The sequence below is a fragment of the Pleuronectes platessa genome, chromosome 6 (assembly GCF_947347685.1).
Source record: "Pleuronectes platessa chromosome 6, fPlePla1.1, whole genome shotgun sequence".
Lineage (NCBI taxonomy): Eukaryota > Metazoa > Chordata > Actinopteri > Pleuronectiformes > Pleuronectidae > Pleuronectes > Pleuronectes platessa.
The window spans coordinates 27,143,969-27,215,589 of NC_070631.1; the positions used below are offsets into that span (position 1 = coordinate 27,143,969).

Below are 71,621 nucleotides of genomic sequence, written 5' to 3' on the forward strand. Positions count from 1 at the left end.
AGGAGAGGGATCCCTCACATGTGTTTTCTTTTGGTAGATTTTCTTACTCTTGTTGACGGTGTCACACCTTGTTAAAGCCCTATGAGACAAATTGTGATTTGTGAATATGGGCTATACAAATACAATTTGATTGATTGATTAATTGATCGATGGTTTCAGGAGGCAGACACCATCTCTACATTTAACCCTAGAACACTAATGTCAGGTGTTTTTTACCCGAGCGAGCGTTGTCATGGGATTTTCATTGTGTTGCTGCTGTCTGAGTGGTGTGGGTCCTTGGGTAGCTTCAGTCTGCTCTCTGACGTCATAGAAGGTCGGCTAGTTTCCCTGGTCCAATCCCTGTTTTTTTCAATAGGAACGTGTTCGGGGGATTTTCACCCTACGTTAGTGATGGAGGGTAAAATATTTGTTGAATATGATATACGTTGTCAATGATGCAGGGAGACTGTTAGTGATGGTGTTACTAATTGTACGTTAGTGTTCTAGGGTTAAGGTTAGATTTAAAACGTTCCTTTTTGATAAAGGTTAGGCTTGAACCATCCCGTAGTTATGCTGATAGGACAGACTGCTGGGGGAACTCCCATCATGCACTGAGCACTTCTCCCCTTCTTTCTGTCTCTCTGGCCCACATTTATTTATTTAACTATATGTCACTAACTTTGTGTTTTTTCCCTCACATAGTCTCTTCCTCTCTCTGCAGGTAACTCCTCCTCTCAGTCCAACCTGTCGAGGCAGATGTTTGTCCACATTGAATCCAGCTCTACAGGGTTCTTCTAACCCAACTCAAAAAAATTAGGATAGCATGGATAATGCAACGATGAGAAGGACCATCCAGACTGTTACCAGCAACAAGTCCAAAAGCCAGGGTCTGTCATGGTATGGGGTTGTGTCAGTGCCCTTGTTAAAGGTTACTTACACTACTGGTCTGGCACCATTAATGCTGTAGGGTTCTTAGAAATTTTGGAGCAGCATCTGCTCCTTTCAAGACGACATCTTTCCCAGGGACGTCCATGCATATTGTAAAAAGACAATGCAAAACCATTTCTCTCTCCACAATCACCAAAGGGTTAGCTCATTGTGGGAACTGCTGTGTTCTCTATCATTTGAAGGTCCTTTAACGACCCTCCATGTCCAGTGTCTTGAGATAATGTATATTATGATTGGACCTATACAATCAAAGTGGATTTCAATGTGGGCGTTGTGACAATGTTTTGTGTTGACGATAGGCTAACGGTCCCGATCAACTCAGCCAAGTTACGCGGGGTTCACACCGGACGCGGAAGCGCCCCGGAGCACCGCGCAGCGCAATTCGGAGCGCTTCTGTAGGTGTTCGGGGGTAAATGAAACACCAGCTAGCTGAGGAGCTAACAGTGACATTGTGTAAATACGGATGAAGCTGCATGGTTAGAGACTAAATGGGTGTATATGGTGTCATGTGAGAGAAAGCCACTCCCTAAACTTCTACATCTGGTTTGATGGGATTTTATTCAGGCACAGTTTGAAAACCATTTCCTGCTCTGGATGCAAATTGGCGGAAACTAATAACATCAGATTATTAAATTGGTTGATCTTATTTTAACAGCATTCAAACACCAAATCCAGAATGCAATCCAAGGTCTCAGTGTGGAATTAGATGGCTTGATATATTATTGCGTTATCGACTTTTATCAATAACTCTTATTGACAGTTGTTATTGACTTTTGGCAACAACCTGCTCTAATCAGAAATGATGCCTCATCCCACATGTTTGCATTCACAGCCACATTGTTGGTAGTGATGTGCCCAGTTTGAGTTGTTGGCTGCAACACAAGAGGGGTGACGGATAGTATTTACACAACTCTGTTATGTTATACATGTAGTGTTTCATCTGTTTTAGGCCAGAACCTAATTTGAAAATCATAGTTGGTCAGTTAACTGCTTAAGCCCTAAGTGAAACACTGTAAATATCTGGCTCCTCACTTGCAGGGTTGTTTTTGCTCTGAATGCACCGAATCACTAACAGAGTACATGTCTTTCTTTATTCTTTCAGATGGCTGCAATCAGAAAGAAACTAGTGATAGTTGGTGATGGAGCCTGCGGCAAAACCTGTTCCCTCATAGTGTTCAGCAAAGAACAGTTCCCTGAGGTCTATGTGCCCACTGTGTTTGAAAACTATGTGGCAGATATTGAGGTGGATGGTAAACAGGTAAGCTGTTTATTATAATGTCACACTTTGATGCTCCGTTCTTTTTGTCAGGAGTCAATTAACACAATAGGGGGTGTAGACTGAGCCCCTGACCCTGAAGGTTTGTTTTACAATATAACCTGAGCAGCACTTGGTTTTTAAGGGTGATACTGATATTCATATTGGAAAGTAAAAAAAAAGATAACAATATATAATATGTTAGTAATGTGTTTTAAACTAATGCTCTTCTCTAATGCGATTTTTTGTTGCTGTGATATTGTGATTATAAGTTAGTTGAAAGTTAATGTTAGTTATGTCATGCTCTTCACAGTCTCTTTGGGTAGTGGTCAAAAGTTTGGGGTGACAGTTGAATGCCGTTCGGGTTCACCACATATATCCAGAATAAACAGGACGGGAGGCTGATGATTCCAGAAATAGACAATGTATTCAAGTCTGACACATGATTAAAAAAGACTGATCAAACAGCACAGGATCATGTGTAAAGTATGGAGTACTGCCATGTACTTGATATAAATAACAGATTAAAAAGAGAGAATTTAAAGACTCAAGACCCAATTTAACTAAGCAAAATTAGCATGCGTAGATGAGTACAGCACACTCTAAGAACACTTTGTGATTGCACCAGTGGTGCGATATTATACATTCAATCTATCAATCAAATTACATTTGTATAGCCCATATTCACAGATCACAATTTGTCTCATAAGACTTTAACAAGGTTTGGCATCCTCTGCCCTTAACCCTCAACAAGAGTAAGGAAAAGCTACTTAAAAAACAGGGTAAAAAGAATGTAGAAACCTCAGAGCGGGCCGCATGTGGGCGGGGTCCCTCTCCTAGGACGGAAAGAAGTGCAATAGATGACACGTGTAATGGAGAACATCAGAAGGATAAGGGTATTTGCAGCATTGATTAGAATAAACACTTTGTAGCATAATTTAAGGTCAATGAATTGATTTTCAGTAATGGTTGAGTATCTGAGCAGACATATTGTATACCAAGCAGTCTTGTTTTAATCATAGTTCATTGTCAGCAGCCTACATGATCATGATCCACCATAAAGATCGGATGCCACTATAGTCCACAGTCATTGTCCACTGCCGACATCAGGATCCACCATCAGCTGCCACCTCAATCATGGTCCACCACCATTATCAGATGCCAACACGATACAGTTATAAGTGAGAGACATCAAAATGGGTTCTACATGCACATGTTCCTGAGCAGAGGTCTTATCAGGTACAGGAAAACAGCAGTGAGGGCTTTAAACTGAGACTGTAGCATAATTCTAGAATTGAGGGTTTGGGGTTAGGGTTAAAGTGATACAATAACAAACTGACGTCAGTAAAACCATCTACACAATATCTAAGGTTTCATAATAAGAGATAGGAAAAGATGGAGTTTTTGTTCTGAACTTAACACCTAAGGAATTGTATGTTATTTTTTTTACTTTTGTAGAAGGGGTCACCAGTTATTCAATTTTATGGATTTGGCTTCAATGTTGTTTACCCCTGAGACTCCAAAAGTGTTTTGTTGACTCAAACACAGTTCATTGGCATAGTGACTGGTGATCCTACTTTTGACTCTGATCATTCTGATAACTGCTCTTATGACATGACTGAAGCAGAGAGCTGTGTCCAGACCTTCAAGAGAATCTAGACATTTCTGTGAAATGCAATACAACAGGAATGTGTGAAAGCACTGGCCACGCTCCCCATAGATAAGGAGCTAGTGAACCTGCATGAATTTTAAAGTGTGGGTAATATATCACTGCATGTAAGAGATTAGCCCATTTTAAGTAAAAACGAGTAATACAATTTAAAGGTTCAGTGTGTAGTATTTAGTGACATCTAGTGGTGGAGTTGCATGTTGCAGCTGGATACCCCTCACCTCACACTCCCCTTCCAAACATGAAAGAGAACCTGTCTTGGCCTTCAGTGTCCTAAAAACTCAACAGGTGTATAATATGTCCAGTTTGGACAACTGTAAAAAAACATGGCGCCTCCATAGAGAGGACACGCTCAGGATGTAAAGATAAAGTATTGAAATGTAAGGGTCCTATTATAGCATAAAGAAAACAACCATTTGTACAATATAGGTAAAACGCACAAATGAAAACATCACTAAGATTATTTTATATTAACTTTCAGCCAATAGATCCCTTTCAACTAAATCTTACACACAGGACCTTCAAATAGAGATTAAATTGTGTCCATATCAGTCATTGTAGAGCATGTGGAAACTGCTGCACTTCTGTCCGTCCTAGGAGAGGACCTCTGTTAATATTTTTGGGGGGTATTTTTCCTTATTATATATTTGTGAATATGGGCTATACATATAAAATTGGATTGATTAAAAAACGTAAAATAAACCTCATCTGTCATCAAACTAATTGCTAAAAGAAGATTATATACAGCATGTCATTCAAATCTAAAACTCACAGGAAGGAGTTAAAAAAAACCCTGCTTCAACGGTTTTTCAAACATTTCAAACCGAAATAAGGTTTGATGATCACAGGCGGAACCGATCAGATAACTATAGAGTGTGAGGGACCATAAGGGGAACGTCACTCTTCTTCACTTCTACAGGGTTGTAGCGACTGAGACTTGCAAACCTGCAGAGGAGACACAGAGAAAGAGCGTCACACAAACAGCATCTGAGCCAGTTACATTATCAACAGACTCAGTCTAGAAATCCATGTTTTATATACAACATTCAAACTGTTAATTGGTTTCAAAACTGAGGCTCATCACTGTGTAGCTTAAGTGCAGCGTGGCCGCAGCAGCTGCGGACGCAAATTGTTTGTTGCGGTAAGTTTGCTGAAAGTAACTTTAATGTTAACAGAGATCACGCAGAAAACGTTCCGCAAATATTAACCTTTATTCTGTCCATAGAGCCAGCGTACAGCTGTGTGTGTGTGCGTGTGGGTGAGACGGTATCAGCGTTGGCATAAATGCACACTGTAATCTTCAGTCATAAGAATAATACTTGTAAGTAATGCGCCGGAACAATTACCAGAGTTTTCACTATTGTGTCCACGACATTAAGTTAAGTTGTCTTTTCCTGTTTTAGTAATTGTCGTCAGGACAATAAGGATAGGCGTGGGTCCCTGCCTTATTTTAATAAATTAAAGGTATGACATTATGATCTGTTTTGTTTGGTAAATGTTTTTAAACATTTTGCTAAACTGGTTTAAATTGTGTGACCTAAATAAAACATGTTTGTTTTTTAGGGATGCCTCCAGCAGAATATTTACGGTCACTGTTTTTTCCCACATTTAGATTTCATATAGTTTATTTGGCCTTGTTTTTAGACCTAGTTTCTAGCTGATTAATTGGTTTCTTTGTTTTGTTTTATTTTATTTGGTTCTATGGCAATGTGCAATGTGGTCAACTGGTACTGTGCATCCGGCTTTAAGGACTTGAATATTGATGAGTTATTTGCTCCAAAAACTATAGGCCCTCTTCTGCCCTTTTATTTTTTATATCACTTGCAGTGATTCTTAAAGTGTGCTGTGTTTTGTTTTAATGCATAATATTTTATCGTTGTAAAATTGGGTCTGGAGCCTTTAATTTCTCTCTTTTACTCTCTAATTGTATCAAGTCCAGGCCAGTACTTCAACCTTTGCCCTGTCACTGTGCTGTTTGATCAGTCTTCTAAATCATTTGCACGAATTAAATAAATTGCATATTTCTGATATCAGCCTCCCGTCCTGTTTTATTCTGGATATGTGTTGAACCAAATTGACTTTCAGTGTCACTCTAAGTGCTTTCTCATCACTACACTAATAGAACAGAACTTTATTAACTCAAATGCATAAACCAACAAGAAACAAAATGAAACAAACAATCAACAGAATACAAATTAACATATGAAATAGAACACTTTAGATAAGATCACACAGGGACAGGGCTGGGACTTATCACTGCAACGAGAACCAAAGGAAAAGGCTATGGATTAATAAACTAACCACCCATGACACTGCAAACCAATAAAATGGGTTTTGAAGAAAACGCCACCACTAGGGATTGGGTTGTCGCCTCAGGCCCCCAGCACCTGACCAACAATAAAAAGATAACAAAAACATGGCGTTTTAGCAACCTCTCACCTTCCCAGCTTTCCCTCACGCTACATTCTGGCGCTGTTGGCATGGTATCACATTTGAAGGGGCAGAGACGTGTTTTAGTTTTTTTTCTGTTATATTCTTAACTATTTATTAATGGGCGTCTTCTCTGTGGTTTGAGTGTTGTATATAAAGCCAGAACAACACCTAGTCAGCATGGAGGAGGAGATTCAGCAGCTCAGGGAGCTTGTGTTACAGCTTAAGGAAGATAACGAACAACTTAGGCAGGCACGTGCTACATATCTGTTGGACCCCGGTGGGGCTATTTTCTTTCCCTCTGCTGCAGCTAGTCAGGCCCCGACTGCAAGTATAGCCACTGCTGTCACAGAGAGACTGGTTATGGTTCCCAGAGACCGTAAGTGTCCCATGTTTAATGGCAGGGCAGGCATAGGAATAGCTGAGTGGATAGAAGAGATACAGGCATGTGTGCATGCTCGCTATCTTTTTGCTGTTGACCAGTCCCTTTTTATGTTTGATCATTTGGGGGGAGAGGCCAAGGAGGAGATTAAGTTTCACCCTACTTTGGAGCGGTGAAACCCAGTCCAGGTTCTTTCCATCTTAAAGGAGCTATATGGTTGTGCTCAATCGTATGTGACCTTACAGCAGGCTTTCTTTTCTCTGCACCAACTCGAAGGAGAGATGTTGCAAGAGTTTTCCATAGCTCTCATGGCTTGAATGGCACGGGTTAAGCATTGTGCACCTGATGGGATGCCTTATTCAGATGGCCTCGTCAGGGATCAGTTTGTGGAGCATGTTCTTGACAGCTCTCTTCACCGGGACCTCAAGCAACTGGTCAGATGCCAGCCTACTGTCATCTTGTTGGAGCTTCGTGGTGAGGCAATTAGGGGGGAGAGGGAAGGTCTTCCAAGAGGTGATAGGGGGCATAGCTCCTCCTTGCCATCAGCCTATGATCTCCAATATAGAGTGCAGGATCGCTTTCAACCCACCACTCATGTTACTCCACTGGGGCCAGGTTTAAGTGAGTTGATGGACCTTATGAAGTGTCAACAGGAGCAGTTTAACCAGCTCAGCAAGACGATAGCCTCTCTGCAGGCCCCTTGCCCCCAAGGTCAGACTTTTCGTGGTGGTCCTTTAATCTGTAGAAGGTGCGAGCAGCCTTGACATTTTGCTCGGGCGTGTGATGGATATGCGGCTCCGTTTCAACGCTGTGCTAATTCAGCTGCTGTGTCAAACCCACGCCCCACCGCACCATCCCACTTCTCCTGCCAATCGGAAAACTGAAGCCCACTGAGCTGCACAGTTGGGGAGTCTACAGGCTCACAGGAGGGTGTAACCGCTGACTCAATTGCTGTTTGTCCAAACATTAATTTCTTGCTTGGAGGAGTCGCTACTCTATGCTTGGTGGAAACTGGCTCATGGTGTCCACAGTTACTGAAAGCTTCTTTCTGGAGCAGTTTGCACCTTGGGGCCACGATGGCCTTCGGTCTTGTCACTGGCTACAGCTGCGAGCAACGAATGGTCTAGCAATTCCATATGTAGGCTACTTGGAGCTTGATGTGGAGCTATGTGGCAAGGTGATGCCCCGTTGTGGGATTCTTGTTGTCAAAAAAAAAACCTGGTCTTGTGTCTTCTGATGAAACTGGTTGCTAGTGTAATGGGAAAATCTATTGTTGGAGACTATGTCTAGACATTTGTCTAAGATTGCGCCTCTGTTTTTCTATGCTGCTATTGTGCTGATCAGATGATCTGCCTGCCCCACGTGTGCAGCACATGTGTCTTCTGAAGTTCCTCCTACTGTTTTGCGGAACTCGGGGGGGCTTCTTAACTGGCACTTCTTTAGAGGCTCTTTGCACTCTCAAGCAGATAGCCTTGCTCTCCGTTTGACTTTTGTCCGAAGCTCCCATACAGTTGCCCCCTCAGTGTCAGATAGGTTAGAGTCACTAGATCTGTCTGAATTGACTGAGCATGAGCAAGCCAGTGTAAACTCTGATTGTCATGTTCTGTCAGTTTAGATTGTGTATTTCTGCCTCTGTGTTTTCTGTTTCCTGTTTTATTTTGTAGTCTCTGTTCCTTGTGGGTTGTTTCTGTCTTCACTTCCTGTCTTGGTGATTGTCTCTCTAACTCCTCATGTGTTGCACCTGTGGCCAATTACCCCTGCCTTCCCTGTGTGTATTTAAGCCTCTGTCCTTCCCCTTGTCCGCTGTCGGGTTGTCTGTTTTTCAAGCTTTGTTCCATGTTGCGGTTCTCGCTGTGTGCCATGTTGCTGTTTTTCTTGCTGTGTTTTTTGGTCCTGTCCTACGTTCCTGCCATGTCCTGTTCTCCTGAGTCTACTGTAAGCTTCCTTGTGTTTTTGTCCTCTTGTTCTAGTTCATGATTTTCAGTGTTTCAATTCCTTTAGTGTTTGTTTTGTGTTTGTAGTTAAAGCCTCTTTTACATTAAATTCTCTTTTGTTAAATATCTCTGCTCCTGGGTCCATTTAACTTCACACAACCCTGACACTGATATGCAAGTATCAGTCCGTCTTTTCAACCCATGAAGGCAACTTGGGCTGCACCAACCTCCTCTCCCATGACATACCTCTGCTCTATGAGGTCCCTGTCTCGCAGAGGTACCGGCATATCCCCCCCTCAGAGTACGAAGCAGTGAAGGTTCAAATTAATCAGCTGCTGGAGTCCCGGGTCATTAGGGAGAGCTGTAGTCCATATGCATCACCTAAAGTATTGGTAGGTAAAAAGGATAGGAACCTGCGGTTGTGCGTGGACTATCACCTCCTTAACAGTAAGACCAGAAAGGATGCATTCCCTCTGCCTTGCATCGAGGAGAGCTTTGATGCACTCTCTGGGGCTTGCTGGTTTTCTACCATCGATCTGGCCTGTGGTTACAACCATGTTCCCATGGCAGAACAGGACCGACCCAAACTGCATTCTGTACACCTTTTGGCCTTTCCGAGTTCAAACGCATGCCTTTTGGCTTGTTTAATGCTTGTTTGATGCAGCGGATGTTTGGTAACGAGCAGGTTCAGTCCTTGCTACTTTATCTTAAGGATATTACATCTTCAGAGGCTGGAAAAAGGCCAAACTTTGGGGGCTGCATGGACACCTCAGTGTGAGGTGAGCTTTGAGGCCTCGAAGTCAAAGTTGGTCTCGTCCCCCTTCCATATATATGCCGACTGGCAACAATTGTCCAAGCCGCTCATGGCGATTTTGCGCCAATTGGACCGCCTAGTGGAGAAAAATGGGGTTCTTCTCCGCCAAGTCTTCCGCTCAAAGTGGGGATAGGAGTCTCTCCAGTTAATCTTGCCTGCCTCAAGCATCAGGAATAACCGCAGCCTTGAGAGGATGGTGAAGCAACGGCCATTCAAGAATTTGGGGGAGATTCACAAGGAGTGGACTGAGGCTGGAGTCAGTGCATCAAGAGCCACCACGCACAGACGTATCCAGGACATGGGCTACAACTGTCGTATTCCTCGTGTCAGGCCACTCCTGAACCAGAGACAACATCAGGAGCATCTTACCTGGGCTATCACAGTGCTTGATTGGCGAGCAAACTCACCTGACCTGAATCCCATAGAGAATCTATGGGGTATTGTCAAGAGGAAGATGAGCGACACCAGACCCAACAATGCAGATGAGCTGAAGGCCACTATCAAAGCAACCTGGGCTTCCATAACACCTCAGCAGTGCAACAGGCTGATCGCCTCCATGCCACGCCGCATTGATGCAGTAATTCATGCAAAAGGAGCCCCGACCAGGTATTGAGTGCATATATATATATATATATATATATATATATATATATATATATATATATGAACATACTTTTCAGTGGGCTGACATTTCTGTATTAAAAATCCTTTGTTTTATTGGTCTTATGTAATATTCAAATTTTCTAGGATACTGAATTTTGGGTTTTCATTAACTGTAAGTCATAAACATCAAAATTAAAATAAACTTTTGAAACATTTCACCCTGTGTGTAATTAATCTATATTATATAAGAGTTTCACTTTTTGATTTGAAATATCAAAATAAAAGGAACTTTTCCATGATATTCTAATTTATTGAGATACACCTGTATATCATATCTATACAATAGCACATTAAAAAATATTGGTGGAACAAGCTCAACCAGCACTTGAACCTTGTTCCGCTGTCAGACATTAACGTGTGTCATGCTCTGACTGCAGGGTGGTGGATGCATTTCTTTCTTACTTATAGAATCATACACAACTTATGGCTCTAATCAACCTTTATCAGATGTGGAGTTTCAGAGATCTATAATGTACTGAGACACCCATTGGAACAATAACATGTAGGTCATTAAAATAAAACAGTTTCTTTTTTTAATCGATCTAAAGACTGGTCTGGAGTTTGGTATGGAGCCTGCTTCGCCTCTAGCTCCACATTTCTCAGGAAATCACCAGTTACATTACATTACATGTCATTTAGCTGACGCTTTTTGTCCAAAGCGACTTACATTTTTAGTACACTCAACATTTATGAGGGGCAATTTAGGGGTTCAGTATCTTGCCAAGGACACTTCGGCATGCAGATGTGGAAGAGTGGGGATTGAACCGGCAACCTTCATGTTGGAGTATGCCCGCTCTACCCCCTTGGCCACTCGCGCCCTTTCAGCTCAGACTTTTTAAACATGCTTTTGTAAACACCTTGTGTTGTTGAATTTACTTCTATAAGTTACATAAAGTGCCTTTCTATACTCGTGTTCTTTTTAGATTTTTTATTGAAGTGATACTCCAAAAACTGGTATGCCTCTTAATTTATTTTTATTTTAATTCATTTGATAAAACCCAATCCACTATTTTGTGTATTTGCTTTTTCACTGCTGCTTGACAGATTCTGTATTCCTCTGCTTTCACTGAGGTCAGTCAGCTGAGTTTCTGGTCTGAGTAACATTCACACACTCGCTGTGCTTTAAACACAACTTGAATAAAACGGTTTAACAAACTGAAGTGATTCTGAGCTGTGATCAAACGGTTCTGTCCCTGACTGAAGCTTCTCACAGATGTGATGAGAAAACAAAGAACAGACTAGCTTTCTCTGCTCAGAGCCGCTTCACATCAAACTGTAGATACACAGGCAGCAGGTGATGTGATAGCATAATTGTTATAAGGATCAACTCAAATGTGATGGTTCACTTTAAAAACTCTTCAAAAGAGTGGCTTCATGCAGACAGGTCACTTTCACTCAGTGATGTCATAACAGCACTGAGGTCTGCTTCACATTCTGCTCATCTCTGAAATCTGCATGTCATCCTGTTCCCTTAAAAAGTTCAGTGTGTAAGATATGTATTGGCAAAAATGTAATATAAAATAATCTTAGTGATGTTTTCATTAGTGTCTTTCACCTAAATTGTACAAACAGTTTTCGTTACCCTAGAAAAGGACCTTTATATTTAATACTTTATCAAGAGTAGGTCCTCTCTGCAGAGATCGCCATGTTTTACAGGTTCTCTTTCATGTTTGGAAAGGGTGAGGGGTATTCAGCTGCAATATGTAACTTCACCACTAGATATCACTGAAATGTACACATTGACCTTTAAATAATAACTTTATTTATAGAGAACTTACAACAGAATGAATTGGTTAAAATACTGAGGTACATAAATAGATAAGACAAATAATAGCTGGCACCCTAAGTAACTCATTAAGACTCTTACTGAGAAAAGTAATGTCTGAGATGTCCCAGACAATTCAGTCCAGATCCTTGAGGCCCTGATGTATAACACTTTGCCTCTTGAGTTTTCAGTCCAGATTCAGGAAGTCACATTACAACCTCGTCTGAAGATCACAAGCTATCCAAAGGTAAACAGAGAATACTACAAATAAATCTGAGATGCAGCTTGGACCAGGCCATGAAGTCTGAAGTGATTTTTGTACAAAATGCAACCATGTATTACCTCAGGGCGTGATGTAATAAAAGCATGTATATTCCTTTCTGAATCTCCGAAATGGATTGGATAATGATCCTGAGTTGGAAAAAAAACAAATTGGACGAGCAAAAACATTACAGGTTACCATGTAATGTTGAATCCATCAGAAATTCTAATTAAATGACCAGAATCATGATTGATTCATCAACTTTATTAAGAGAAACGTAAAGTGTAAAACACAGCGTTGAAATGTAAACACTTCATTGAAATATAAAGCTCCAGAAAATACATAAAGCTTTGATTGTTTCAAATATACAATCAATGTACAAGTACAGAGACACTGTCTGGATCACAGGCGGAAGCGATCAGAGAAGTTTGGACTGTGTGGGACCGTGAGAGGAACGTCACTCTTCTTAACCAGAAGAGGTTTGAAGTGTTTGACGGGCTGAGCCTTGTGAACCTGCAGAGGAAGAGTGTCACACACACACAGATCATTTGATACAGCCCATAGAAGTTATTTTGTAAAAACACATCATTCAAACTGCTAATCGTTTTAATGCCGAGGCTCATCCATGCAACTGATTTTTAAAACATGTTGAATCTATAAACAAACTAGGGCTACGTTGTAGCAGTTACGGGCCAGAGCACAGGCAATTTCAAGCCTGTTGCGGTTAGTGAAGAGTGATCGATGACCAAGCGCTCGTCTCCGCGTTGCATGCGTTTTGCATACTTCGGCAAGGATAAACGCTTCCCTTCCTGTAGCCAGCAGGTGGCACTGTAATTGTAAGTCATGATGTCTTTGTAGATGTCATCAGGTCGCAACTCTTGTCTTACATGTCGTGTCATGTCATGTTACAGTTTGGACTTGATTGAACCAAATATGCCTGAGATACAGAAGCTCCTGTTTTGATGGCCTCTCATCTCATCTCATCGTCATCCGCTTATCCGGGGTCGGGTCGCGGGGGGAGCAGCTCAAGCAGGGGGCCCCAGACTTCCCTTTCCCGGGCCACATTGACCAGCTCTGACGGGGGGATCCCGAGGCGTTCCCAGGCCAGTGTTGAGATATAATCTCTCCACCTAGTCCTGGGTCTTCCCCGAGGTCTCCTCCCCACTGGACGTGCCTGAAACACCTCCCAAGGGAGGCGCCCAGTGGGCATCCTTACCAGATGCCCGAACCACCTCAGCTGACTCCTTTCTAAGTAAAGGAGCAGCGGCTCTAATCCGAGTCCCTCACGGATGACTGAGCTTCTCACCCTATCCCTAAGGGAGACGCCAGCCACCCTTCTGAGAAAACTCATCTCGGCCGCTTGTACCCGCGATCTCGTCCTTTCGGTCATCACCCAGCCCTCATGACCATAGGTGAGGATAGGAACGAAGATCGACCGGTAGATCGAGAGCTTTGCCTTGCGGCTCAGCTCTCTTTTCGTTACAACGGTGCGGTAAAGCGAACGCAATACCGCCCCCGCTGCTCCGATTCTCCGGCCAATCTCACGCTCCATAGTACCCTCACTCGCGAACAAGACCCCGAGGTACTTGAACTCCTTCACTTGGGCTAAGGACTCATTTCCTACCCGGAGTAAGCAATCCATCGGTTTCCTGCTAAGAGTCATGGCCTCAGATTTAGCGGTGCTGATCCTCATCCCAGCCGCTTCACACTCGGCCGCCAGCCGATCCAGTGAGTGCTGAAGGTCACAAGCCGATGATCCAATGAGGACCACATCATCCGCAAAAAGCAGTGACGAGATCCTCAGACCACCGAACTGCAACCCCTCCCCACCACGACTACGCCTCGATATCCTGTCCATGTATATCACAAACAGGATTGGTGACAAGGCGCAGCCCTGGCGGAGACCAGCACCCACTGAGAACGAAACTGACTGGCTGCCGAGGACCCGAACACAGCTCTCGCTTTGGGAGTACAGAGATTGGATGGCCCTGAGGAGAGACCCCCTTACCCCATACTCCCGCAGCACCTCCCACAGTTTCTCCCGGGGGACCCGGTCATACGCCTTCTCCAGATCCACAAAACACAAGTGGACCGGATGGGCATACTCCCAGGCCCCCTCCAGGATCCTTGCGAGAGTGAAGAGCTGGTCCGTAGTTCCACGTCCGGGGCGAAAACCGCATTGTTCCTCTTCAATCTGAGGTTCGACGATCGGCCGAACCCTCCTTTCCAGCACCTTGGAGTAGACTTTACCAGGGAGGCTGAGGAGTGTGATACCCCGATAATTGGTACACACTCTCTGGTCCCCCTTTTTGAACAGGGGAACCACCACCCCGGTTTGCCACTCCTTTGGCACTGTACCCGACTCCCACGCGATGTTGAATAGGCGTGTCAACCATGACAGCCCCTCAACACCCAGAGCCTTTAGCATTTCTGGCTGGATCTCATCAATCCCTGGGGCTTTGCCACTGCGGAGATGTTTGACTACCTCAGTGACCTCCACCAGGGAAATTGACGACGAAACACCATCAACCTCGAGCTCTGCCTCCAACATAGAGGGCGTGTTATTCGGATTCAGGAGTTCCTCAAAGTGTTCCTTCCAACGTCCGACGACCTCCTCAGTTGAGGTCAACAGAGTCCCATCCTTACTGTACACAGCTTGGATGGTTCCCCGTTTCCCCCTCCTGAGGTGCCGGATAGTCTTCCAGAAACACTTTGGTGCCGACCGAAAGTCCTTCTCCATGACCTCTCCGAACTTCTCCCACACCCGCTGCTTAGCCTCCGACACGGCAGCAGCTGCAGCCCTTCGGGCCTGTCGGTACCCTGCAACCGAGTCAGGAGTCCTCCAGGATATCATATCCCGGAAGGCCTCCTTCTTCAATCGGACGGCTTCCCTGACCACCGGTGTCCACCACGGTGTCCGAGGGTTACCGCCCCTTGAGGAACCTAAGACCCTGAGGCCACAGCTAGCCGCCGCAGCTTCAGCAATGGAGGCTTTGAACACTGCCCACTCCGGCTCAATGTCCCCAACCTCCACAGGAATGCCAGAAAAACTCCGCCGGAGGTGTGAGTTGAAGATACCTAGGACGGGGGCCTCCTCCAGACGTTCCCAGTTCACCCGCACTACTCGTTTGGGCTTACCAGGTCTATCCGGAAATTTCCCCCATTCCCTGATCCAACTCACAACCAGATGGTGGTCGGTTGACAGTTCCGCCCCTCTCTTTACCCGAGTGTCCAAAACATGCGGCCTCAGATCAGATGACACGATCACAAAATCGATCATTGATCTTCGGCCTAGGGTACTCTGGTACCAGGTACACTTATGAGCACCCTTATGTTCGAACATGGTGTTTGTTATGGATAATCCATGACTAGCACAGAAGTCCAATAACAAACGACCGCTCGGGTTCAGATCAGGGAGGCCGTTCCTCCCCACCACGCCTCTCCAGGTATCTCCATCGTTGCCCACGTGGGCGTTGAAGTCACCCAGCAGAACTACGGAGTCCCCTACTGGAGCCCCATGCAGGACTCCATTCAGGGTCTCCAAGAAAGCCGAGTACTCTGAGCTGCTGTTTGGTGCATACGCACAAACAACAGTCAGAGTTTTCCCCCCTACAACCCTTAGGCGCAGGGAGGCGACCCTCTCGTCTACCGGGGTAAACTCCAACACCGCGGCGCTCAGCCGGGGATTTATGAGTATCCCCACACCCGCCCGGCGCCTCACGCCCCTGGCAACTCCGGAGAAGAATAGAGTCCAACCCTTATCCAGGAGTACGGTACCAGAGCCGAGACTGTGCGTGGAGGTAAGCCCCACCAGATCTAACTGGTAGCGCTCCACCTCCCTCACAAGCTCCGGCTCCTTTCCCCACAGCGAGGTGACGTTCCACGTCCCCAGAGCCAGCTTCTGCCGCCCGGGTCTGGTCCGTCGAGACCCCTGACCTTCGCTGCCACCCATGTGGCTGCGCACCCGACCCCAACGGGTCTTCCCACAGGTGGTGGGCCCATGAGATGAAGAGAGGGGGGGTGCCACGTAGTTTCTTCGGGCTGTGCCCGACCGGGCTCCGTGGCAAACCCGGCCACCAGGCGCTCGCCATCGAGCCCTCCGTCTGGGCCTAGCTCCAGACGGGGGCCCCGGGCTTCCTCCGGGCCGGGTCACATCTCCTCTTCCGTCGATATTCATTGAGGCTTTTTTGAACCTTTTTTGAACCATTCTTAGTCTGGCCCCTCACCTGAGACCACTCTGCCATGAGAGACCCTACCAGGAGCACAAGGCTCCAGACAACACAGCCCTCAGGTTCACAGGGACACGCAAACCTCTCCACCACGATAAGGTGACGGTTCCAGGAGAGGTGTTTTGATGGCGCGTCATCAAAATGCTACGCCACGGTCACACCGTGTGGCTAAATCAAATATACCCAGTCAGTTTATTTCTCCATCTTGTTGAGATGACATTCACAGAGGTTGAAGTTGATCTGATGAAAGCCCAAGGACAAGTTAAGAGTAAACTTGTAGAAAATGGCCAAAATGGCCATCAAATCCAAAAATGGTGGGCTTCCGGTTTGGTCCAGCATATATATCCAATAGATGTATTTCTTTGTCATGAAAAGAGACATGTCCCTATCGATTTTTGTAGATGTCGGCCAATCGTAGTGCTGGGGCTGCCTTTTCGGGGGCGCTAGTCATTTATTTTGCCACACCCATTTCTGAAAACTATCTGAATGTCTGCAGCGGGGGGCTGTTGTCACATAAATGTAGTTTTAGGGAGATAGACTCATGAACATGGTAGTTACAGAGATTTCGTGTGTCACGGCGAGTTGCTGAACTTTGATGCCACGGCACTAATATGGCGTTTGAAAGAAAGTCCCAGTAATCTTATGCCTACATTATCAATGTCTTGAGCCATTAGACAGTTTGACATGGTTGCGAAAAGTGGATGAGGAGGAATACATCCAGGTGTAAGAAGTTCCAAACACAAGACATTTCCTGTTTCCACCAGGGGGCGCTGTGATAATAAGTCATGATTTCTGTGTAAATGTCATCAGGTTGTGACTCTTGTCTTACAGTGCCTTGCATAAGTATTCACCCCCTTTGGACTTTTCTACATTTTGTCATGGTATAACCACAGATTAAAATTTATTTCATCGTGAGTTTATGTAATGGACCAACACAAAATAGTGCATCATTTGGAAGTGGGGGGAAATATTACACAATTATTTACAAATAAAAATCTGAAAAGTGTTGAGTGCATATGTATTCACCCCCTTTACTGTGAAACCCCTAACAAAGATGTGGTGCGACCAATTGCATTCACAAGTCACATTTGCAAGTCACATAATTAGTGAATAGGGTCCACCTGTCTGCAATTTAATCTCAGTATAAATACACCTGTTCTGTGACGGACTCAGAGTTTGTTGGAGATCAATACTGAACAAACAGCATCATGAAGACCAAGGAGCTCACCAAACAGGTCAGGGATAAAGTTGTGGAGAAATATGAAGCAGGGTTAGGTTATAAAAAAATATCCAGAGCTTTGAACATCTCTCTGAGCACCTTAAAATCCATCATAAGAAAATGGAAAGAATATGGCACAACCGCAAACCTACCAAGAGGAGGCCGTCCACCCAAACTGAAGAGTCGGACAAGGAGAAAATTAATCAGAGAAGCAACCAGGAGGCCCATGGTTACTCTGGAGGAGTTGCAGAGATCCACAGCTGAGGTGGGAGAATCTGTCCACAGGACAACTATTAGTCGTCTACTCCACAAATCTGGCCTTTATGGAAGAGTGGCAAGAAGAAAGCCATTGTTGAAAGGGATCCATAAAAAATCCCGTTTGGAGTTTGCCAGAAGCCATGTGGGAGACACAGCAAACATGTGGAAGAAGGTGCTCTGGTCAGATGAGACCAAAATTGAACTTTTTGGCCTCAATGCAAAACGCTATGTGTGGCGAAAACCCAACACTGCCCATCACCCTGAGCACACCATCCCAACAGTGAAACATGGTGGTGGTAGCATCATGCTGTGGGGATGCTTCTCTTCAGCAGGTACAGGGAAACTGGTCAGAATAGAGGGAAAGATGGATGGAGCCAAATAGAGGGAAATCCTTGAAGAATATCTGATGCAGTCTGCAAAAGACTTGAGACTGGGGCGGAGGTTCATCTTCCAGCAGGACAATGACCCTAAACATACAGCCAGAGCTACAAAGGAATGGTTTGGATTAAAGAATGTTAATGTCTTAAAATGGCCCAGTCAAAGCCCAGACCTCAATCCAATAGAGAATCTATGGCCAGACTTGAAGATTGCGGTTCACAGATGGTCTCCATCCAATCTGACTGAGCTTCATCTTTTTTGCCAAGAAGAATGGACAAACCTTTCCATCTCTAGATGTGCAAAGCTGGTAGAGACATACCCCAAAAGACTTGCAGCTGTAATTGCAGCGAAAGGGGGTTCTACCAAGTATTGACACAGGGGGGTGAATACTTATGCACCCAACAGATGTCAACTTTTTTGTTCTCATTATTGTTTGTGTCACAATAACATTTATTTTGCACCTCCAAAGTACTATGCATGTTTTGTTGATCAAACGGGAAAAAGTTTATTTAAGTCTATTTGAATTCCAGTTAGTAACAGTACATAATGGGAAAAAGTCCAAGGGGGGTGAATACTTATGCAAGGCACTGTATGTGAAATGCAATACAACAGGAATGTGTGAGGCACTTGCCAAGTTCCCCAAGGAACTAGTGAACATTCTTGAATTTTAAAGAGTGGTTAATATATCACTTTGCATTTAAGAGATTTAAAGGATCAGTGTTTAGTATTTAGTGACATCTAGTGGTGAAGTTGCATGTTGCAGCTGAATACCCCTCACACGCCCCTTCCAAACATGAAAGGGAACCTGTGTTAGCCTTCAGTTGTCCGAAAAACTCAAAAGATGTTTAATTTGTCCAGTTTGGACAACTGCAAAAAAACATGGTGCCTCCATATAGAGGACCCGCTCAGGATGTAAGTATTGAAATATAAGGGTCCCATTATAGGGTAAAAAAAAAAAAAAACATTTGTACAATACAGGCAAAACACACAAATGAAAACATCACTAAGATTATTTTATATTAAATTTCAGCCAATAGATCCCTTTCACCTAAACCTTACACACAGGAACTTCAAATAGGGATTAAATTGTGTCTATTTCAGTCATTGTAGAGCATGTGAAAACTGCTGCACTTCTGTCAGTCCTGGGAGAGGGATCCTCACATATGACCCTATGAGATTTTACGTCGTCTCGCCCCCCCCCCCCGCCCCAATAGGTGTTTTGGGGTAATTTTCCTTACTATATATATTTGTGACTATGGGCTATACAAATAACATTGGATTCCGATTGATTAAAAAATATTAAATAATTCATCTGTCATCAAAACAAATTTGACCCCAAGAAATTGGAGAGGAACCGCCGCTGGTTGAAAGCTGAAGATGACAGGTATTATGCAGGCAATACACATGTTCACTAAACGTTACAAATTTTATTGACTTTTATAAAGACTTAATGTAGCAAGAACATTATATACAGCGTGTGGTTAAAATCTAAAGCTCAACAGGAAGAAGATAAAAAAACAAAATACGTTTCAACGGTTTTTCAAACATTTCCAACAGAAATAAGGTTTGATCACAGGCGGAACCGATCAGAAAACTTTGGAGTGTGAGGGACCGTGAGAGGAACGTCACTCTTCTTCACTTCTACAGGTTTGTAGTGTCTGATGGGCTGAGCCTTGCAAACCTGCAGAGGAGATACAGAGAGAGTGTCACACAAACAGCATCTGAGCCAGTCACAGTCGTAACACACTCAGTTTATAGAAATCCATGTTTTATATACAACATTCAAACTGCTAATTGGTTTCAATACCAAGGCTCATCAATAAAACTTTTATTCAGCAGTGATTTATCAACAAAGAAGAACGGTGTCACATTATGTAGATTATAGAATGAAATATAGCTCAAATTGTATTTTCTCTCATCTTCTCTCAATGAACGCTGTTGTGTTTGAAAGTGACCTGTTCTTGCCGCAGCCTGGTGATCTCCTCTTTTTGTCGCTGCTCCTCCTCTTGTCTCTGCTCCTCCTCCATGAGCTCCCTGAGAGCCTCCTTCTCGCTGACCAGTCGCTCGTACTCCTGGCGCTCCCTGGCACGTCGCTCTGTCGACAGCTCAAAATTCACCACAGCTGTGGAAGAGAGGGGGACTTAAGAGAGAAGTGACCGATAGTCAAGACGACAGGAGCACAGTGAGCTCACAATAGTGTAGGAGGCTCGGAGCAGGAGGCTGCTGCTGCTTCACCGTCACATACAATGTTCAATACCTGATCATGTGATCAAATTATAAATCAGGCCTTGAGCATGAATCTGCGATCAACAATATTTTCATAGAAAAACTGTTGAAAACGTCAAATTCATTTGGATTATAGTATATAACTTTTAATGTTTCCACTGATCAGAAAATAAAACTCACACTGATCAGTTGGAGTAAAAAAATACTGATTGTGATGAAGACACTGATGAAGAGTTAGGACTGAAGAGGCTGTGTCTTCAGTAAAGAACTGACTCAGCTCCTGTGAGACCATCACTCTACCTGATGGGAACAGAGTCCAGTGGAAACTCTACATGTAGCTTCATCAGGCTCTCATGAAGAGGAGAAAATTAAATGTCAGTCCTACCTGCTGTAGCTCGCTCTGGCTTTTTGGGCTGGAAAGGTTCTTTATGAATGACAGTGTTGGGCCTGGCTTTGAATGTTGCTGCTTCCTCCTGTTGCTTCTGCTCTCCTTTCACCTACGAGGCACAGAAATCATGTGTAAATGTGTGAAGAATAAAAGGTGCTTGTGTGCGTTCAGAGGCAGATCCATCATACCATCAGCTCCCAGCGACTGTTCTTCACAGAACCACGTTCATCGAGGAGAAGTCTGAAGGGTTCCGGCTTTGTGGCCTCCAGCTTCTTCTTTTCAGGGAGAATCACAGACTCAAAATCTGGCAGCGGCTGGGCCTTGAACTGGGGGACCTGAAAGGTTCAGAGGAAAGTAATTGAAAACTTCCTATAAAACATCCAGTATAAAGACACAGTGGCTGAGGAAGTGAGACTCACCTCTTCATTCTTCTTCTCCAGCCTCTTTTCTTTCATTGCCCTCCTCTCTCGCTCCCTCTCGTCAAAGGAGAAAGGACAGACCTCCACATGGTGGTGCTCTGGGAGCCGCGGCTGGAAGGGGAGGCCAAAGTAAGGCACTGGGAGGGCCTTGATTGGTGACGGCTGTTTTACCTACAAGATACCAAAGCAGGTTTGGGTAATTTACAGGAGTCTGAGCAGGGGGAGGAGTTTGTTACAGTTGGTGCTGCATACATTGATTAATATCAATTACTCTGATCAGTTTTCGATTTTAATTTTCATCTATAAAGAACAGAAAACACTGAAAATATGTTTTAAATGACAGAGCAGAATGTGATGGCGCTTTGTTCAACCACTTTTAAATTCAAGTCAGTAAAAGAAAAAAGCAGATGGAGAATTCTCCAGTTGGAGAGACCATTTATTAAATATGTACTTTCACATTTCTGAACCTAAACAGATTCAAACATCTACAATGTAATTGCCAAGTGCTGGGAATTACTACATGCAGCATAGTATCTGCAGACCTGTAGATTACAGTTTGATGCCATGGTTAAGGGTAAGTGGTCCTTATTGTGTCAGCGACCCAAGGGGTCATGATGAATGATTGGTTAATCCAAATCAGGTGTAGATTTAATCTCTATTCGTATTGATTGCAAGAGTGAATGCAATATATGACCTCTTTATCTGATGCGTCACATCAAGTCACAATAAAGTGACGCTTAATAAAAATGATTTGCTATGATTCTTTCCCAACGGGTGTTGAAACACTTAATCTTCAAATTTAATACCTACAAAGAAATATTGGACCATCATGCATTGAGCAGTTCTCTCCCTCCCTCCCACTCCATTTATCTTACTTAAAGCCCATTTTACCGCAAGTTGAAATGGTTCCTAAATGAAATGTCTGTAAAAGAAATTGGTCAAAATACCACAAGGATCATTTAAAACGGCACCCTTTTTACCCTGTCTAAAACAGCCCTCCTCAGATTGACCTGTTTTGAGTGACACACACCTTTTGTGGTGAAATGCACTTAAAACCCCGAGTATGAGTTTATTTTAAAGCGAGCGACAGAAGCTGCTGGTGACCGGCACTGGTTCGTATAGCTCGGGGTGCGTGGAGCAAATCTGTACGGGCCACAAAAGTTATAAGGCGCAGCTCTCTTCCCCCCCCCTCCTGCTCCTCGCCACCCGGGCATCGCAGGAGAGGCTGTCCGCTGAGCGAGCACCCAAGCACGGGTACAATGCAGCCGGAGACCGGGGGGGGGGGGGGGCTCCTGGAACACGTTCGGGTGCTATTTTCTAACAAAGCTCCACAAAAACAGCTGTTACACACGCACACCCGCGATCTTAGTGGTAATGGCGGATCCTGTGTCGCGTTGGCATCATATAATGGTGGTGGACCACGACCGAGGTCGGCGGCTGATGATGGATCCTAATAAGCGGCAGTGGACAATGACTGGACTATAGTGGATCTGATCAGGATGGCGGATCATTATCTTGCTGGCTGCTGACCATAGACTATGATTGCAGCAGGACTGCTTGACATATAGTATTGAAGTTATCCTTCAAAAATGTTTACCCTCATCAATGCTGCTAAAACCTTTATCTTGATGATGTTTTCCTACACTTGACATCTATTGCACTTCTGTCCGTCCTGGGAGAGGGATCCCTCACATGTGGCTCTGAGGTTTCTACGTATTTTTACCCTGTTAAAAGGGTTTTTAGTAGTTTTTCCTTACTCTTGTTGAGGGTTAAGGACAGAGGATGTCACACCATGTTAAAGCCCTATGAGACGAATTGTGATTTGTGAATATGGGCTATACAAATAAAATTTGATTGATTGAGCTTCAGTCCATTTCTTTCTGTGACCGGGATTTCTCAAAAGCTGATAACCAGATTGGCAGTTGTGTCTGGTTACTTGAGCTAAACTACATTTTATAGACATCTGAACTAGAATTATCACCCCTCAGATCACTTCTCCCAATTACATCTATATCTTTGTGGAAAGGCCTGGAATAGTTGACACATGCATGCTGAAAGATGTCATGCCCAACACATATGAACGATATTTGTCCTGGTTATTGTGGACATGTGAATATTCTTGATGAATATCCAGTAAAGTCAATAAATATTGAAGTTGCTTTCCATACAAGACAAACAAATGTGTCCTTACTTCCTCGACCTTGCGATCAACACGAACCCTCTTCTTCAGAGCAAAAGCTGGAGACTCTGGAACAGTTGGATGCAGAACTTTCCTTTCTGGCACTCCCTGTTGACAGGAGGAAATCGACTTGCGTTTATTTATGGGACGAACCTTAAAAGCTCCATGTTGTCAGTACAAGTTTAATGTGAAGCCTGTAGCTGAAATTGAAGTGTCAGCAGCAGGTTTCAAACTCACCACGACTCCTTCCAAGATCCTCTTGGGCAGAGGCTGGGATTTAAAGGTATGTGGCCTCTCTTCTTCCTCAGGATTCTTAGAAATCTGTCTCTCCTGGAGCCTTTTTTCAATCTGCAGCTCGAAGCCTTCCGGTACTGTGGGTTCCTTCACAGCTGGCTTCTTCAAATGCTCTGCACCTTCCAGCAGTTTCCTGTTTAGCTCCAGAGCCTTGAATTTAAACCTGGGATTAGAACATAAGATTAATTAATTAATGGCCCATGAAACTCAATGATGCATTTTCCAATTGATAAATTTGAAACACCATCAGCGTTAGACATTAAATAAAGCCTGAGCCCGTCAGACACTTTAAGACAGGGTGTCAGCTCAGTATTTGTAGCTTGAACTTTAATAGTTAAAAAGGACCCATCGTATGCCAATTTTACCACAGTTGATATGGTTCCTTAGGGTCTTAATGAAATGTCTAACATATTTTGGTCAAAATACCACAAGGATCAATAAAAACAGCACCCTTTTCACCTCGTCTAAAACAGCCCTCTTCAGATTGACCTGTTTTGAGTGGTGATGGTGGGGGGGTGGTCCAAGGCCATGTAGCGAGACTCCCTACATGGGCATGGTTGGAACATGATGTATTTTTCGGTCGTAATGGAATTCGACACCATCTAGCGTATCGTTTCTGACATAGAGGAACCATAACAAATCGCGTTTTTTTTCTAGAGTTTTTGGGACGATAGACATGCCAGATACCCAAATTAACGTGTAGAAGCACTACAAAAGTGGAATTTTCATAATATTTCCCATTTAACATTAGATTGCAGCCACACTTGTATGTTAAGGAGAAAGATTCATTTTTGTTTGGCTCATCACTCTGTAACCCCCCCCCCCCCAACCCCATAATATCTCTGCAAGGATGTGGCTACCTGCCAGGAGCTTTGTATTTATCTGCCTAACCTTGATGTCGTCATCATGCATGGACAAAACAGCGCCTATGTTTTAATACAAGCTAGGGTTCAGCGTGCATAGTTAGCGTCTGAGCAGCAGTGTCAAGTGAACAGTCAGTGCTTTAAGTGACAAGAGTAGTAAATGCGGGAAGTTGCCAGTAGAGTTGCACCTCGAGTCCAACCTCACATGTAAGGCAGCACGACATCAATTTTTAGCCATGTACTGAGATGATAAGTATCAGGCTGCGAGCGTGTTAAGCCTGCTCAGCCAGTGCAAGAACCTCCAGTAGAGCCAGAGACACCAGTTAAGGTGCTAAGCACTTCATGTACTTTAGTTTTCACATTTTGTCCTCACTGCTGTTCTGATGGAGTTTTCTCTTTCTGGAACAAGTTGTAGGATTTATGTCAGCAGCTCAAAATGTATTTTATGTTAATGAGTCATTCTGTGTCACTTTTCTTTTGCACCATCACAGATATTAATGAATGTTGTTCACGTTGATTTAGTCACATGAGAAAAATGGAACTTCATGCTTTTCCTTATTGAAAAGAAAATATGGGCCAACAACCCTTAATTTTTAATGGGGACTCTTAAGTTCTAGTAAGTCATAGCTCTCTTCAAACAGAAATGGTTCTCATATTGTTATAAAGCTCGTTTAAAATTCCATATTCATCTTAACAGTATTCTATCCCCAACATGAAATGAAACCATTGTTGAATTGCAATAAATTGATATGGGCAAATAAGATGACAACGATTCATTCACAGCAGGCAACATTTACAGTTTTAACACTGTTTGCTCATAATATGAACTTGACCAAGACCCTCTGGAGGAGAAAGTGGAGGGAGTAATAAATGACTGAGCCATGGCTCTTTGATCCATCTAAAACAATACATCTTTCCATACAGTTCCCGCATCTTTTTACATGCTTTCACAGGTTGCCACGTTTCCTATGCCATTTTCAGACATCACCTGCGGATTTAGTCGGGAGAGATGGGTCCGGACTTTAGCCGCAGGTTTTTTTTTCACATATGCAAAACACAGCTGGAGGTTCATAACAGCAAGAAATCCTGCACATTATTTAGGCGCAAACTCTCTAGACCTTTTCATTGGTGTCTTCTATGTTCATGACACCCCTTTTTCACTGAGCCATATTTGTTTTCGTTGTTAGAGTCAACATTACCTACCTACCACCCCCCCCACTCACTCGCTGTGAATCCAGCAGGGGTTCTCACATTAAATTCACCTGATTTTCCTCAGACTTAAAATCTGGGGGCCAGGTTGAGAAAGATTGACCTTTGCGTTCAAACACGGCCATATTCAGGAGAACTTGTGGAGACTCTCTGGAGTTGAATTCATGTCGGAAGCAGCTCTAGTGTGACTTCTCGCATTTAGTGCACATTTGGTTGAAGGGTCCAGAGAGCAGGTATAACCACCAGTTTAAGAAAGTGACAAAGACGTTATGGTGTGATGAAGAACAGGCTCTTACTTGTGAAGTTGGTCCACCTCTTCAGCCTCCAACTCAGCACTGCTCTTCACAGTAGTGGGCCGGCTCCTCTGGCGGGTCATCAGGTGTGGGGTATGAGGTTGGGTGAGCTTCAGCTGGTCGCCCTTCACTGGATGTGGCCCCCTCTCTTGACTCTGGCGACTACGCAGATGGTAGCGGTCAGGGGTTCGTTTTTGGTACTGCTCAATCTGCTGAGCCATGGGAACATAGGCACCTGACCCCTCCACCTTTCTCTTGTTGCCTGTCGACAGGTTGAAGGGTTGGGGTATAGTGGCACCTTTCATGGCCTTTACCTTAAAAAAAAAAATGTTTCAAATAAAGTTTAAAGTGGTTTGAAGAGCTTTTATTATATCCATTTGTTTACTTTTAAACGATCATATTACTGCTCAATAAAGACATTAGAACTGAACTCTAGGTCTATAGAGACAGGATGAGCTGAAGACAATTAAGGCAACGAAATCTGAGTATATTCAGAATCTTGATCAGTTGGATTATAAGAACTTACTGGAGAGGAAGGTTTGCGAAGCTGACTGATGAAGTCCACTTCTTTATCTGCTGTACTGGATGAAGTAGTCGCCTTAATGCGGTTGTCTGTGGTGAAATTGAATTCTTTAGGCACAGTCGTGGACAGGGCCACCTTCTTTGGGGGTGGATCTGAAATAACAGAGACAAGTTTCAGTCAAGAAGCAAAGTGAATCTTGATTCCATTTAACAGTCATTTTCAAATGGTACAAACTAACAGCTAGTTAATCAGCACATTGAACTGAATTAACTGCAGCCATATAAAGTCAGTCACTAATATCCACTCACTGCCAGCCAGAGCAGCTTTGTAGCTGGCCTCGTTCTGTCTGAGGTGCAGAGCTACTTTCTTCTGGAGGATCTCGATGCGCTCCAGCTCCTGTTCTTCAGAGCTGCACAGCCTGTTTAAAAAAAACCTCTCAGTCTCATTTAAAGTAAAATCTCCACTTCTATACATTCAATACTATTAAGATACTTAAGATTGAGGACACTATCTCCTAGTTTTTTACAGACTTCTGTTTTGGAGTAGACAAAACCATCCCGACAGATTCTGCATGTACATAAAAAGGCAACCAGCCGATCCCTGGTATCCCGAGAATCTAGTTCAAACATAAATTGACTTGAGACCAAATCAACATGTTCAAAGGGCCCTGAAGTAACTGAGACCTATAGCAGGTGCATCAGTCCCTTCAGGATTTTTTTAAAATCACACAGTCTGAATATAATTCTTCTTACTCTGTCTTCCCAGTCTTAGGTGCAATTCTGGAATTCCTTTGTCCATTTCTGTGGAGGACACTACTGGATTTTCGAGCTGGTCTGGCAACAGGACTCCTAAAACAAACAGCCGCAGTAGAAAACATGAATGAAACACAACCAAAAAGGGGATACAAAGTGGGGAGCAGACAAGGCATCACAATCATTTGAACTACTAGTACTGAATCTATAAATGTCTTGGGATGAAAGGACAATCATGAAACTTACGGTTTGGATTTCTTTGATGGTGGTGCAGCCGACTGTGTAGGAGCTGAACCGGTTGTTGTCACTTTACGTTTTGAAATCCTAAAATGAGGGGGGGGGAATAAAAGATAAATTGAATTACATCAAAAGTTCAGCGTTGCTAACAACTTAATCTGAAGTCCCCAACCACCCGATTGTAAATTTACCGTTTCCCCTGACTGAGTGTCAACTTTAAACAAAGTAGAAACAAGCAGAACATTAACCTTTGGCCTCTGTGCACTTTGTCTCATGTTTAATTCAGTCTTGCCATTGGATGCTAATACAAATGTTTTATCGGTTTGCTCAAGAGCGTGCACGAATAAAGCTGCAGACTCCAGCACCAGTTTCATTTGTTGTACTGTGAAGCTTGTGGCAGCACACGTCGATCACACTGTACTGCATGTGTAGCCATCCCTAGAACTGCACCTGCTTGGCTGGGCAGGGGGTTGATTCGCCGTCCTCCTCTTTGGTCGGCCATTAGCATGAGTCGCAGTTCCAGCTCCCCAGGATGTGACAACGTTTGGGGGTGGAGATGTGGATGTGCCAGGACCTGGAACATTAATCAGTCCACATGGATTCACATTGACCAAGTCATGAGGTTACTGAATTACAGAAGACCAGAGGAACTCACACTAGGACCAAGCAATCTTTTAAAACCACCTTTAAGTAGCTTAACAGAAAATAAGGAGTGCATAATTTGTACTTGGTTATAATGCAAAGTTAACTAACCACTGTCTACATCCGTCTTGATTTGAGAAATCACGATGGCTTTGGGCAGGTTGGGTGTATTGCCTCTCATAATGGACCAGTCAGGTCTTAAAGGTGTAGTTAGGCCCCCGACCTGTTGTTCTGCATGAGAGACAGAGAAAGTAGATGTGAACATGTAGGTTAAAACACTTACATATTGGTTATTCTTTCATACAGACTGTTTGCACCCTCAGTTTCAGAGCCTGGGTGAGTAGTAACAAGAGAGAAACTGTCTGCACTAAGATTAAGTTGAGTGTTTGATTGTCCTCATTGTATTTTAGCAACATGTAGAACCAGGGTTGCTCATCAGGACTGGACACAGCTTCAGCGTTCAGCTGGTCAACGAAGGTCCAACAAGTGTTTACTACCGTCTGAGCAGGTCAATGTTAAACTGAAGTCACACTGAGACTCACCGAACCACTGATCATCACTGTCGTTATTCTCCAGCTCCTTCAAGTCGACGACGTGGGAGGGAGCATCGAACTCGTATCGTTCATCATAGCCACAGTCGCTTTCCGCCATTATTCAACACGAACCTTTAGAAAACATGCGACATTACAGTGAGTTAAACTGCCTCAACATGTGTTTAACCACTAGTTTACACACGATAACTATCTGTGCTGAGTTAAGAACAGGACCGAAGCGGAACAGATAACAGAGAACCTGGTTTATCTTTAAGAATGAAAAGGTTCGTAACATTCAGTCAGTGAATGTCTCCGGAGACAGTTTCTTCGTATGCGCTCTAGTCTCCGTTAGGTTCATGTTATGGAGGAAGCAAATGGCTAACGCTAGCTAAGCTTAAACATGAGCTGCTTCAGAAGAGTCAGGTCGTTAAATGAACCAAAGACTCACACACGTTCAGTATCGATTCAGTCATTTGATCAGAGATCAGCTTGAATTCACAGATTCTGATGTTTCACTGAATATGAAAGAAGAGTTGTAACTTACCGACACTCTTTTCTCTGTACGATCGGACTTGGAGCACTGCGCGGAGGGATGTGACGTTAGCTTTTAAATTGAAACTGACCAATAACTGACGTCCTGTTCATCAACTCGTCGCTCATTGGTTCATAAAAGCCAACTTCCGGTGACCTGGTCACGTGATTGCCGCGGCTTGTACACAGAAATGAGGACATTTTTTCCTCTTTTTATTGAAATACACATAAACAATGACAAAGACCATAAAGTTTAGACTAGATAACAGGTTTATGAAAGGGGATATTTGGACAAATATAAGAAACCAAACAAACACACACGCACGCACACACGCGCGCATACACACACACACACATAAACCAAAATTAAACACATTTTTTAAAGAAATTCTGCCACATGGTAGGAACCTTGTGTATTGTGTGTAAAGTTGGTCTCCTTGATCTTTGGAGAAATCGCCCATTTGACATATTTGATTAAAATCATGACAAAGGATGAGTTTCAAGACAGCCCTTATAAATGTGTTGTTAAAGTTTTAACATTTAGGTTACACTTATCAATCACTAAATTGGGCAATCCAGATTTACATTAGATTGCATTCAATTGTTTTGGATTAACTGAATAAGAGATAAGGGGATATCTTTACAAAGCTTATTCTTCTCTCTTTGGGTCCAGTTTAAGTTTTATGAAAAAAGACAAATTAACCTTCTCACACTTACTTATAGATTTCCTATTAGTTGAATTTCACAACCTATGATTATACTTCCGTGAAACCTGAACCAAACGAATCAGATCCTATTTTTTCCATGAAATGCAAAATGCAAAAGATGTTGAGGGTGTATTCAAAATAATGAAATATGATTGTGTGTCAATAAAAATTATTAAGCATATCGTGTATCTTAACATACTTTTTTTTGCTTCAAGTTTTTATGATGAAGCTGATTATGTTAAAATTAGATACACTGGCAGATTAAAGTTCATCTAGTCAGATATTCATTCTTATCAGTGATTCCCATCATATTACTCCTGCAGCTTCTCTGCATTGACTCCCTATTAAATTCAGAATAGAGATCCTGCTCCTCACACACAAAGCCCTTAACAATCAAGTCCCTTCATGTATGAAAGAGCTCAGAACACTGTGTTGTTCAAATAATATCTCATCAATACATGTTACTGACTGGACCCCTTCCCCGCCGTGGCGGTTTTGGGACTGCAGTAAAGTGAGCCGTCATCTGGGAAGCCAGCCGCCACCGGGTTTTTTTTGCGCGTCTACTTGTGGCTTTACGGTAAAACAGCATGTTTGGCTGAAACGGCCTAAAATTACTACAAATATAACTTTATTTTTTATTTTTTTATTTTTTAAATCTTCATGGCGTATCTGCTCATGTCAAGTATCATGTATTTTTAGTGCAAATTAAAGGGCAAGTCTGTAAAAAAAAAAAAAAATGTGTACATAATGTAACAATATTTGGATGCTGATTAAAAATATTCCTTGAGAGGTTATAAGTGACATCGAGTGAATTCCTGTTCATGGTGTCTCTGACTATGCTCATACAATTTTTTGTGTATTTTTACTGTAGAATAACTGAGAAAATGAAAGGGCAAATCTGGGAAGTGGCCCAATGCATTCATAATGTTACCATATTTGGAAGCTCATAAAAAATATTCCTTGAGAGGTTATAAGCTACTTCGCGTGGATTCCTGTTCACGGTGTCTCTGACTTTGCTCATACAAATTTTTGGGTACTTTTACTGTAGAATAACTGAGAAAATTAAAGGGAAAATCTGTGAAAAAGGACGAATGGATTCATAATGTAACATATTTGGAAGCTTATTAAAAATTTCCTAACCCTAACCCAGGCCAAATTATAGTCGGGTTGCATGCACGCAAGACACGCAACACGCCCCTTTCGTCCCCTCTGCGGGCTTGCGTGTGTCCGCCAATTTTTCTAACTAAACGACAAAGCGACGCGAGCCTCACGCAGCCCGCAAGGCTTGTGATTGGTCTGCTTACTACATCCCGTCCGGGGTCTAGTTTCCGGTTTCATGCCCCACAATACGCGGAAATCACGGAAGATTTAGAAGAACGAATATGGACCAAATAGAAGAGCACTTGGCAGAAGAGATCCGAAAGTATGACCACTTGTATAACCCGTCACTGACTGGCCGATTTGTCCGCCAGAAATAGGCTATGAGGAGCCGGAGTGGCGATGTAAATAAACAGTCGACGAAGAAGAAGACGTCTCTTCTTTGTGTGTTTTGTCTTTGAAAACAAACGTTACTCCGCCTATGGTTCTGGCGGTGAATTGCGTTGCAACACGCGCAGCACGTTAGAGAAGTATAAACCAAAACGAGTCCGTCGATGCAGCTGCGTGGCCTTCCGCGGTTGCAGTCGCAGGACTATAATTAGGCCTTCAGGCAACCGATGCGACAGTTGTGAAGAAGCCAAAGCTTTGCAAATATGACGAGAGCTATTTGCAGTTTGGTTTCACCATCACTGGCAGACTGTGCAACGTCCTCAGTGTGTTTTGTGTGCCGAGGTGCTGGCAAATGACAGCACCTCATGAGTCATTGAGTTCAGTCTCTTCATCGATGCAGAGTCCACATCGTGATGCATCTAAGAATCGAGACATTTCCAGACCTCTAGTGTGGAACGTGGTGAAACTGAACCCTTTCATCACTGCACATCATCGTGCGGCGCACATCATCCTGCGGTGGACATCATCCTGGGGCGCACATCGGTGCACATCGTCTTGCGGCGCACATCATCGTGGGCACACATCATTGTGCGGCGCACATCGTCCTGTGGCGCACTTCATCCTGTGGCGCACATCAGCCTGCGGGCCACATCATCCAGGGGCGCACATTGTCCTGTGGCGTACTTCATCCTGCGGCGCACATTGTCCTGTGGCGTACTTCATCCTGCGGCGCACATCATCACCGCACATCGTCATGCGGCGCACTTCATCCTGCGGTGCACATCATCCTGTGGCGCACATCATCCTGCTGTGCACATCATCCTGCAGCAAACATCATCCTGCGGAGCAAATCATCCTACGGCGCACATCATCCTGCAGCACACATCGTCCTGCAGTGCACATTGTCCTGTGGCGCATATCGTCGTGAGGCGCTCATCATCACCGCACATCATGGTGCTGCGCACATCATCCAGCAGCGCACATCATCGTGCAGCGCACATCATCCTCCAAGTGCGCTGCACATCATCGTGCAGAGCACATCATCTTGTGGCCACATCGTCCTGCTGCGCACATCGTCCTACGGCGCACATCGTCATGCGGCACGGCGCACATCATCCTGCAGTGCACATTGTCCTGCAAGTGCGCTGCACATCATTGTGCAGAGCACATCATCTTGCAGCGCACATCATCCTGCGGCGCACATCGCACATCATCACCGCACACCATCATCACCGCACATCATCATCACCGCACATCATCGTGCGGCGCACATCGTCCTGCGGCGCACATCATCGTGCGGCAGTTATCATGCGGCGTACATCATCACCGCACATCATCCTGCCGCGCACATCATCCTGCAGCACATCATCCTGCGGCGCACATCAAAGGAGGAGGGTTGGACCTAGAGCTAGAAGTTCCACCTCACATAACAGCCTTTTGAATAAATTAGATATTTTAACATTTAACAATACAGGACAAAATCGATTTATGTATGTGGGTCTAGATACAGCATTAAAGTCATTTTGAGAAGTGATGGCCTATTTCAATGGCAAAGTAAAAAAAAGAATCAACAGAAGAATACGGAAGCGTATTGCATTCACTTTTATTTCTAATTTTTTTGGGCATTTGTAACTTATAATGTGTTGTGCAGAATTGTGTGCATTGATATTTTTTTTCGGGGGGCCACCAATTGTGGTGGCTGCTGATCGTATAATCGTATGATCGTATTGTATAATTACAACAAGACTGCTTGATATATGTCCACTCAGATACTCGACCATTACCGACAATAATCCATCAATTAATTTACCTTTCATAATGCTACAGTATTAACAGTAAGTGTTTATTCTAATCAATGCTGCAAATACCCTTATCTTTCTGATGTTCTCCATTATACATGGCATCTTTTGGACTTATGTCCATCCTGGGATTGGGACCCCCAACATGTGGCTCTCACTGAGGTTTCTACGTTTTTTTTACCCTGTCTCTTTTTGTTTGTCCTTACTCTTGTTGAGGGTTAAGGGAAGAGGATGTCAAACCTTGTTAAAGCCCTATGAGACAAATTGTGATTTGTGAATATGGGCTATACTAATACAATTTGATTGATTGATTAATTGATTGATGGTTTGAGGAGACAGACACCATCTCTACATTTAAGGTTAGATGTAAAACGTTCCTTTTTGATAAAGGTGAGTCTTGAACCATCCTTTAGTTATGCTGCTGTAGGTCGACACCAGGGGACTTCAACGTTTTGTCAGGCCAAGGACCCCCAAACTGATGGAGAGATGAAGCAGGGACTCCCTACTGTATTGTATACAATTGTGTTTTATATTAAAATGGTCCTATTGTCATGTAAAAACATAGCTACCCTGTTATTGTGCTTTCAATACTAAGCCATTCAAATAATACACAGGTTCAACATTTCATGTTTTTATTTTATCCGTGTGCAAGGTTTAGAAGCTGCAGTGTGTGCATTGCAAACTATAAGATGACGTATTCTGCCTCCATTTATCTATTCACTACAATATGTTGGATTTATGTTAATGTGTATTTAAAGACATTAAATATATGGGGGGGGGGGAAATTGGTTAAAAAAATAAATAACCAAAAATTGTCTAATCAACCAAAGATTTCTGCAGTACCTCCGTGAAGCCCCTAGTGGTCGCAGACCCCCTGTTGAAGACCTCTGGTCCATACTGCTGGGGGAACTCCCATCATGCACTGAGCACTTCTCCCCTTCTTTCTGTCTCTCTGCTTCACATTTATATATTTAAATACATGTCACTAACTTTGTGTTTTTTCCTTCACATAGTCTCTTCCTCTCTCTGCAGGTAACTCTTACTCTACAGCTGCAGGATTCAGACAACAACAACAATTTATAATTATTATTATTTATTATGTTGCTGCTATCATTAGAAACATATCTGCATCTGTAATTATTACTCTGATTGTTTTCATTATAAGAACTATTCTGACAGAGTTGAAAAGTCATGGTTACACAACTGTTCCTGGTCACCCCTTCCCCTCCCCCCTCCTCTTTTCTCTCTTCATTTGGGTTAGGGTTAGATATTAAATGGTTAAAGGGTTATACATGCATTCCTGTCATTCGGGCCTGCAATACATTCCCGAAAAAGTTGGGACGGGGGCAATTTAGAGCTAGTTATCAGGGAGAATGATTACAAAATGATGGGATTTGAAATAGGTGATGACAACAGGTGATTGTAATCATGACTTAGTACAAAAGCAGCATCCAGGAAAAGCCCAGTCCTTAAGGAGCAAAGATGGGCCGAGGATCACCAGTTAGGTGTGAGAAAATTACTGAAATGTTTAAATATAGTGTTCCTCAAAGAAGGATAGGACTGTATTTGGATATTACAATATTTACATCCACAAATGTCTTTACTGTGTAAAAAAAAAGCCTTATGTTTACCTATCCAGAAGCGCTGTTGACTTCTCCGGACACTAAGGCATCTAAATTGGACCATAGCAGAGTGGAACATGTTCCTGCCACGCTTTCTGACAAAAGTACCATTTGCTCCACATTCAAGATGAACACTTTGTGCCCAATGCAGAGAACATTCCAGAGAAGTGGACTCCTGAGGTCAAACACTTTTGTCCCAATGTGCCTATCGTTCTGGTGGGAAACAAGAAAGACCTGCGAAATGATGAGCACACACGTCGAGAGTTAGCGAAGATGAAACAGGTGAGTGGGGCCTGTACACGTTTAAACCAACGTGGTTATGTTCATACTGAATTTCATGATAATCCCAAGGGTTACTGATGTCAAAATACACCGAATAAATTTTGATAAAACTGTTTGTGAAACTGTAAGAGCGAGGAGTCTCCCATATTCTGTACTTTTGTACTGCATCAAAGCTATGCAAAATAGACGGTTTAAATGTATATTTGCACAAACAGAGAGATAATATTGTGCGATGTTGTAATTCTTTACTCCCTATCTCTCTACCTCTCTGTCTCTCTCACACACGTACACCTCATCAACACTCGCACAAACAAACATGACGTGCACATCTACATGTATACTCAAAACGATGTAACAACTGAAACCCAAACTTTGCTGTGAATATCTGTATGAGTTACAGCATGCTAAGCTTTCACTGTGTAATTGCATAAATGTTGTAGCTCATAAGTATCATATGGCAGGCTCTGTCAACCCTAAAAAATGTATCTCAGTTCCATAACATTTTTACATTTTTCGGCTTTTTAATATAAAAACTGGTGTCACTCAAACAAACCAGTATTTTTAAAGGGTTAAAATAATGACAATTAAAGAACATTTGTGATCATCATGATCAGGACTGATGTCGTTCAATATTACAGCAGATTTAGGCAGTGGCCATTGTTGTACACAAAGGTGCCGAGAGTGTTTTTACAGCGTGAGATTTTGGCCACGAAGGTCCTGGAAGGACCTTTTTTTTAAGGCAGCCCTAACGGTTAACCACCTGAAGTGTGCTGATGATGTCGTTGTCTTTTCTCCTCACAGTGCTGGTTTACAGCTACTGTACAAGTTAAGACGTGCACTATGATATTCAGCTTAAGTCTAAAAAGAGTGTTGTCATGATTGTTAGAACCAGAGGCCAAGTCCTAAAGAGAAGAACAAAGTCAAATATCTAGGTCACTCATTATGAATGATTTATGTGATGATGACAATGTGCAGCATGCTGTATACTCTACTGCACATTTTGTGTGTGCAGATGATTTGGAAATGGCACTTTTCTAGGGCTTACTTCACTCCACTTTAAGCAGCATATAGTCAAATCATTTAAAATGGAAAAAGCTTTAGAATGATGCATTCTAAAATTTGATCAAGCTTCAAAATGGACACGTGTAACCATAAAGTTCTGACATGATTTATCTTGGTCTAATTTTTTTAGATCGTAACAACCTGTCATTTTAACAGGGGTGTGTAGACTTTTTGTATCCACTGTATGTATCAGCTGCTAAGAGTATACAAAGATGTAAAGAGATCAAAAAATAAAGTCATCCCATGTTCTGACACTTTTTAAAAGGATATCTATGAGTTGAGCTGATTTTCCTTTTCTTTTTTGATGCGGCCCACGCAGGAACCAGTGAAGTCAGATGAGGCAAGGGACATGGCTAACCGGATCAATGCCTTTGGTTACTTGGAGTGCTCGGCCAAGACGAAGGATGGTGTTAGGGAGGTGTTTGAAATGGCCACCAGGGCAGCACTTCAGGCAAAGAGACGAGGCAAGAAAAGCGGCTGCTGCCTTTTATAGTGTCAGGTAACGCAGGATCAGGAGGGAAATAAACATCCAAGAAAAATATCCCTGAACCTGTTTTCTCCAAGGCGGGCACAGTTGACTGGGGAGTAGTAGGGATGAAATAGGAAGGTCTCGAGTTTAGGATTCCATAAACCTGAAATTAAGAGAACATGACGATAAGGGAACATCTCTCCTACTCATACTCTTACTCCACTACACTAATCAGACTTATACCTGCCTAACGAGCTGTTGGAAGACTTCCATGGCTTGCAGTGTGACTCTGCTTGTCTTTCATTCTGTATGTTTTTCACTCTCCTTAATTTCCAAAGTTAGAACTTTATATGAACCCGCTTTTCTTTTCTTTGAACCTGTACTTCACACTATTTCCAATTCAAATACAGAGTTTGATTAATTTCAGTTAAGTATAAATACATAATGAGACCAACTAAAAGTGTTTTATACCTGCTTTTTAATTAATACAAGTTGATTGAGTTAACCTAGCCTTAATTTGACAAACTGTGATTGAAATAAATCAAAGAGTCCTGTCAAACACGCTGTATATGGGTGGGTATTAAAGGGTTAATAAAATGTTATTGCCATTTGGACAGTTACTGTAAATCATGAAATAGTAACTGCCCTTAATTTATAACTGCTTGAGGGGGCAGAGCCTTTTTTTAAACAAGCTGAAAAGACTTGATTCCTTGATTTCCCCAGTTTTCTGAGACTATTTCATAATTTAGTAAACATCCTCCAAATTTTATCATGTGATCACTTTTAATTAGCTGGTAATGCAAACTGAACAGTCTCCCTGACAAATTCAGTATAATGTACATTTCTGTAGCATAGTATCCTTTACTACACAGTTGTGTAGTGTAGTTTCTTCCTCAAAATAAATACTGTTTTCAGTTACTTTTTGTAAAGTTACTTTATCAATATTTGACATTAGTAGGATAATAGGATGAATTGCTTGCTGCCAGTTGGCTTTTAACGTGAAACATTTTCACAGGACTTGAGTCACTTGTGGAAGTGAGTGAAAACAGTGTTTGTGTTGAAGAAGTGACGCTCAGAGGATAGTTGATGGAATCAGTGCCATGGGTCAGCTTTAGTGAATGTTCATCTGCAACATACAGTAACTCCACAGCTCAGTGTTTAACCCTTCTTTTGTTCTCTGGATGTTAGACATTGACAGGGTTCCCCCCCCCCCACTCTGCCAGTTCACTCATGTCTTCATGTGTTTTTCTGCTCTGTTGTATATTATGTTATGTTATGTTCACTTTGTGATATTCTAATGGTTTTTGTTGTATTATTTACACACAGCTAAAATCAGGAGGTCGGTGAGGTAAACACTTGGAGAATATATGATGTCAGATTATGAAATACAAAATGCAAGCAAATCCTTAAGGATCGGTCATTTGTAATATTCTTTTGCAAGAAAATGTTTCCTGACATTTCTCCAGTCGTCTTTTGTAACGTATTCTAAAGGAAATAAATTGTAACCGAGAATGACCAAATTCTGCCTCAGGCGTCTTGTGCTTTCTCTCTTAACACCATTTCAGTAATGACAAATCATGTAATTGTCCAATGAGATCCCAAAGTTTTCAAGGTTCCCCATGTGTCAGGCTGAGTATCAAATCATACACATTTCCATTTGATTGTTTGGTGCAGCCATATATAGCTTATGGCTGTGAAAAGCCTCTCTTCTGCAAGTTGATTGGTTAATTGTTTTAACCTTCATACTGGAACTTGTTTATGCAGTAATACTTTGTTTATACACGTATCTCATGCACAAATTTATCAAGATGTGGTTACAAATGCATCTGTAGTACCAGCGCTCAATTAAGTAAAACATGGCCTTTATATATTTATTGTTCTGTCTGACTCCCCTGAAGCTCTGTAGAAAAGTAGGGACTGTAAAAACTCTTAGAGACAGGAGATAAATAAACACATGGACAAATAATTAAAACAGTATTTTTCATTTCATATGCAGAAGTTGGTGGGAATGGGTTATCATTCTCAGTTTTACAAGCAGGATTAAAATGTTTTTTAAAATCTATTAGATGTGTCATTGGAATTCGGTGGGCTTAGATTCCCCTGTACTGACTGAAAGAGCAAAGATCATTCTCATAATTAGGGACAGTTTGCGTACTGAGTCTTGTCTCTAATTAGAACAATGTTAATTAAATTCACATTTGTAAGTACTCGAGAATGTTGAGATAGCATATTATTGTGAGGAACAACTTATTTATTTACATTTCTTAATATGGTTGAAACAGATTGATGTCTGTATTTGCCTTCCTTGAATACAATTAGCAGATGGGTTCATCTAGTTCTAGGTCTCCAGATTCATCAGAACCCCACCCCTCACCTCCCTGCTGAGGCTCAGTCACTTCTAGATGGATTTTATCTCACAGCAACAGGACACAACTTGGCTTCTGGAAGGCGATGTGCTGAGATACATGTAAATAATAATCATTTTAAGATATGATTCCAGAGGACATCTGCAGAAGTGGGTCAGAATTTCTGCAGAGTTTTGCCTTTTCATGTAGCAGCTTCTTCACGCAGACGTGTTCACATCAACAGAGGCAGGCATACGCAGGAAATAACGTTGGCAGGAGGTAGAAATCCTGCACCTCTCCATCCCTCACTCTGGGCTTGAAACTCACGAGGAAGTACCAGATCATAGACAAGCTGATTCTTGGATTTTGGATATTGGAATAGATGTTAATTGAATCCAGAGAGGCTTGCTTTTTACATGCCTAAAGTATGTTGGGACCTGGTATTTGTGAACTACAGTTCGGCCTACATGTTTACTCAAGGCCTGACCACATGTTTATTTGTTCTGGAGACAAAGCAGGGCCTTCAGAACTCAGTCTCCCTGGGTGCTTCAACTCCACACCGAGGTGTGAAAACTGACCGTATACACAACTTTCAACCCCTATTGGTCACTCTTGGCCCCATGACCCATGAGGTCACCAGGCCGATATTAGCAAAGTCCCCCCTTTCTTCTGTCTCTTATGACTCTTCTCTTCTACTCAACTCTGTGAGATGGGATCAACTCTCTTTCTGCTCAACTTTAATGGAGGAGAAATGAAGCTTTCCAGCTCAACAAGCCAGAGAAACTTCCTTGCCACAAACTCTACCAACCTTCAAGCAGGCATGTCTGGAGCAGACTGTTAATACCTTCAAAAGGCAGCAACGATAGAGGCTGCATAATAAATTCAGCTCAAGAACTGCATTGCACAGCTGAACTGCAATAACAGGAGCCACAAACCAACAAGAGTACTTCACTGGACTTTGAACAGCACAAACCTTTTCATGGATGGGTAACACAACTGGGCTTAATAATTATACTAGGCTAAGCAAAGACTTGTTCAATTCCCTGTGATGTTTATAAGTTAATATAATTGTTTTTGGTGATATTTTGATTATAAGTTAGTTGAAAGTTAAAGTTAGTTATGTCATGCTCTTCACAATCTTTGTGTAGTGGTCAAGAGTTTGGGGTGACCGATGAATGCCGATCGGGTTCCCCACATATACCCAGAATAAACAGGACGGGCGGCTGATGAATCCAGAAATAGACAATGTATAAAAGTCTGACACATGATTAAAAAGACTGATCAAACAGCACAGGATTATGTGCAAAGTATGGAGTACTGGCATGTACTTGATATAAATAACAGATTAAAAAGAGAGAAAAATTATCATGCGTAGGCGAGCTTCAAGAGAATCAAGACATATAGTGCCTTGCATAAGTATTCACCCCCTTTGGACTTTTCTACATTTTGTCATGGTATAACCACAGATTAAAATTTATTTCATCGTGAGTTTATGTAATGGACCAACACAAAATAGTGCATCATTTGGAAGTGGGGGGAAATATTACATGGATTTCACAATTATTTACAAATAAAAATCTGAAAACTGTTGAGTGCATATGTATTCACCCCCTTTACTGTGAAACCCCTAACAAAGATCTGGTGCGACCAATCGCATTCACAAGTCACATTTGCAAGTCACATAATTAGTAAATAGGGTCCACCTGTCTGCAATTTAATCTCAGTATAAATACACCTGTTCTGTGACAGACTCAGAGTTTGTTGGAGATCATTACTGAACAAAGAATGCGTTCACGTCGGCTTGCCGCATGTGCAGGATTGTCTAGTGGTCTGTTTACTCCACCAGACTTTTAACTTGATGTTCTTTTTGTACTGTATGTGTTTTTATGTATGCAACATGTTCCCTGTCTTCACGACAAATTTCTCCCTGGTGGAGACCAATAAACTAACCTAACCTAACCTAACCTAAACAGCATCATGAAGACCAAGGAGCTCACCAAACAGGTCAGGGATAAAGTTGTGGAGAAATATGAAGCAGGGTTAGGTTATAAAAAAATATCCAGAGCTTTGAACATCTCTCTGAGCACCATAAAATCCATCATAAGAAAATGGAAAGAATATGGCACAACCGCAAACCTACCAAGAGGAGGCCGTCCACCCAAACTGAAGAGTCGGACAAGGAGAAAATTAATCAGAGAAGCAACCAGGAGGCCCATGGTTACTCTGGAGGAGTTGCAGAGATCCACAGCTGAGGTGGGAGAATCTGTCCACAGGACAACTATTAGTCGTCTACTCCACAAATCTGGCCTTTATGGAAGAGTGGCAAGAAGAAAGCCATTGTTGAAAGGGATCCATAAAAAATCCCGTTTGGAGTTTGCCAGAAGCCATGTGGGAGACACAGCAAACATGTGGAAGAAGGTGCTCTGGTCAGATGAGACCAAAATTGAACTTTTTGGCCTCAATGCAAAACGCTATGTGTGGCGAAAACCCAACACTGCCCATCACCCTGAGCACACCATCCCAACAGTGAAACATGGTGGTGGTAGCATCATGCTGTGGGGATGCTTCTCTTCAGCAGGTACAGGGAAACTGGTCAGAATAGAGGGAAAGATGGATGGAGCCAAATAGAGGGAAATCCTTGAAGAATATCTGATGCAGTCTGCAAAAGACTTGAGACTGGGGCGGAGGTTCATCTTCCAGCAGGACAATGACCCTAAACATACAGCCAGAGCTACAAAGGAATGGTTTGGATTAAAGAATGTTAATGTCTTAAAATGGCCCAGTCAAAGCCCAGACCTCAATCCAATAGAGAATCTATGGCCAGACTTGAAGATTGCGGTTCACAGACGGTCTCCATCCAATCTGACTGAGCTTCATCTTTTTTGCCAAGAAGAATGGACAAACCTTTCCATCTCTAGATGTGCAAAGCTGGTAGAGACATACCCCAAAAGACTTGCAGCTGTAATTGCAGCGAAAGGGGGTTATACCAAGTATTGACACAGGGGGGTGAATACTTATGCACCCAACAGATGTCAACTTTTTTGTTCTCATTATTGTTTGTGTCACAATAACATTTATTTTGCACCTCCAAAGTACTATGCATGTTTTGTTGATCAAACGGGAAAAAGTTTATTTAAGTCTATTTGAATTCCAGTTAGTAACAGTACATAATGGGAAAAAGTCCAAGGGGGGTGAATACGTATGCAAGGCACTGTATGTGAAATGCAATACAACAGGAATGTGTGAGGCACTGGCCAAGTTCCCCAAGGAACTAGTGAACATTCTTGAATTTTAGTGGTTAATATATCACTTTGCATTTAAGAGATTTAAAGGATCAGTGTTTAGTATTTAGTGACATCTAGTGGTGAAGTTGCATGTTGCAGCTGAATACCCCTCACACGCCCCTTCCAAACATGAAAGGGAACCTTGTTAGCCTTCAGTTGTCCGAAAAACTCAAAAGATGTTTAATTTGTCCAGTTTGGACAACTGCAAAAAAACATGGTGCCTCCATATAGAGGACCCGCTCAGGATGTAAGTATTGAAATATAAGGGTCCCATTATAGGGTAAAAAAAAACAAAAAACATTTGTACAATACAGGCAAAACACACAAATGAAAACATCACTAAGATTATTTTATATTAAATTTCAGCCAATAGATCCCTTTCACCTAAACCTTACACACAGGAACTTCAAATAGGGATTAAATTGTGTCTATTTCAGTCATTGTAGAGCATGTGAAAACTGCTGCACTTCTGTCAGTCCTGGGAGAGGGATCCTCACATATGACCCTATGAGATTTTACGTCGTCTCGCCCCCCCCCCCCCGCCCCAATAGGTGTTTTGGGGTAATTTTCCTTACTATATATATTTGTGACTATGGGCTATACAAATAACATTGGATTCCGATTGATTAAAAAATATTAAATAATTCATCTGTCATCAAAACAAATTTGACCCCAAGAAATTGGAGAGGAACCGCCGCTGGTTGAAAGCTGAAGATGACAGGTATTATGCAGGCAATACACATGTTCACTAAACGTTACAAATTTTATTGACTTTTATAAAGACTTAATGTAGCAAGAACATTATATACAGTGTGTGGTTAAAATCTAAAGCTCAACAGGAAGAAGATAAAAAAACAAAATACGTTTCAACGGTTTTTCAAACATTTCCAACAGAAATAAGGTTTGATCACAGGCGGAACCGATCAGAAAACTTTGGAGTGTGAGGGACCGTGAGAGGAACGTCACTCTTCTTCACTTCTACAGGTTTGTAGTGTCTGATGGGCTGAGCCTTGCAAACCTGCAGAGGAGATACAGAGAGAGTGTCACACAAACAGCATCTGAGCCAGTCACAGTCGTAACACACTCAGTTTATAGAAATCCATGTTTTATATACAACATTCAAACTGCTAATTGGTTTCAATACCAAGGCTCATCAATAAAACTTTTATTCAGCAGTGATTTATCAACAAAGAAGAACGGTGTCACATTATGTAGATTATAGAATGAAATATAGCTCAAATTGTATTTTCTCTCATCTTCTCTCAATGAACGCTGTTGTGTTTGAAAGTGACCTGTTCTTGCCGCAGCCTGGTGATCTCCTCTTTTTGTCGCTGCTCCTCCTCTTGTCTCTGCTCCTCCTCCATGAGCTCCCTGAGAGCCTCCTTCTCGCTGACCAGTCGCTCGTACTCCTGGCGCTCCCTGGCACGTCGCTCTGTCGACAGCTCAAAATTCACCACAGCTGTGGAAGAGAGGGGGACTTAAGAGAGAAGTGACCGATAGTCAAGACGACAGGAGCACAGTGAGCTCACAATAGTGTAGGAGGCTCGGAGCAGGAGGCTGCTGCTGCTTCACCGTCACATACAATGTTCAATACCTGATCATGTGATCAAATTATAAATCAGGCCTTGAGCATGAATCTGCGATCAACAATATTTTCATAGAAAAACTGTTGAAAACGTCAAATTCATTTGGATTATAGTATATAACTTTTAATGTTTCCACTGATCAGAAAATAAAACTCACACTGATCAGTTGGAGTAAAAAAATACTGATTGTGATGAAGACACTGATGAAGAGTTAGGACTGAAGAGGCTGTGTCTTCAGTAAAGAACTGACTCAGCTCCTGTGAGACCATCACTCTACCTGATGGGAACAGAGTCCAGTGGAAACTCTACATGTAGCTTCATCAGGCTCTCATGAAGAGGAGAAAATTAAATGTCAGTCCTACCTGCTGTAGCTCGCTCTGGCTTTTTGGGCTGGAAAGGTTCTTTATGAATGACAGTGTTGGGCCTGGCTTTGAATGTTGCTGCTTCCTCCTGTTGCTTCTGCTCTCCTTTCACCTACGAGGCACAGAAATCATGTGTAAATGTGTGAAGAATAAAAGGTGCTTGTGTGCGTTCAGAGGCAGATCCATCATACCATCAGCTCCCAGCGACTGTTCTTCACAGAACCACGTTCATCGAGGAGAAGTCTGAAGGGTTCCGGCTTTGTGGCCTCCAGCTTCTTCTTTTCAGGGAGAATCACAGACTCAAAATCTGGCAGCGGCTGGGCCTTGAACTGGGGGACCTGAAAGGTTCAGAGGAAAGTAATTGAAAACTTCCTATAAAACATCCAGTATAAAGACACAGTGGCTGAGGAAGTGAGACTCACCTCTTCATTCTTCTTCTCCAGCCTCTTTTCTTTCATTGCCCTCCTCTCTCGCTCCCTCTCGTCAAAGGAGAAAGGACAGACCTCCACATGGTGGTGCTCTGGGAGCCGCGGCTGGAAGGGGAGGCCAAAGTAAGGCACTGGGAGGGCCTTGATTGGTGACGGCTGTTTTACCTACAAGATACCAAAGCAGGTTTGGGTAATTTACAGGAGTCTGAGCAGGGGGAGGAGTTTGTTACAGTTGGTGCTGCATACATTGATTAATATCAATTACTCTGATCAGTTTTCGATTTTAATTTTCATCTATAAAGAACAGAAAACACTGAAAATATGTTTTAAATGACAGAGCAGAATGTGATGGCGCTTTGTTCAACCACTTTTAAATTCAAGTCAGTAAAAGAAAAAAGCAGATGGAGAATTCTCCAGTTGGAGAGACCATTTATTAAATATGTACTTTCACATTTCTGAACCTAAACAGATTCAAACATCTACAATGTAATTGCCAAGTGCTGGGAATTACTACATGCAGCATAGTATCTGCAGACCTGTAGATTACAGTTTGATGCCATGGTTAAGGGTAAGTGGTCCTTATTGTGTCAGCGACCCAAGGGGTCATGATGAATGATTGGTTAATCCAAATCAGGTGTAGATTTAATCTCTATTCGTATTGATTGCAAGAGTGAATGCAATATATGACCTCTTTATCTGATGCGTCACATCAAGTCACAATAAAGTGACGCTTAATAAAAATGATTTGCTATGATTCTTTCCCAACGGGTGTTGAAACACTTAATCTTCAAATTTAATACCTACAAAGAAATATTGGACCATCATGCATTGAGCAGTTCTCTCCCTCTCTCCCACTCCATTTATCTTACTTAAAGCCCATTTTACCGCAAGTTGAAATGGTTCCTAAATGAAATGTCTGTAAAAGAAATTGGTCAAAATACCACAAGGATCATTTAAAACGGCACCCTTTTTACCCTGTCTAAAACAGCCCTCCTCAGATTGACCTGTTTTGAGTGACACACACCTTTTGCGGTGAAATGCACTTAAAACCCCGAGTATGAGTTTATTTTAAAGCGAGCGACAGAAGCTGCTGGTGACCGGCACTGGTTCGTATAGCTCGGGGTGCGTGGAGCAAATCTGTACGGGCCACAAAAGTTATAAGGCGCAGCTCTCTTCCCCCCCCCTCCTGCTCCTCGCCACCCGGGCATCGCAGGAGAGGCTGTCCGCTGAGCGAGCACCCAAGCACGGGTACAATGCAGCCGGAGACCGGGGGGGGGGGGGCTCCTGGAACACGTTCGGGTGCTATTTTCTAACAAAGCTCCACAAAAACAGCTGTTGCACACGCACACCCGCGATCGTAGTGGTAATGGCGGATCCTGTGTCGCGTTGGCATCATATAATGGTGGTGGACCACGACCGAGGTCGGCGGCTGATGATGGATCCTAATAAGCGGCAGTGGACAATGACTGGACTATAGTGGATCTGATCAGGATGGCGGATCATTATCTTGCTGGCTGCTGACCATAGACTATGATTGCAGCAGGACTGCTTGACATATAGTATTGAAGTTATCCTTCAAAAATGTTTACCCTCATCAATGCTGCTAAAACCTTTATCTTGATGATGTTTTCCTACACTTGACATCTATTGCACTTCTGTCCGTCCTGGGAGAGGGATCCCTCACATGTGGCTCTGAGGTTTCTACGTATTTTTACCCTGTTAAAAGGGTTTTTAGTAGTTTTTCCTTACTCTTGTTGAGGGTTAAGGACAGAGGATGTCACACCATGTTAAAGCCCTATGAGACGAATTGTGATTTGTGAATATGGGCTATACAAATAAAATTTGATTGATTGAGCTTCAGTCCATTTCTTTCTGTGACCGGGATTTCTCAAAAGCTGATAACCAGATTGGCAGTTGTGTCTGGTTACTTGAGCTAAACTACATTTTATAGACATCTGAACTAGAATTATCACCCCTCAGACCACTTCTCCCAATTACATCTATATCTTTGTGGAAAGGCCTGGAATAGTTGACACATGCATGCTGAAAGATGTCATGCCCAACACATATGAACGATATTTGTCCTGGTTATTGTGGACATGTGAATATTCTTGATGAATATCCAGTAAAGTCAATAAATATTGAAGTTGCTTTCCATACAAGACAAACAAATGTGTCCTTACTTCCTCGACCTTGCGATCAACACGAACCCTCTTCTTCAGAGCAAAAGCTGGAGACTCTGGAACAGTTGGATGCAGAACTTTCCTTTCTGGCACTCCCTGTTGACAGGAGGAAATCGACTTGCGTTTATTTATGGGACGAACCTTAAAAGCTCCATGTTGTCAGTACAAGTTTAATGTGAAGCCTGTAGCTGAAATTGAAGTGTCAGCAGCAGGTTTCAAACTCACCACGACTCCTTCCAAGATCCTCTTGGGCAGAGGCTGGGATTTAAAGGTATGTGGCCTCTCTTCTTCCTCAGGATTCTTAGAAATCTGTCTCTCCTGGAGCCTTTTTTCAATCTGCAGCTCGAAGCCTTCCGGTACTGTGGGTTCCTTCACGGCTGGCTTCTTCAAATGCTCTGCACCTTCCAGCAGTTTCCTGTTTAGCTCCAGAGCCTTGAATTTAAACCTGGGATTAGAACATAAGATTAATTAATTAATGGCCCATGAAACTCAATGATGCATTTTCCAATTGATAAATTTGAAACACCATCAGCGTTAGACATTAAATAAAGCCTGAGCCCGTCAGACACTTTAAGACAGGGTGTCAGCTCAGTATTTGTAGCTTGAACTTTAATAGTTAAAAAGGACCCATCGTATGCCAATTTTACCACAGTTGATATGGTTCCTTAGGGTCTTAATGAAATGTCTAACATATTTTGGTCAAAATACCACAAGGATCAATAAAAACAGCACCCTTTTCACCTCGTCTAAAACAGCCCTCTTCAGATTGACCTGTTTTGAGTGGTGATGGTGGGGGGGTGGTCCAAGGCCATGTAGCGAGACTCCCTACATGGGCATGGTTGGAACATGATGTATTTTTCGGTCGTAATGGAATTCGACACCATCTAGCGTATCGTTTCTGACATAGAGGAACCATAACAAATCGCGTTTTTTTTCTAGAGTTTTTGGGACGATAGACATGCCAGATACCCAAATTAACGTGTAGAAGCACTACAAAAGTGGAATTTTCATAATATTTCCCATTTAACATTAGATTGCAGCCACACTTGTATGTTAAGGAGAAAGATTCATTTTTGTTTGGCTCATCACTCTGTAACCCCCCCCCCCCAACCCCATAATATCTCTGCAAGGATGTGGCTACCTGCCAGGAGCTTTGTATTTATCTGCCTAACCTTGATGTCGTCATCATGCATGGACAAAACAGCGCCTATGTTTTAATACAAGCTAGGGTTCAGCGTGCATAGTTAGCGTCTGAGCAGCAGTGTCAAGTGAACAGTCAGTGCTTTAAGTGACAAGAGTAGTAAATGCGGGAAGTTGCCAGTAGAGTTGCACCTCGAGTCCAACCTCACATGTAAGGCAGCACGACATCAATTTTTAGCCATGTACTGAGATGATAAGTATCAGGCTGCGAGCGTGTTAAGCCTGCTCAGCCAGTGCAAGAACCTCCAGTAGAGCCAGAGACACCAGTTAAGGTGCTAAGCACTTCATGTACTTTAGTTTTCACATTTTGTCCTCACTGCTGTTCTGATGGAGTTTTCTCTTTCTGGAACAAGTTGTAGGATTTATGTCAGCAGCTCAAAATGTATTTTATGTTAATGAGTCATTCTGTGTCACTTTTCTTTTGCACCATCACAGATATTAATGAATGTTGTTCACGTTGATTTAGTCACATGAGAAAAATGGAACTTCATGCTTTTCCTTATTGAAAAGAAAATATGGGCCAACAACCCTTAATTTTTAATGGGGACTCTTAAGTTCTAGTAAGTCATAGCTCTCTTCAAACAGAAATGGTTCTCATATTGTTATAAAGCTCGTTTAAAATTCCATATGCATCTTAACAGTATTCTATCCCCAACATGAAATGAAACCATTGTTGAATTGCAATAAATTGATATGGGCAAATAAGATGACAACGATTCATTCACAGCAGGCAACATTTACAGTTTTAACACTGTTTGCTCATAATATGAACTTGACCAAGACCCTCTGGAGGAGAAAGTGGAGGGAGTAATAAATGACTGAGCCATGGCTCTTTGATCCATCTAAAACAATACATCTTTCCATACAGTTCCCGCATCTTTTTACATGCTTTCACAGGTTGCCACGTTTCCTATGCCATTTTCAGACATCACCTGCGGATTTAGTCGGGAGAGATGGGTCCGGACTTTAGCCGCAGGTTTTTTTTTCACATATGCAAAACACAGCTGGAGGTTCATAACAGCAAGAAATCCTGCACATTATTTAGGCGCAAACTCTCTAGACCTTTTCATTGGTGTCTTCTATGTTCATGACACCCCTTTTTCACTGAGCCATATTTGTTTTCGTTGTTAGAGTCAACATTACCTACCTACCACCCCCCCCACTCACTCGCTGTGAATCCAGCAGGGGTTCTCACATTAAATTCACCTGATTTTCCTCAGACTTAAAATCTGGGGGCCAGGTTGAGAAAGATTGACCTTTGCGTTCAAACACGGCCATATTCAGGAGAACTTGTGGAGACTCTCTGGAGTTGAATTCATGTCGGAAGCAGCTCTAGTGTGACTTCTCGCATTTAGTGCACATTTGGTTGAAGGGTCCAGAGAGCAGGTATAACCACCAGTTTAAGAAAGTGACAAAGACGTTATGGTGTGATGAAGAACAGGCTCTTACTTGTGAAGTTGGTCCACCTCTTCAGCCTCCAACTCAGCACTGCTCTTCACAGTAGTGGGCCGGCTCCTCTGGCGGGTCATCAGGTGTGGGGTATGAGGTTGGGTGAGCTTCAGCTGGTCGCCCTTCACTGGATGTGGCCCCCTCTCTTGACTCTGGCGACTACGCAGATGGTAGCGGTCAGGGGTTCGTTTTTGGTACTGCTCAATCTGCTGAGCCATGGGAACATAGGCACCTGACCCCTCCACCTTTCTCTTGTTGCCTGTCGACAGGTTGAAGGGTTGGGGTATAGTGGCACCTTTCATGGCCTTTACCTTAAAAAAAAAAATGTTTCAAATAAAGTTTAAAGTGGTTTGAAGAGCTTTTATTATATCCATTTGTTTACTTTTAAACGATCATATTACTGCTCAATAAAGACATTAGAACTGAACTCTAGGTCTATAGAGACAGGATGAGCTGAAGACAATTAAGGCAACGAAATCTGAGTATATTCAGAATCTTGATCAGTTGGATTATAAGAACTTACTGGAGAGGAAGGTTTGCGAAGCTGACTGATGAAGTCCACTTCTTTATCTGCTGTACTGGATGAAGTAGTCGCCTTAATGCGGTTGTCTGTGGTGAAATTGAATTCTTTAGGCACAGTCGTGGACAGGGCCACCTTCTTTGGGGGTGGATCTGAAATAACAGAGACAAGTTTCAGTCAAGAAGCAAAGTGAATCTTGATTCCATTTAACAGTCATTTTCAAATGGTACAAACTAACAGCTAGTTAATCAGCACATTGAACTAAATTAACTGCAGCCATATAAAGTCAGTCACTAATATCCACTCACTGCCAGCCAGAGCAGCTTTGTAGCTGGCCTCGTTCTGTCTGAGGTGCAGAGCTACTTTCTTCTGGAGGATCTCGATGCGCTCCAGCTCCTGTTCTTCAGAGCTGCACAGCCTGTTTAAAAAAAACCTCTCAGTCTCATTTAAAGTAAAATCTCCACTTCTATACATTCAATACTATTAAGATACTTAAGATTGAGGACACTATCTCCTAGTTTTTTACAGACTTCTGTTTTGGAGTAGACAAAACCATCCCGACAGATTCTGCATGTACATAAAAAGGCAACCAGCCGATCCCTGGTATCCCGAGAATCTAGTTCAAACATAAATTGACTTGAGACCAAATCAACATGTTCAAAGGGCCCTGAAGTAACTGAGACCTATAGCAGGTGCATCAGTCCCTTCAGGATTTTTTTAAAATCACACAGTCTGAATATAATTCTTCTTACTCTGTCTTCCCAGTCTTAGGTGCAATTCTGGAATTCCTTTGTCCATTTCTGTGGAGGACACTACTGGATTTTCGAGCTGGTCTGGCAACAGGACTCCTAAAACAAACAGCCGCAGTAGAAAACATGAATGAAACACAACCAAAAAGGGGATACAAAGTGGGGAGCAGACAAGGCATCACAATCATTTGAACTACTAGTACTGAATCTATAAATGTCTTGGGATGAAAGGACAATCATGAAACTTACGGTTTGGATTTCTTTGATGGTGGTGCAGCCGACTGTGTAGGAGCTGAACCGGTTGTTGTCACTTTACGTTTTGAAATCCTAAAATGAGGGGGGGGGAAATAAAAGATAAATTGAATTACATCAAAAGTTCAGCGTTGCTAACATCTTAATCTGAAGTCCCCAACCACCCGATTGTAAATTTACCGTTTCCCCTGACTGAGTGTCAACTTTAAACAAAGCAGAAACAAGCAGAACATTAACCTTTGGCCTCTGTGCACTTTGTCTCATGTTTAATTCAGTCTTGCCATTGGATGCTAATACAAATGTTTTATCGGTTTGCTCAAGAGCGTGCACGAATAAAGCTGCAGACTCCAGCACCAGTTTCATTTGTTGTACTGTGAAGCTTGTGGCAGCACACGTCGATCACACTGTACTGCATGTGTAGCCATCCCTAGAACTGCACCTGCTTGGCTGGGCAGGGGGTTGATTCGCCGTCCTCCTCTTTGGTCGGCCATTAGCATGAGTCGCAGTTCCAGCTCCCCAGGATGTGACAACGTTTGGGGGTGGAGATGTGGATGTGCCAGGACCTGGAACATTAATCAGTCCACATGGATTCACATTGACCAAGTCATGAGGTTACTGAATTACAGAAGACCAGAGGAACTCACACTAGGACCAAGCAATCTTTTAAAACCACCTTTAAGTAGCTTAACAGAAAATAAGGAGTGCATAATTTGTACTTGGTTATAATGCAAAGTTAACTAACCACTGTCTACATCCGTCTTGATTTGAGAAATCACGATGGCTTTGGGCAGGTTGGGTGTATTGCCTCTCATAATGGACCAGTCAGGTCTTAAAGGTGTAGTTAGGCCCCCGACCTGTTGTTCTGCATGAGAGACAGAGAAAGTAGATGTGAACATGTAGGTTAAAACACTTACATATTGGTTATTCTTTCATACAGACTGTTTGCACCCTCAGTTTCAGAGCCTGGGTGAGTAGTAACAAGAGAGAAACTGTCTGCACTAAGATTAAGTTGAGTGTTTGATTGTCCTCATTGTATTTTAGCAACATGTAGAACCAGGGTTGCTCATCAGGACTGGACACAGCTTCAGCGTTCAGCTGGTCAACGAAGGTCCAACAAGTGTTTACTACCGTCTGAGCAGGTCAATGTTAAACTGAAGTCACACTGAGACTCACCGAACCACTGATCATCACTGTCGTTATTCTCCAGCTCCTTCAAGTCGACGACGTGGGAGGGAGCATCGAACTCGTATCGTTCATCATAGCCACAGTCGCTTTCCGCCATTATTCAACACGAACCTTTAGAAAACATGCGACATTACAGTGAGTTAAACTGCCTCAACATGTGTTTAACCACTAGTTTACACACGATAACTATCTGTGCTGAGTTAAGAACAGGACCGAAGCGGAACAGATAACAGAGAACCTGGTTTATCTTTAAGAATGAAAAGGTTCGTAACATTCAGTCAGTGAATGTCTCCGGAGACAGTTTCTTCGTATGCGCTCTAGTCTCCGTTAGGTTCATGTTATGGAGGAAGCAAATGGCTAACGCTAGCTAAGCTTAAACATGAGCTGCTTCAGAAGAGTCAGGTCGTTAAATGAACCAAAGACTCACACACGTTCAGTATCGATTCAGTCATTTGATCAGAGATCAGCTTGAATTCACAGATTCTGATGTTTCACTGAATATGAAAGAAGAGTTGTAACTTACCGACACTCTTTTCTCTGTACGATCGGACTTGGAGCACTGCGCGGAGGGATGTGACGTTAGCTTTTAAATTGAAACTGACCAATAACTGACGTCCTGTTCATCAACTCGTCGCTCATTGGTTCATAAAAGCCAACTTCCGGTGACCTGGTCACGTGATTGCCGCGGCTTGTACACAGAAATGAGGACATTTTTTCCTCTTTTTATTGAAATACACATAAACAATGACAAAGACCATAAAGTTTAGACTAGATAACAGGTTTATGAAAGGGGATATTTGGACAAATATAAGAAACCAAACAAACACACACGCACGCACACACGCGCGCATACACACACACACACATAAACCAAAATTAAACACATTTTTTAAAGAAATTCTGCCACATGGTAGGAACCTTGTGTATTGTGTGTAAAGTTGGTCTCCTTGATCTTTGGAGAAATCGCCCATTTGACATATTTGATTAAAATCATGACAAAGGATGAGTTTCAAGACAGCCCTTATAAATGTGTTGTTAAAGTTTTAACATTTAGGTTACACTTATCAATCACTAAATTGGGCAATCCAGATTTACATTAGATTGCATTCAATTGTTTTGGATTAACTGAATAAGAGATAAGGGGATATCTTTACAAAGCTTATTCTTCTCTCTTTGGGTCCAGTTTAAGTTTTATGAAAAAAGACAAATTAACCTTCTCACACTTACTTATAGATTTCCTATTAGTTGAATTTCACAACCTATGATTATACTTCCGTGAAACCTGAACCAAACGAATCAGATCCTATTTTTTCCATGAAATGCAAAATGCAAAAGATGTTGAGGGTGTATTCAAAATAATGAAATATGATTGTGTGTCAATAAAAATTATTAAGCATATCGTGTATCTTAACATACTTTTTTTTGCTTCAAGTTTTTATGATGAAGCTGATTATGTTAAAATTAGATACACTGGCAGATTAAAGTTCATCTAGTCAGATATTCATTCTTATCAGTGATTCCCATCATATTACTCCTGCAGCTTCTCTGCATTGACTCCCTATTAAATTCAGAATAGAGATCCTGCTCCTCACACACAAAGCCCTTAACAATCAAGTCCCTTCATGTATGAAATAGCTCAGAACACTGTGTTGTTCAAATAATATCTCATCAATACATGTTACTGACTGGACCCCTTCCCCGCCGTGGCGGTTTTGGGACTGCAGTAAAGTGAGCCGTCATCTGGGAAGCCAGCCGCCACCGGGTTTTTTTTTGCGCGTCTACTTGTGGCTTTACGGTAAAACAGCATGGTTGGCTGAAACGGCCTAAAATTACTACAAATATAACTTTATTTTTTATTTTTTTATTTTTTAAATCTTCATGGCGTATCTGCTCATGTCAAGTATCATGTATTTTTAGTGCAAATTAAAGGGCAAGTCTGTAAAAAAAAAAAAAAATGTGTACATAATGTAACAATATTTGGATGCTGATTAAAAATATTCCTTGAGAGGTTATAAGTGACATCGAGTGAATTCCTGTTCATGGTGTCTCTGACTATGCTCATACAATTTTTTGTGTATTTTTACTGTAGAATAACTGAGAAAATGAAAGGGCAAATCTGGGAAGTGGCCCAATGCATTCATAATGTTACCATATTTGGAAGCTCATAAAAAATATTCCTTGAGAGGTTATAAGCTACTTCGCGTGGATTCCTGTTCACGGTGTCTCTGACTTTGCTCATACAAATTTTTGGGTACTTTTACTGTAGAATAACTGAGAAAATTAAAGGGAAAATCTGTGAAAAAGGACGAATGGATTCATAATGTAACATATTTGGAAGCTTATTAAAAGTTTCCTAACCCTAACCCAGGCCAAATTATAGTCGGGTTGCATGCACGCAAGACACGCAACACGCCCCTTTCGTCCCCTCTGCGGGCTTGCGTGTGTCCGCCAATTTTTCTAACTAAACGACAAAGCGACGCGAGCCTCACGCAGCCCGCAAGGCTTGTGATTGGTCTGCTTACTACATCCCGTCCGGGGTCTAGTTTCCGGTTTCATGCCCCACAATACGCGGAAATCACGGAAGATTTAGAAGAACGAATATGGACCAAATAGAAGAGCACTTGGCAGAAGAGATCCGAAAGTATGACCACTTGTATAACCCGTCACTGACTGGCCGATTTGTCCGCCAGAAATAGGCTATGAGGAGCCGGAGTGGCGATGTAAATAAACAGTCGACGAAGAAGAAGACGTCTCTTCTTTGTGTGTTTTGTCTTTGAAAACAAACGTTACTCCGCCTATGGTTCTGGCGGTGAATTGCGTTGCAACACGCGCAGCACGTTAGAGAAGTATAAACCAAAACGAGTCCGTCGATGCAGCTGCGTGGCCTTCCGCGGTTGCAGTCGCAGGACTATAATTAGGCCTTCAGGCAACCGATGCGACAGTTGTGAAGAAGCCAAAGCTTTGCAAATATGACGAGAGCTATTTGCAGTTTGGTTTCACCATCACTGGCAGACTGTGCAACGTCCTCAGTGTGTTTTGTGTGCCGAGGTGCTGGCAAATGACAGCACCTCATGAGTCATTGAGTTCAGTCTCTTCATCGATGCAGAGTCCACATCGTGATGCATCTAAGAATCGAGACATTTCCAGACCTCTAGTGTGGAACGTGGTGAAACTGAACCCTTTCATCACTGCACATCATCGTGCGGCGCACATCATCCTGCGGTGGACATCATCCTGGGGCGCACATCGGTGCACATCGTCTTGCGGCGCACATCATCGTGGGCACACATCATTGTGCGGCGCACATCGTCCTGTGGCGCACTTCATCCTGTGGCGCACATCAGCCTGCGGGCCACATCATCCAGGGGCGCACATCGTCCTGCGGCGCACATTGTCCTGTGGCGTACTTCATCCTGCGGCGCACATTGTCCTGTGGCGTACTTCATCCTGCGGCGCACATCATCACCGCACATCGTCATGCGGCGCACTTCATCCTGCGGTGCACATCATCCTGTGGCGCACATCATCCTGCTGTGCACATCATCCTGCAGCAAACATCATCCTGCGGAGCAAATCATCCTACGGCGCACATCATCCTGCAGCACACATCGTCCTGCAGTGCACATTGTCCTGTGGCGCATATCGTCGTGAGGCGCTCATCATCACCGCACATCATGGTGCTGCGCACATCATCCAGCAGCGCACATCATCGTGCAGCGCACATCATCCTCCAAGTGCGCTGCACATCATCGTGCAGAGCACATCATCTTGTGGCCACATCGTCCTGCTGCGCACATCGTCCTACGGCGCACATCGTCATGCGGCACGGCGCACATCATCCTGCAGTGCACATTGTCCTGCAAGTGCGCTGCACATCATTGTGCAGAGCACATCATCTTGCAGCGCACATCATCCTGCGGCGCACATCGCACATCATCACCGCACACCATCATCACCGCACATCATCATCACCGCACATCATCGTGCGGCGCACATCGTCCTGCGGCGCACATCATCGTGCGGCAGTTATCATGCGGCGTACATCATCACCGCACATCATCCTGCCGCGCACATCATCCTGCAGCACATCATCCTGCGGCGCACATCAAAGGAGGAGGGTTGGACCTAGAGCTAGAAGTTCCACCTCACATAACAGCCTTTTGAATAAATTAGATATTTTAACATTTAACAATACAGGACAAAATCGATTTATGTATGTGGGTCTAGATACAGCATTAAAGTCATTTTGAGAAGTGATGGCCTATTTCAATGGCAAAGTAAAAAAAAGAATCAACAGAAGAATACGGAAGCGTATTGCATTCACTTTTATTTCTAATTTTTTTGGGCATTTGTAACTTATAATGTGTTGTGCAGAATTGTGTGCATTGATATTTTTTTTCGGGGGGCCACCAATTGTGGTGGCTGCTGATCGTATAATCGTATGATCGTATTGTATAATTACAACAAGACTGCTTGATATATGTCCACTCAGATACTCGACCATTACCGACAATAATCCATCAATTAATTTACCTTTCATAATGCTACAGTATTAACAGTAAGTGTTTATTCTAATCAATGCTGCAAATACCCTTATCTTTCTGATGTTCTCCATTATACATGGCATCTTTTGGACTTATGTCCATCCTGGGATTGGGACCCCCAACATGTGGCTCTCACTGAGGTTTCTACGTTTTTTTTACCCTGTCTCTTTTTGTTTGTCCTTACTCTTGTTGAGGGTTAAGGGAAGAGGATGTCAAACCTTGTTAAAGCCCTATGAGACAAATTGTGATTTGTGAATATGGGCTATACTAATACAATTTGATTGATTGATTAATTGATTGATGGTTTGAGGAGACAGACACCATCTCTACATTTAAGGTTAGATGTAAAACGTTCCTTTTTGATAAAGGTGAGTCTTGAACCATCCTTTAGTTATGCTGCTGTAGGTCGACACCAGGGGACTTCAACGTTTTGTCAGGCCAAGGACCCCCAAACTGATGGAGAGATGAAGCAGGGACTCCCTACTGTATTGTATACAATTGTGTTTTATATTAAAATGGTCCTATTGTCATGTAAAAACATAGCTACCCTGTTATTGTGCTTTCAATACTAAGCCATTCAAATAATACACAGGTTCAACATTTCATGTTTTTATTTTATCCGTGTGCAAGGTTTAGAAGCTGCAGTGTGTGCATTGCAAACTATAAGATGACGTATTCTGCCTCCATTTATCTATTCACTACAATATGTTGGATTTATGTTAATGTGTATTTAAAGACATTAAATATATGGGGGGGGGGGAAATTGGTTAAAAAAATAAATAACCAAAAATTGTCTAATCAACCAAAGATTTCTGCAGTACCTCCGTGAAGCCCCTAGTGGTCGCAGACCCCCTGTTGAAGACCTCTGGTCCATACTGCTGGGGGAACTCCCATCATGCACTGAGCACTTCTCCCCTTCTTTCTGTCTCTCTGCTTCACATTTATATATTTAAATACATGTCACTAACTTTGTGTTTTTTCCTTCACATAGTCTCTTCCTCTCTCTGCAGGTAACTCTTACTCTACAGCTGCAGGATTCAGACAACAACAACAATTTATAATTATTATTATTTATTATGTTGCTGCTATCATTAGAAACATATCTGCATCTGTAATTATTACTCTGATTGTTTTCATTATAAGAACTATTCTGACAGAGTTGAAAAGTCATGGTTACACAACTGTTCCTGGTCACCCCTTCCCCTCCCCCCTCCTCTTTTCTCTCTTCATTTGGGTTAGGGTTAGATATTAAATGGTTAAAGGGTTATACATGCATTCCTGTCATTCGGGCCTGCAATACATTCCCGAAAAAGTTGGGACGGGGGCAATTTAGAGCTAGTTATCAGGGAGAATGATTACAAAATGATGGGATTTGAAATAGGTGATGCCAACAGGTGATTGTAATCATGACTTAGTACAAAAGCAGCATCCAGGAAAAGCCCAGTCCTTAAGGAGCAAAGATGGGCCGAGGATCACCAGTTAGGTGTGAGAAAATTACTGAAATGTTTAAATATAGTGTTCCTCAAAGAAGGATAGGACTGTATTTGGATATTACAATATTTACATCCACAAATGTCTTTACTGTGTAAAAAAAAAGCCTTATGTTTACCTATCCAGAAGCGCTGTTGACTTCTCCGGACACTAAGGCATCTAAATTGGACCATAGCAGAGTGGAACATGTTCCTGCCACGCTTTCTGACAAAAGTACCATTTGCTCCACATTCAAGATGAACACTTTGTGCCCAATGCAGAGAACATTCCAGAGAAGTGGACTCCTGAGGTCAAACACTTTTGTCCCAATGTGCCTATCGTTCTGGTGGGAAACAAGAAAGACCTGCGAAATGATGAGCACACACGTCGAGAGTTAGCGAAGATGAAACAGGTGAGTGGGGCCTGTACACGTTTAAACCAACGTGGTTATGTTCATACTGAATTTCATGATAATCCCAAAGGTTACTGATGTCAAAATGCACCGAATAAATTTTGATAAAACTGTTTGTGAAACTGTAAGAGCGAGGAGTCTCCCATATTCTGTACTTTTGTACTGCATCAAAGCTATGCAAAATAGACGGTTTAAATGTATATTTGCACAAACAGAGAGATAATATTGTGCGATGTTGTAATTCTTTACTCCCTATCTCTCTACCTCTCTGTCTCTCTCACACACGTACACCTCATCAACACTCGCACAAACAAACATGACGTGCACATCTACATGTATACTCAAAACGATGTAACAACTGAAACCCAAACTTTGCTTCGAATATCTGTGTGAGTTACAGCATGCTAAGCTTTCACTGTGTATGTGTAATTGCATAAATGTTGTAGCTCATAAGTATCATATGGCAGGCTCTGTCAACCCTAAAAAATGTATCTTAGTTCCATAACATTTTTACATTTTTCGGCTTTTTAATATAAAAACTGGTGTCACTCAAACAAACCAGTATTTTTAAAGGGTTAAAATAATGACAATTAAAGAACATTTGTGATCATCATGATCAGGACTGATGTCGTTCAATATTACAGCAGATTTAGGCAGTGGCCATTGTTGTACACAAAGGTGCCGAGAGTGTTTTTACAGCATGAGATTTTGGCCACGAAGGTCCTGGAAGGACCTTTTTTTAAAGGCAGCCCTAACGGTTAACCACCTGAAGTGTGCTGATGATGTCGTTGTCTTTTCTCCTCACAGTGCTGGTTTACAGCAACTGTACAAGTTAAGACGTGCACTATGATATTCAGCTTAAGTCTAAAAAGAGTGTTGTCATGATTGTTAGAACCAGAGGCCAAGTCCTAAAGAGAAGAACAAAGTCAAATATCTAGGTCACTCATTATGAATGATTTATGTGATGATGACAATGTGCAGCATGCTGTATACTCTACTGCACATTTTGTGTGTGCAGATGATGTGGAAATGGCACTTTTCTAGGGCTTACTTCACTCCACTTTAAGCAGCATATAGTCAAATCATTTAAAATGGAAAAAGCTTTAGAATGATGCATTCTGAAATTTGATATAGCTTCAAAATGGACACGTGTAACCATAAAGTTCTGACATGATTTATCTTGGTCTAATTTTTTTAGATCGTAACAACCTGTCATTTTAACAGGGGTGTATAGACTTTTTGTATCCACTGTATGTATCAGCTGCTAAGAGTATACAAAGATGTAAAGAGATCAAACAATAAAGTCATCCCATGTTCTGACACTTTTTAAAAGGATATCTATGAGTTGAGCTGATTTTCCTTTTCTTTTTTGATGCGGCCCACGCAGGAACCAGTGAAGTCAGATGAGGCAAGGGACATGGCTAACCGGATCAATGCCTTTGGTTACTTGGAGTGCTCGGCCAAGACGAAGGATGGTGTTAGGGAGGTGTTTGAAATGGCCACCAGGGCAGCACTTCAGGCAAAGAGACGAGGCAAGAAAAGCGGCTGCTGCCTTTTATAGTGTCAGGTAACGCAGGATCAGGAGGGAAATAAACATCCAAGAAAAATATCCCTGTACCTGTTTTCTCCAAGGCGGGCACAGTTGACTGGGGAGTAGTAGGGATGAAATAGGAAGGTCTCGAGTTTAGGATTCCATAAACCTGAAATTAAGAAAACATGACGATAAGGGAACATCTCTCCTACTCATACTCTTACTCCACTACACTAATCAGACTTATACCTGCCTAACGAGTGTCGTCGCCAGGCTTTTAAACTTGAACTCGCCTCCGGCGATTGGACAAGCGTGTTTGTTGATCCAGGATTTGAGAAGGAATAATTAGACACTTATACATGAAGTTCTGGAAATTGAACATTTATTGTATTCACTGAAATACTTACAGAGAGTCTCTGGGGTTCTGCCAGACACGTCACCAGGTTCAGTGGATTATGTCGAGAAGAAGCCCCGTTCAATCCTAAGTCCACAGTATATATAATCAGACACAGGGTGGGCACAGAGGCGGTTCTTTTTCTTTGAGGGAATTCATCTGGTCAGTTATTGGCCAGATGTATACTGTTTCCTCAAAGTGCAGTTTTTTGCAAGCACATCACTTTCAACTGACCAGGTGTCCCACCACTGTGGCCTTGGCAAACAGGGAGCCTGCCACAGTGGAGAGACCCAGCAGATAATACTTTTCCGGAGGATTTCATATCTTTTTCTCACCATATTTCATGAAGCACCTTATTGTATTAGTTCTGGCACGTCCTCTCTTTTCTGAGCATCCGTGCTTTCATTATTTCAAATCTCAAGATGAATTTCCATCACACACTTTTCTCCGAATTGTATTTTGGGTCAGATTGACATTCAGGTTGACACCTGCTCTTTCTGTGGTCATGCTCTGGGCCTGACCCTGCGTCTGAGTCAAAAAGATTATACATCATTCTAACTAAAAGTAACTGTTGTAGCATTATTATTTATATGGATTATACAGCTAATATTTGTTCACAGGATATAGGTAAAATATAATCACAAGATACAGAAAAAACATAGATATCTCAACAATCCCTCTGTTGACATGTGTTAATCACATGTCACTAAAATCAGGGTAAGGCTCCTAGCATTTCATCGGGCTATTGCATGAAGTATTAAGTTTAGGGGTTCTAACGACTGTTAGGGCTCCTGTGAGAGATATTGTGTCGGGAAAGTCAAAACCGTGTCCTGTAAGGGTCCATACATCACCATTTGGGGCTATGTGACTAATCATAATTGAGCATCAACTTATTGGGGAAGTCCGAAAGCAGGGGTCAGAACGACTGAGGGGACAGTCTGTAACGCAAGAGCAAAGGCATGGTCAATATCTGGTAAGTTGTCACCATCTGGGCAGAAATCATAAGAAACGCAGTCCCTCATCTCCTCAGAGTGAGCTAGCAGGGGCAGTTGTAATGCACGTTCAGTGTCATTCTTTTGTATCGCAGAGTCTATGACACGGATGCACAGGGCTCGAATGCAGGGAACACAACAACATCCGCAGATGGCGAACAGGGCTATGAACACTGCGACAGATAGTATGAAGGCCGAGACCAGTTTAGACCATTTGCCAAAGAAGTTAGACATAAAATCATCCCATGGTTTCACGCCAGAGTGTTCCTTCATTTCCACAGAGAGTGAACGCAGTCCATGGAGTGCTTTAGATAAGGTACCGTCTGGGGCTGTGTTGTTAGGGATGAACGTACAACATTGGGCACCTATCATAGCACATACATCCCCTCTCTCTGCTAAAAGGAAATCAACTGCTACACGATTTTGAAATGACATCAAGGAGGTGGCAGACAGCTGTTCGTGTACCGCTGATACTGCGTCTCTGGTGAAATTGGACAAGCGTTGGATGTTATAGTGGAGATAGTTGATTCGGTCGACATTTTTGATGGGAGTAACTGGGAACATAGCACTGATGATAGGCATGCTCTCAAATCCTGCTGCAATGTTATCTGCCAGTTTATACTCATCTGGGACCCCCCGGGGAATTCCTATAGTATCCATATACACCGGACTACTGGAAAAAGCATCAACTGATCTGCGTGCCCTAGGGTGTAAGTCGGCTGCTTGGGATAACGCGGCTTGAACTTCATTGGATGCTTGAATTACAGAGATTGGTGATACAAAGGAAACCAACGCGCATGTGCCGAACCAATTCGGAGGAAGCCAGCCGAACACTTTCTTCCCTCCGCAATACCACCAGACATCAGAGCGGGCCACAGTAAGAGACAGTGCTGTGGTGTTGCTGGTGAGATTGAGCATGGTGTGACAGTGAGTAGGGTTAAGGTGTCCCATTAAACGTGCTGGGTGGCTTTCCTTGGAGCGGGTTATACAGGTGAAATTAACCCCTTTGTCTAGTCGATTACTGAAGAATGGTGGTGTGGCATTTAGTGGGGTCATGGGATACCAGTCGTCATACTGTTTGCATCTGGGTGAGGGAACATGTTTCCCCATTATGTTCAATAGACAGTGTATGTCAGGAGTGCCTTCAGATACATGTTCTGTGGTACCTATACTGGTGTATTCGAATGGTGTGGGAACCATATGCAACACAGGTCGGGGGCCGGAACACACAACACAATCAGAAAAAGGGGAAGATCTAGCAGCTTCCTGGGCTAGCAACAGCCAAGTATTGGACATGTGATACCCTGTCTCTGAACCAAGAACGTTATCATAGGTCAGATCATCTGTGACGAAGGCCAGGACACCGCTTCCTTGGGGCACGGGTTCAATGAAAGGTGAGAAAGAGGTCGTGTTAGAGGGAGTGGACGCATCTGGCCAAGTCTGTTCTATCATGAGTTCCACTGAGGGATAACCTTTGACGTAAGCCGTTAGGGACAGATAGAGGGAGGAGTACTTTTCCCCGCGACACTTCCAACTTGAGCAAGTTTGTTGTGTGATTTGGGAGATGTTTTGTTTTGTTAGATCGACTGTAAGTAACAGATACGATCCCCCCTCCTCTTGGGGTTGGATCACTCCCCGAGCTAGTCCCACCAGGTTTTTTATTTTTTTACAAAACCAGGCCGAAGGCCTTGGCTCCCAGTCTGTGCCAGAATATGCGACCGTGTAATCCCATCCTTTCATTGAGACTGGATTTACATAATATTGTGCGTATCTGTAAGTGGGACAATCGAAATGCCGACACACGTCTATTTGAAATGTGATGCGTGCATTACCTTCTACCGTAAGACATATGGGTTCATTCTTAGATGTGGTGCCGGGTCTAGATCAGGTTTTTACCTTTGGTGCGGTGGAGCCAGAGCGCTTGCTCCGAGAGTGATGTTCTGGTTTGTGATATTGCCGAGTAGGATTGGTCAGGAAAGGGGTGGTGGGGGTGATATGAGAGGCGGCAGTTGGAGTCGTGGGGGACGTGGTGGAGCTTGAGTTTAGTTTCTTTTCGAACCATAGCAGAGGAAATACAATCACTAAAGTGATAATGGTCAAAAACAGTACTATCCCCCTAAACCCACATAACCCAGGGTGTCTGAAAGGATGCCAAGGTCTTTGTCTTGGTTCCATTTTTCCTTATATTTTATTAAAACACATGCAGAGAAAATTAAACAGAAGAAACAAAATTAAACTTAACACTATCGATTCTGTTAAATGATTTAAAATTAATAGAAAAATTTAACACAAAAGGTAGAAATAAAACTAATACTGTGGACTCTGTTAAATGATTAAAATGAATAGTAAAATAGGAAATCAAAGTTAAAACTCCGGCGTCGGTTCACAGGTCCCGCCGAGAAGATCTTTATCAGTGTATGAGAGGAGGTGTGGTGTAGCTCTGAGAGGTTACTAGCACTTCAGGCTGTATCAGTTATAGTGTGTCCCAAGGTCTGTGTGCGTACTTGGGAAACTGGAGCGCTTTATCAGTGTGTGAGAGGGGTGTGGTGTAGCTCTGAGAGGTTACTAGCACTTCAGGCTGTATCAGTAGTGTGCCTGGGGGAAGTGGCAGAGACCCAGCAGAACGCATCAGCACATCAAAACGCATCAAACAGCCGGCGTCTGTAAGATTTTATAACAGTAGGTCTTGGTTCTTCCTCATCGAAAGTGCGCACGTGTAGTCCCTCCTCTTGGCATTTGGAATAAGGAAGTGAACAGGAGACACTCTCAAGGCCTTGACACAGCTGATGCCATGAGGGCCAAACTGTTGTTGGAGAAAAGGTATTATTGTGTTCCTGCTATATCGGCTAAAATGTTCTGTTTGTACAGAAATTCGAAACAACTAAGCCAAAACAACGAAACAGAACTGTGACCCACATACATTCTAATTTCAAGATGACACAGTAGGAAGGAAAAGGTTATTTATTTATGATTTGTATAAAGGCCTAATATCTGGCTCAAACTGCTCATGCTTCTACCCCCCCTTTAGTTGCAAATAGTTTCAGTCAGACCCCCACTATATAGAATTATTCAACCCTAACAATCCCTCTTTTCACACCATTTAATGGTGTGAACCACTTACTGGGGAGTTCATGTACCCCTCAACCGTCATCCCATCCAGTGCAAACCCGTCCTCATACATCATCATCATCGTCGCATCGTCATCTCCATCGTCCTCAGCTTCCTCAGCTTCAGCTCCACAGCATCCTTCATCAGAGCCGTGGCGATCTATTCAGCAATTTCAGAGTCTACATCCATGTTGTGTCATGGTGCGTAGAGGTGGAGAGGGCACTGGTCACCCAGCCACCAGGGGCAGTTTGGAAAAAAAAATTATTTTAAGAACTTCCTATAGCAGTGCACACACATAACCCTCTCCTGCCAGTAGCAGATCCAGGGCCATTCGTTTATATGTGACCACACAGGGTACAGGAGCAAGCTGTTCAGATATCAGCTTCTGTCAGATCTGCTCCAGGAACAAAATTGTCAAGAATTGTCAGTGAGGCTTTTTTAATTTTAAGAGTCAGTGATCTGGATCTCAGCCTTGTAAAGATCCTTTCGTAGAATTGATACTCGCCTACAGGCCAGGTGTTTAAGCTTGCACTGTACAAGCCAGGCGCAGGGCGTGGTCGGTCAGGGTGGAGGAGGTGGAGTTGACACCGGATGGGAGTGGGTTGTGGAGACATGGAGCCCAGATCCCAGAGATTGAAAGGAAAACAAACTGAAAAGTGATTAATATGCTGCAACTGAGTTTACAGTAGATTATATAAGCCTATATTTGAAAAGGAAAATAAACAAATAATCAAAACAAGACATACAGGTAGACCCATCTTTTGTGGTCAACAATTTCTTTACAATTTTGAGGAGCCAAATAAGTGGACATTCAAAAATAAAAGATTCAAAAAGTGGCAGAAAAGCGACAGAAATCTTTGGCATTTCATGAAATATTAAATGATTAACAAGCTGAATTTCAATAAGCAGCAAATTTAACAGCATTTGAGTATTTGTGTTCAAACCATTTTCCAAAAGTCATCGACTGCTTCATTACATCATAATTCAGAAGCTTTGACGTCAAACAGCCCTGTGGTAAAACAGGCATCACATACAAAGGACAAATGTGTGAGACAGCTGAAACAAAACAAAACTAAATTAATAAAAGTCATTCTGTCACAATTTCCTTTATGATAAAATAAAAACAAAAAGTAGAGCTTAACAACGTCTTTCAAATTAGGAGCATTGGATGTTAAGATAATTGGTTAAACAAAACACACAAAAAGAAATTCCCTTCTTCTGGTTCTTTAAAGGTTAAAGTGTTGCAAAGTAATTAAAATATAATTATTGATATGGTATTCAATGAAGTGTGTAAACAAGGGGGCTTGTACTATGGTTTGTGTTTTTCATTTAAGATGAAACACGCTATGAGTTAAAGTGTTTTAGACATCTGTCCCTTTAATTGGATTAAGATTTATTCTTCTTTCAATGGTGAAACATATTTATTTTTAGGTCGCAAGAGTCTAACAATAATTACATGGAGGGTGAATCAAACTCCTATTTTAAAGGCCAACTGTAAATAGATTAAACATGTCTTGATTATTTAATCTTAAATGGATAATTTGAATGTGGAATTAAAGCAACTTCAGGTGAAACCCCCCCCCAAAAAAATAAAAAAATCTAATTCTAGGCAGCACAGAATTAAGTTTAAAGTAAAGTTTGAATTTCTCATCATGATATGATTGATTTTGCTCATATAGAAAGCACATGAATGATTTTCAGCTCTAAGAAATACAAGTAAATAGAACAGCATTTCCTCTTCTCATCAAACCTGAGCAGAGCAAAGCAAGATCAGCTCTGTCTAGCTTCACGAGGTTCATTGCATCAGAGAAACAAGTTCTCCATACTAAAAACAAAAACAATTATCATCTTCATTGTCACAAAACCACAGTTGAGGGTGACACTTTTGTAAAGATGTAAAATGGCTCAAAAATAATACAAAACAGAGAAAGAAAAGTCCCCCCCCCCAAAAAAAAAAAAAAAATGTGATTTGGTTAATCACTCATCCTTGAAGTTATATTAAGAATCAAATAATAAATTGTCTGAAATATTAAACTGGTGTATCCTATTATCCCTGCTGTGTCAGTTAAAAAATGAGAATAAGCTATTTAATGATTGGATTTTATGCAATAATTTGGAGGCCAAAAACTTTTCTCCTTTTCTCTGATGGATATATAGGAAAAATCCAAAATAACAAATTGGTACCAAAAGTGTAAATTTAACAATTTCTTTTGGAGTTTTTTACTTCTGAATGAAGCAATAGTAAAAACAAACAAACAGACAAACAAACATCCAAGCCTCCTTATGGTCTCAATGCCAGTTGCAACCTGTAAGGATTCTGGCCTTTCCCAGATGGCTTTCCGACTCCCAAACACTCTTATCTCCCTCCTTTCATCCTGTGCACTTACAAAAACGTTCTATTCCCACTTCTCTTCCCCTATTTTCTTTACCACTCAAGTTTTACATTCTATTATCCATCTCAGAGCAAGATATTACTGAATTGAAACATCTCACTCCTATAGATCTTTCTTATTCCTAAACATAGCTTTATCTTTCTCGTCATTAGTTCATCTCTCAAACCTTCAGTCAACATTCTTTTACTTTCTTTGGCAAGTCCTTTACACGTTTACTCTCACATCCATACATACAACATACATCAAATGGCAGGCGTATAGCCTCTAGTCTAGTTTTTTGCATTATTTCTGTCTCTCCTCTGTCAGTCAGTCGGTTTTCTCTCAGTCTCAGTCAGTTTTTTCTGTGTCTCAGTCAGTCGTTTCCCTCTCTGTCTCAGTCAGCAAGCTGACCTTGACTCTTTTTCTTCTCCTCCTCTCTCGTTTTCACAGACACACTTTTTCATTCACACTAGTTCTTTCAGAAAGAACTCCCTATATTATATAATCAATATTAATTTATAATTATTATATTAGTAATTCTTTCCCTTTTAGTACCGACAGCCTATGTGTTATTGGGGGAATTGTGTGTTTTTTTTTTTTAAATGACTGGGATCATCCATCCCTGTTTAATCCACCTGTGTAATTTTCTCTGTTCCTCTTTTCTGGCTTTGTCACGATCCACAGAGTGTTCTATGGCTTTTAAAATGACCGCCTCTATTTTATTACAGCAGGTCGACATTTTATTTTCTTTCAAAAGGGCCAAATGAATCACCTCCTGGAATGTTGCATTAGTAGTCGTCATTTTGTTTGTTTCTTTAACTACTTTTTTCACAATTTTTATCAAATACTGTTGGCAGAACTTAGATGTGGAGGACGCATTGCCATATGCACTTGGTCAGAACAGGAAGCTTCTACTACAGAAATAGTTTCAGTAGCGCCTGTTCTCTGGGTGTTTAACACAACCAAAATACACACTTTTCCACAATCTATTAATATTCTGCCAATATCTATTCCAACCCTCAATACCCTTTCAGAACTGTGACTCAAAACACTCTTTGTGTTCGTAATTACCTTGATGTCACAGGAAACCACCCCACACTTTTCCCCTTTAATCCCAGACTAGGAAATCCCTGATTCCCTTTTTCACTTCATATCTGACTCCGGACACAGATATGAGTGTGGCCCCTGGCCATAGGATCCCAAATCCTTTAAATTATAGTGCGTGCTCCGTGCACCACTTTATCAGTGTTCCATACACTTCTCAATGTGGCTCCTGGCCATAGGATCCCAAATCCTTTAAATTATAGTGCGTGCTCCGTGCACCACTTTATCAGTGTTCCATACACTTCTCAATGTGGCTCCTGGCCATAGGATCCCAAATCCTTTAAATTATAGTGCGTGCTCCATGCACCACTTTATCAGTGTTCCGTACACTTCTCAGTGTGGCCCCTGGCCATAGGATCCCAAATCCTTTCAATAAATGTAAATGGTTTCAAACCATAGGGTCCCAGACCCTTACAATTTCCTTCACTCCACTCTTAATATACTTACATCTCGTATTTCTCTTTGCTCACAGTTAATTTAGTTATTTTTCCAATCACAGCCGTTTTAGTTATAAAAAGGTCGCTGCTCACCTGTTTTATGTTGACCGCGGTCTTTCACTGTGAACAACGAGATCCTCGAGATGTCATTTTATCGTCAATACGATCTGTCCTTTTTTCCTTCACTGGATCACGTCGGGGTCACCAATTTTGTCGTCGCCAGGCTTTTAAACTTGAACTCGCCTCCGGCGATTGGACAAGCGTGTTTGTTGATCCAGGATTTGAGAAGGAATAATTAGACACTTATACATGAAGTTCTGGAAATTGAACATTTATTGTATTCACTGAAATACTTACAGAGAGTCTCTGGGGTTCTGCCGGACACGTCACCAGGTTCAGTGGATCATGTCGAGAAGAAGCCCCGTTCAATCCTAAGTCCACAGTATATATAATCAGACACAGGGTGGGCACAGAGGCGGTTCTTTTTCTTTGAGGGAATTCATCTGGCCAGTTATTGGCCAGATGTATACTGTTTCCTCAAAGTGCAGTTTTTTGCAAGCACATCACTTTCAACTGACCAGGTGTCCCACCACTGTGGCCTTGGCAAACAGGGAGCCTGCCACAGTGGAGAGACCCAGCAGATAATACTTTTCCGGAGGATTTCATATCTTTTTCTCACCATATTTCATGAAGCACCTTATTGTATTAGTTCTGGCACGTCCTCTCTTTTCTGAGCATCCGTGCTTTCATTATTTCAAATCTCAAGATGAATTTCCATCACACACTTTTCTCCGAATTGTATTTTGGGTCAGATTGACATTCAGGTTGACACCTGCTCTTTCTGTGGTCATGCTCTGGGCCTGACCCTGCGTCTGAGTCAAAAAGATTATACATCATTCTAACTAAAAGTAACTGTTGTAGCATTATTGATTATATGGATTATACAGCTAATATTTGTTCACAGGATATAGGTAAAATATAATCACAAGATACAGAAAAAACATAGATATCTCAACACGAGCTGTTGGAAGACTTCCATGGCTTGCAGTGTGACTCTGCTTGTCTTTCATTCTGTATGTTTTTCACTATCCTTAATTTCCAAAGTTAGAACTTTAGATGAACCCGCTTTTCTTTTCTTTGAACCTGTACTTCACACTATTTCCAATTCAAATACAGAGTTTGATTAATTTCAGTTAAGTATAAATACATAATGAGACCAACTAAAAGTGTTTTATACCTGCTTTTTAATTAATACAAGTTGATTGAGTTAACCTAGCCTTAATTTGACAAACTGTGATTGAAATAAATCAAAGAGTCCTGTCAAACACGCTGTATATGGGTGGGTATTAAAGGGTTAATAAAATGTTATTGCCATTTGGACAGTTACTGTAAATCATGAAATAGTAACTGCCCTTAATTTATAACTGCTTGAGGGGGCAGAGCCTTTTTTTAAACAAGCTGAAAAGACTTGATTCCTTGATTTCCCCAGTTTTCTGAGACTATTTCATAATTTAGTAAACATCCTCCAAATTTTATCATGTGATCACTTTTAATTAGCTGGTAATGCAAACTGAACAGTCTCCCTGACAAATTCAGTATAATGTACATTTCTGTAGCATAGTATCCTTTACTACACAGTTGTGTAGTGTAGTTTCTTCCTCAAAATAAATACTGTTTTCAGTTACTTTTTGTAAAGTTACTTTATCAATATTTGACATTAGTAGGATAATAGGATGAATTGCTTGCTGCCAGTTGGCTTTTAACGTGAAACATTTTCACAGGACTTGAGTCACTTGTGGAAGTGAGTGAAAACAGTGTTTGTGTTGAAGAAGTGACGCTCAGAGGATAGTTGATGGAATCAGTGCCATGGGTCAGCTTTAGTGAATGTTCATCTGCAACATACAGTAACTCCACAGCTCAGTGTTTAACCCTTCTTTTGTTCTCTGGATGTTAGACATTGACAGGGTTTCCCCCCCCCCCACTCTGCCAGTTCACTCATGTCTTCATGTGTTTTTCTGCTCTGTTGTATATTATGTTATGTTATGTTCACTTTGTGATATTCTAATGGTTTTTGTTGTATTATTTACACCCAGCTAAAATCAGGAGGTCGGTGAGGTAAACACTTGGAAAATATATGATGTCAGATTATGAAATACAAAATGCAAGCAAATCCTTAAGGATCGGTCATTTGTAATATTCTTTTGCAAGAAAATGTTTCCTGACATTTCTCCAGTCGTCTTTTGTAACGTATTCTAAAGGAAATAAATTGTAACCGAGAATGACCAAATTCTGCCTCAGGCGTCTTGTGCTTTCTCTCTTAACACCATTTCAGTAATGACAAATCATGTAATTGTCCAATGAGATCCCAAAGTTTTCAAGGTTCCCCATGTGTCAGGCTGAGTATCAAATCATACACATTTCCATTTGATTGTTTGGTGCAGCCATATATAGCTTATGGCTGTGAAAAGCCTCTCTTCTGCAAGTTGATTGGTTAATTGTTTTAACCTTCATACTGGAACTTGTTTATGCAGTAATACTTTGTTTATACACGTATCTCATGCACAAATTTATCAAGATGTGGTTACAAATGCATCTGTAGTACCAGCGCTCAATTAAGTAAAACATGGCCTTTATATATTTATTGTTCTGTCTGACTCCCCTGAAGCTCTGTAGAAAAGTAGGGACTGTAAAAACTCTTAGAGACAGGAGATAAATAAACACATGGACAAATAATTAAAACAGTATTTTTCATTTCATATGCAGAAGTTGGTGGGAATGGGTTATCATTCTCAGTTTTACAAGCAGGATTAAAATGTTTTTTAAAATCTATTAGATGTGTCATTGGAATTCGGTGGGCTTAGATTCCCCTGTACTGACTGAAAGAGCAAAGATCATTCTCATAATTAGGGACAGTTTGCGTACTGAGTCTTGTCTCTAATTAGAACAATGTTAATTAAATTCACATTTGTAAGTACTCGAGAATGTTGAGATAGCATATTATTGTGAGGAAC

At 42.2% G+C, this 71,621-nt stretch overlaps 4 protein-coding genes across 5 annotated transcripts; 2 read left to right on the forward strand and 2 right to left on the reverse strand.

Annotated features, from left to right (window-relative positions):
• Positions 1-12,413: 12,413 nt before the first annotated feature.
• Positions 12,414-29,392, reverse strand: LOC128443097 (targeting protein for Xklp2-B). 2 transcript variants are annotated; one of them, XM_053425836.1, is made up of 16 exons: positions 29,288-29,392; positions 28,753-28,875; positions 28,322-28,441; positions 28,019-28,142; positions 27,578-27,655; positions 27,332-27,427; positions 26,888-26,997; positions 26,583-26,731; positions 26,060-26,370; positions 23,635-23,854; positions 23,410-23,505; positions 21,219-21,389; positions 20,988-21,134; positions 20,797-20,908; positions 20,141-20,307; positions 12,414-12,614 (listed from the first exon to the last, which is right to left on the reverse strand). In XM_053425836.1, the coding sequence occupies exons 2-16, from the start codon at positions 28,859-28,861 to the stop codon at positions 12,504-12,506; spliced, it is 2,121 nt and encodes a 706-aa protein (XP_053281811.1). In that variant the 5' UTR covers positions 28,862-28,875; positions 29,288-29,392; the 3' UTR covers positions 12,414-12,503. The 2 variants fall into 2 exon arrangements, with proteins under 2 accessions (XP_053281811.1, XP_053281812.1); XM_053425837.1 differs by lacking the exon at positions 12,414-12,614 and adding an exon at positions 19,007-19,866.
• A 5,358-nt stretch (positions 29,393-34,750) lies between these two features.
• LOC128442305 (rho-related GTP-binding protein RhoA-C-like) lies at positions 34,751-37,122 on the forward strand. Its single transcript, XM_053424698.1, has 3 exons — positions 34,751-34,775; positions 35,018-35,172; positions 36,554-37,122. The coding sequence occupies exons 1-3, from the start codon at positions 34,751-34,753 to the stop codon at positions 36,725-36,727; spliced, it is 354 nt and encodes a 117-aa protein (XP_053280673.1). The 3' UTR covers positions 36,728-37,122.
• Positions 37,123-43,076: 5,954 nt separating this feature from the next.
• Positions 43,077-52,874, reverse strand: LOC128443096 (targeting protein for Xklp2-B). The gene is made up of 16 exons (XM_053425834.1): positions 52,770-52,874; positions 52,235-52,357; positions 51,804-51,923; positions 51,501-51,624; positions 51,059-51,136; positions 50,813-50,908; positions 50,369-50,478; positions 50,064-50,212; positions 49,541-49,851; positions 47,117-47,336; positions 46,892-46,987; positions 44,703-44,873; positions 44,472-44,618; positions 44,281-44,392; positions 43,625-43,791; positions 43,077-43,350 (listed from the first exon to the last, which is right to left on the reverse strand). The coding sequence occupies exons 2-16, from the start codon at positions 52,341-52,343 to the stop codon at positions 43,240-43,242; spliced, it is 2,121 nt and encodes a 706-aa protein (XP_053281809.1). The 5' UTR covers positions 52,344-52,357; positions 52,770-52,874; the 3' UTR covers positions 43,077-43,239.
• A 5,376-nt stretch (positions 52,875-58,250) lies between these two features.
• Positions 58,251-60,344, forward strand: LOC128442307 (rho-related GTP-binding protein RhoA-C-like). Its single transcript, XM_053424699.1, has 3 exons — positions 58,251-58,275; positions 58,518-58,672; positions 60,060-60,344. Exons 1-3 carry the CDS (start codon positions 58,251-58,253, stop codon positions 60,231-60,233), a joined length of 354 nt encoding a protein of 117 aa, XP_053280674.1. The 3' UTR covers positions 60,234-60,344.
• The last annotated feature ends 11,277 nt before the right edge of the window (positions 60,345-71,621 follow it).

Coding starts and splice junctions, on each gene's coding strand:
- LOC128443096 (XM_053425834.1), bottom strand. CDS start 52,343: ATGGCGGAAAGCGACTGTGGCTATGATGAACGATACGAGTTCGATGCT. Junction 50,479..50,812: donor CCTAAGACTGGGAAGACAGA/GTAAGAAGAATT, acceptor TTTTTTAAACAG/GCTGTGCAGCTCTGAAGAAC. Junction 49,852..50,063: donor TTCGCAAACCTTCCTCTCCA/GTAAGTTCTTAT, acceptor TTTTTTTTTAAG/GTAAAGGCCATGAAAGGTGC.
- LOC128443097 (XM_053425836.1), bottom strand. CDS start 28,861: ATGGCGGAAAGCGACTGTGGCTATGATGAACGATACGAGTTCGATGCT. Junction 21,390..23,409: donor TTGATCGCAAGGTCGAGGAA/GTAAGGACACAT, acceptor GGTATCTTGTAG/GTAAAACAGCCGTCACCAAT. Junction 20,909..20,987: donor ACAGTCGCTGGGAGCTGATG/GTATGATGGATC, acceptor TGTGCCTCGTAG/GTGAAAGGAGAGCAGAAGCA.
- LOC128442305 (XM_053424698.1), top strand. CDS start 34,751: ATGGGCCGAGGATCACCAGTTAGGT. Junction 34,776..35,017: donor CCGAGGATCACCAGTTAGGT/GTGAGAAAATTA, acceptor TCCACATTCAAG/ATGAACACTTTGTGCCCAAT. Junction 35,173..36,553: donor AGTTAGCGAAGATGAAACAG/GTGAGTGGGGCC, acceptor CGGCCCACGCAG/GAACCAGTGAAGTCAGATGA.
- LOC128442307 (XM_053424699.1), top strand. CDS start 58,251: ATGGGCCGAGGATCACCAGTTAGGT. Junction 58,276..58,517: donor CCGAGGATCACCAGTTAGGT/GTGAGAAAATTA, acceptor TCCACATTCAAG/ATGAACACTTTGTGCCCAAT. Junction 58,673..60,059: donor AGTTAGCGAAGATGAAACAG/GTGAGTGGGGCC, acceptor CGGCCCACGCAG/GAACCAGTGAAGTCAGATGA.